The sequence below is a fragment of the Ceratotherium simum genome, chromosome 12, assembly GCF_057802395.1.
Source record: "Ceratotherium simum simum isolate JZ-2026a chromosome 12, ASM5780239v1, whole genome shotgun sequence".
Lineage (NCBI taxonomy): Eukaryota > Metazoa > Chordata > Mammalia > Perissodactyla > Rhinocerotidae > Ceratotherium > Ceratotherium simum.
Window position 1 is genome coordinate 700,851 of NC_141911.1, and position 71,812 is coordinate 772,662.

The 71,812-nt window shown below is 42.0% G+C and overlaps 2 protein-coding genes across 2 annotated transcripts; one reads left to right on the forward strand and one right to left on the reverse strand.

Moving 5' to 3' along the window:
• Nucleotides 1-13,205: 13,205 nt before the first annotated feature.
• SLC18A1 (solute carrier family 18 member A1) lies at nucleotides 13,206-41,401 on the reverse strand. The gene is made up of 17 exons (XM_004442326.3): nucleotides 41,199-41,401; nucleotides 37,315-37,522; nucleotides 34,737-34,961; nucleotides 33,026-33,380; nucleotides 32,330-32,388; nucleotides 29,544-29,627; nucleotides 28,269-28,361; nucleotides 26,612-26,701; nucleotides 26,011-26,054; nucleotides 23,835-23,895; nucleotides 23,657-23,752; nucleotides 17,782-17,860; nucleotides 16,771-16,822; nucleotides 15,186-15,249; nucleotides 14,788-14,907; nucleotides 14,437-14,570; nucleotides 13,206-13,606 (listed from the first exon to the last, which is right to left on the reverse strand). Exons 3-17 carry the CDS (start codon nucleotides 34,858-34,860, stop codon nucleotides 13,493-13,495), a joined length of 1,569 nt encoding a protein of 522 aa, XP_004442383.1. The 5' UTR covers nucleotides 34,861-34,961; nucleotides 37,315-37,522; nucleotides 41,199-41,401; the 3' UTR covers nucleotides 13,206-13,492.
• Nucleotides 41,402-49,022: 7,621 nt separating this feature from the next.
• On the forward strand, nucleotides 49,023-71,647 carry ATP6V1B2 (ATPase H+ transporting V1 subunit B2). The gene is made up of 14 exons (XM_004442325.2): nucleotides 49,023-49,190; nucleotides 55,307-55,362; nucleotides 59,919-60,017; nucleotides 60,879-60,972; nucleotides 61,101-61,178; nucleotides 61,652-61,791; nucleotides 62,129-62,230; nucleotides 62,791-62,888; nucleotides 63,519-63,642; nucleotides 65,204-65,354; nucleotides 66,833-66,915; nucleotides 68,159-68,263; nucleotides 69,342-69,471; nucleotides 71,372-71,647. Exons 1-14 carry the CDS (start codon nucleotides 49,055-49,057, stop codon nucleotides 71,509-71,511), a joined length of 1,536 nt encoding a protein of 511 aa, XP_004442382.1. The 5' UTR covers nucleotides 49,023-49,054; the 3' UTR covers nucleotides 71,512-71,647.
• Nucleotides 71,648-71,812: the final 165 nt, after the last annotated feature.

Here is a 71,812-nt window from a genome sequence, read left to right on the forward strand (position 1 = left end):
CTCCCTGCTGTCCTCCACAGGCAAGAGCTGATGGAGGAAGGGAAGGAGAGAGGGAGGGAGGGAGAGAAAGAGAAAGAAATGTATGTCTATCTTTATCTCTATCTGTATGTAGGTGGGTCGCAGCAACAAGTATTGCTGAGTCACACTATGTGCTGAGTCTACAACAGATACTAAGAATGGAGAGATGGACATAAGACCCAACAATCAGCCTGGAGGAGCCTGGAGTCTAGTGAGCAGACAGTCTGTAAAAACACAGCAGCTGCCTTGTGTTCTCCTACAGCGACAGAGGCCAGCGCTCACTGCTCCGGTAGTGCAGAGAGCAGCGACTCAGCCTGGGAAGATGGGCGACTGGGAAGATGGGCAAAGACTTCTCTGAGGAGGTCCTGGCGCAAGAGAACAAGCTTTCCATCTGGCGTCAAGGCAGCCAGCTGCCTGAAGGAACAGTGTGGGCTGGGCATGACAGAAGAAGGATGAGTGGGCCGGCCCAGGCCGTCACAGAGCGAGGGAGAGAGCAGATGCTGCCTCGCTGGCTCCTCCTCTTGGCGTGAGCCGGCAGCAAGGAGAGGGATGCCAGCTCCGGGCAGCCCGCTCCCGCACCAGCGCCAGCGTTCCGTGACCTCTCTGCTTGTTGGGGCTTCTTCCCAAGATAGGAAATAACTTGCTAACTGTCAGAGCTGTCCCACCTCAGAACAGACTGCAGCAGCGGTCGTGAGCCCCTGTAAGAGGAGGCATGTGAGAAAAGTGCCAGGGCCCTTTGTCTGGGTCGTGGAGAAGGAGAGTCTGGCCCAGCAGACCCCTCAGTCTCTGTCCGAGCTAAGAGTATGATTCCTTGTGGAAAGTGGAAGTTCCTGCTCTGCCATGGGGAATGGAAAAACAGGTCCAGAGAGGTTATGTGATTTGTCCCAAGTCACACAAAAGGTTATCTGATTATTCGCCAAACATTTCATTTGCTGAGGTCTTATCTCCACGGATTTTAAGATGTCTGAGGACAGAGGCTGGCTCTTATCTCTGCATCCTCTTTGCCAACTTCGGTAAAGACAACAGCACTGGACGCCCGCTGGATGATAACATGCGTGAGGCTCATGTACTCTGCTTCAGTCCTGCCAGGCAGGGCCCTGCGCAAACGCGAGCACACGGTGTTTGTGTGGACGCTGAGCACGGCACCGTGAGCTGAGTCCTGACTCGGTGACTGCAGACAGGAGATCACCAAAGCCCTGGATGTAGTTCACTTATTTATGTTCCTCTTGGTCCTCGCTTTGTACCAACACATGCTCATCACAAGCTGAGCGGGTTTCCCCTCTGCCGGGCAGGACTTGTTGTGACTGGTTGAGGGGTTTATAGAGATTAGTTCAGCCTTTGAACATAGTTTTCCTACTTCCCGGTCCTTGCATCCTAAAGCAGGATGTGGATCTTCAGATCTCTGCCCTTTGTTAACCAGGCTGATGCTGAGAAGCCGATGTGTTCTGTACTGGGGGCTTCTGCTCCTCCTTCCGACCATTCATCCCTCCTCTGGGTTAAAGTCCAGCCTCCAGAAGACCCAGCTAAACTCGCAGAGATGTGCTAGGAGGGAAGGAAATCTTTCCCAAGTTCTTGGGGCCTGAGACACGTCTGTCAACAGACTCCTCACTGTCCGCACAGCGCTTGAGAGCGCTCAAGCGCCTTCACATGCCTGTCCCCATTGGCCCCAGGGCTCTGGCGCAGGTGTGGTCACCCCTCCAGCCTGTAGACAGAAAACAGGGTGATGCCCTCTGGAGGACCCAGAGCAAATGACTGGTACAGCAAGAATGTGCAGCTGGGTTTTCAGACCTGAAGCCTGGAGACTTTTCCACATGCACCAGATGGCCTGTTGAGCAAGGCTTGGCTGTCCCAAGGGGAAAGGGATGAATAGGGCACTGAGGGGCTGGGATCCAGAGACACCAGTTGTGGGATGAGGAAACTCCAGGGTATACAGGCGTGGCTAGAATACACTAGGCACGTGATAGCAGATCATAGGGACCAAAACCAAACTTTATAGCTCACTTTGGCCACACTTGGGTGCTGGACCTGAGATGGTGGCTTGTCAAAGCTGTGAGTGTTGGAGAACACAGTTCAATCCAAGCTGTGTTCTATCTGCATGGGGCAACCAGTCTCTGATGGGCCTGCTCTGCTCCTTGGCCTGTTGCCACCCTTGGCAAGGCTGTCAGGGACACAGAAAAGCCACAGGGCTGCTCTGGGGGCCATGAGCAGCCTCCTGGTGAGGGGCACAAGGAGACATGGATCAAGGAAATGGAGTGGAGCTTATAAAAACCACCCAGATAGAAAGCACCTCACACTGGACTGAAAATATATGGTCAAATGCTCTGCAAGGGCAAAGGAATGTGCCTGGACTGTGGCTGGAGTCTGACCAGATCTCCCGCCTCTCTGCCTGCCTTTTCATCCCGTGTGACACAGCCAGGCCAATCTTTCCAACCTTCTCTTATCTTGCTTTTCTTTCTTGGATTTCTGGTGCCTACAGGAGACAGTTCACAGAGCCTGGCCCAATGGCCACTACTCCTATAACCTGACCCATGCCCCCTGTCCAGTCCCATTGCCTCTCCTCCCTGCACCGTCCTCTCCACTCTGGCCTGCTCACTCACTGTCCCCCAGGCCAGCCCAACATATGCACCTTCTCACCTCTGCTCACGACAGCCTCTCTCTCGGAATAGCTGCACTCCTCCTCTGGCCATGATTCTCTCTCATCCTTGAGGACTCACTTTTGAGCACAGATGCCTGTGAAGACTTCCCCGACCTCTGTACCCCGAGCGCTTGCCGGACCCCTCCTCACACTGTGCTCCTCCCACGCTGCCCATGTAGGTCCTGGCAGCCTCACCCCAAACACTCCGAGGACCGGCTGGGTCACGTTTGCTAGCCTCCCAACTCAGCCTGCCTGAGCAGCTTTTCAGTAAATGTTAATCAGTTTGATTGACTGATGCAAGTTACAACTGTAATACCCCTTGAGGAGAAGGAAGCACTGCAAGGAATGAGTGAGACCCAGAGCAGACACTGATGCTCCCGTTCTCCAGTCTGTGGGCTCCATCTGTATCCTGGTCTTTGGATAAGCAGACAGTCACCAGCACGACGGTTGCTTTGCCTCTCACCCCAGAGGTGCGGTGAACTGAAGAAGAACACTAGTGACTGACATATTGTATAGTTCTTGCAGTTACAAGCACAGAGCTTGCTTCCTCTGATCTCGTGGCAGCTCTGGAGCAGGGGTAGGCTTGTGACCAAGTCTTACCCTCAGGGAATAGGATGCAGTGAGGGAGACACTCCTCTCACGGGGGAGCCAGCCCAGGCCTTGTTTCCACTCTATGACAGTTATCTTAGGAAATTTAATGCCGGAACTAAGCATTTTTGAGGTCTTTAATACCCACAAAGTGTGCCCAGGGCTTTAACAAGTAATATCTGACCCTCACATCTTTTAATGATCTTTTATGGCCGTAGCATTGCACACCATTTCCAGTCTGACCAACAACGAACAATTAAATTTTGTAATGGACCAAAAATGATGTGGAGCAATGTAATCAAGTGTAAGATCCATATTAGATTCACAGGACATAATTGTGTCTCATAAACAAAGCTACTCAATGAGGTACTTATTTGAACGCAGATTTTTCTTCAAATCAGTCTTACACCAAGGAAAGCCCTGCTGGTGACTGGTTCTCATGGCCTCTGGGGAGCCATCATCTCCATTTCTCTGCAGCCTCTTAGTGACGCTATCTGAAACACTTCTGTTGTCTCTGAAGAGGGAGGCTGAGGCCAGAGCCTGGTGCTGTAGTGAACTCAAAGCGTTCATTCCACATGGTGAAACCTCCTAGGGATTTCTCCGACCAAACCTCCATGTCCCCTTTTGACTGCTGAGAACTGATCTGATATTGACATGAAAAATGTCAATATTCAAAAGTAAAAAACAGGACTAAACAGTTTTTCCAGTCACAGGTCAGTAAAATATTCTACAGGCCGACCCAAGTAACTGGCTGGTATCAGTCACTCAGCATTTCTCTACACAGACCTTAAAAAATATGAAGCAGGACACACAGACTTCTAGGATGTTAAGATTAGTAAGGACCAGCCTCCATACTTCATAGATGAGGACACGGAGACCCAGACTGGGGAAGTGCCAGCTAGTGAGTGCTAGCAATGTGACTCCCACACCAGCTCCAGTCCATAGAGACTTTCCAAGCTCGTGGACGTGAAAAGTTACAGAAGAACCCCGGAGGAACTCACACACCAGCTTGGGGAGATGCTGTTCATACACTCGGAAGAGTAAAGATGAACACAAGGTAGTGTAGAAGACCATCCAGGTAAGTGACAGCTGTGAAGGCCGCAAGACCACAGGTAGAGGAGGGTCAGTCACCCTCCCAGAGGTCTGAGCAGGGCAGGGAAAGGCTTTAGCCGCTGAGCCCAGATGAATGGCAAGTTCGACACCCACGTAAGTTCCTCAGTTTTGGAGATCACCCCGCCGGCGGTCATGCTGCCCCTCCCCGCAGTCTCTGTGCCGGGAGTTTGGAGCTCACCTGCACAAGCCAGGCTGCGCACGGGCCACCACTGCCTCCGCAGGCTCCCGCGTCTGCAAAGTGCCTGCACAACCAATGTGTCAGTTGTTTTCTTTGTAGTTTTTAAATTTTGTTTTACAAAGTTCTCTTACAGAGTTGCTCAGTGCTAACCAGGTGTTAAGCGACGCTTATCGCAGTGCAGTCAGCCATCAGCAGGCACTTTGAGGGAAGTCATTAACACGCACCAGTAAACAACTTTTAGGGTTGCCCTTGGAAGAAAACAGATCCTCAGCCCACTCACTTCAGAGCTGGAGAAGGTCAGAAGCCAGGTGTAGTGAGAGGCCGCCGGCCTTGGCTCAGGCAGGTTGAAGTTATGAAGACAAGGGTGTACGCAAGTGCGAGAGGGAGAAGGGAGAACAGAATGCAGAAAACAAACTTTACTTAAAATGTGTACGTGTGTGTAAGGCCCACAGTAATTCGTAAATAGTAACTGCTCACTGCATCACTGCATAGGGTCTCTGGAGCTTGGTGCAGGCAGATTGCTTCAGGTTACGAATTCAGAGCCTAACCAAGTTAGTGTGGACTCTACTGCCCTCTGCTGGAAAGAATGGGAAATTGACTCGTACTTTTGGTGGTGCACATAGGTCATAAACACTAGAAATCTGAGGCTTTCTCTGCGGAAGTTGAGACGGAATTTGGTAGGTGTTTCAGGAGGAAGGAGAAGCAAGGTGGGAGCACATGAAGGTAATGTAGCATATTTCTTAAAATATGCAGAAAAGTTTCTACAGCCCATTCAAACTTTAGTGACAATTCACTGTTGCAGAAAAGAGCCTTGCCTGCAGTTCTGTTCGTGAGCAGAAGACGTGTGTTGAGATACTAGTTTATAGAGGAAAGAGCTCAGACTTTGGAGGCAGACCAACCCGAGTTTAAATCTGGGCTCTGCTGCTCCTTATGTGAGCTCACACTGATGATTTACTCTCTCTGCCTCAGTTTCCTCATCTGTAAAGTGGGGACAGTAATGCTTAACCCAGGAGGATGAAGTGAGATGACATATTCAAGAGATCAATATGCCGTAGATTTCCCTTTAACAAATTTAGTTGAAGAAAATTATAAAATCATGACAACAAAAGAGAAACTTGAATAAATGGAGAAATGTATATGAAGTTCAAAAACAGGCAAAAACAACTGATGTGGATAAAAGTCAAAATAGTGGTCACCTTAGGGTGAGGGGTGGGTATTGATGGAGGAGGGACAGCCTTCTGGGTGATAGAGTGTCCTCTATTCTTGTCTGAGTGGTACTTACACACATACATAAATTTATCCAGCATACACTTAGAATTCGTGCACTTTGCTAGTATGACACACACAGTTTCTATAAAGGAAGGGGGGGAAGCAGAAGCTGAAGAGGAGGAGAAGAAGGAGAAGAAAAAAAGAATGGAAAGGAAAAAATTATTAAGAAAACTGCGGTGGGGGTGGGGGAAATCCTAGAACTTGAGTCAAGATAGTGATCCAAGCATTTTTAACTCTGCCCCCCACCCCCAAGTGCTCATTAAATGACCCACAGCAGTCGTGGAAACTGTGGGACAAGACATCCACATGCAGACTACGAAGAATTTCTGCTGGTGCTGATGTGACCAGATAGAGGAAAAATAGACTAACCTGAGATTCAACCAGGTGAAAGGAGTGAGAGGAAGTGATTGGCTGAGTGATAGGGCTGGAGGCCATGGGGGACCAAGGGGCAGCCAGAGAGGAGTTGGGTGTGTAAAATTTGCTGCTACCACAATTTCTGGAAAGTGCTCTGGATGCAGGGTCAGCACAGAGCTGTGATCCCCCCATGTCATTCAGCCGCAGCCTTGCATGCCAAGCATACTGTGCACGCCAGAAGCAAGTTCAGCCATGGCTTTGCCCCAGCTAATTGCTAACAAGAATAGTCATGCCAATTAGAGAATATGAACTGTGAAAAACACACGTAGGCACACAGACCAAACTCTTTTCCATACTTATCTCAACTCTGGCTCTTTTCAGTGTCTTTATAAGCAAATTCAAACTATGAGTGATTTTTTTTCCCATCTTTCCTTAAATGAGCTGGAAAGATTTGAATAAAGACTCATATAAGCTCTGATAGCTGCCACATGAAAGAAAAGATCTGAGGAAAGTGCATAATAGCACATGAGAGAGAGCAACAATGTTTTGGAAATTGTTGGGATGAAAATGTTGGATAAAAATTGATGAGGAAATTAGCAAAAATGGGATATCTGAATAGCAAATTCAGGAAAAGGAGACGCCAATAAAAATAAAGTCAACTTATGTCACAGAACTCCAGAAATAATTAGGAATTAAAGGTAGTGCAAGATAAGGGGCTGAAAAAAGGCAGATTGATGGGAGAAAAAGTCTATATAAGGATCCCTAGGTTGCATCCACTATACCCTGAAACCAGCCAAATAGCTTACCTGCCATCCCGGGAGAAGACTTTATTCTGTGGAAAAATTGAACCCAAGAGGCAAAAAAACTGAGGACATTCCTCACAATGGAAGGCAGAGGAGAGGTGCCATGCTTAAAACAGCAAGGGTGACTGAGTTGAGTTCCACTCCCCCCACCCTGAGCCCCCTGAGGCCACTTTGCTCCAAGAATATTAACTTCACCCATCCCCGGCTGCCAGGAGGAAGAGTTTTCACTGGAGAAATTTAGAGACAAGACCAACACACATCGATATCAGGGAGTTGTCCAATAAAAGAGCCAACTGCCATCCAGTCACCCCAGGAGTTTACAAGCCCCAGTCATCCAGGAGCTCTTCACCACATAACAAGACATTTGAGGAAAGTCAAATGTCCACAGTGAGAGACAACTCAAAACAAGCAAACCATACAAGCAAGGAAACCTACAAATACAAGGAGCAAAAAATAGCTTGACCCACACTCAGAGAGATAAAAATTATTGCAACCATGAAATGGAATTAGGAGGCTATAAAAAAAATCAGAAAGCTCTTATAAATTAGATTAGGATAGATAAAATGAAAAGAAATGTATACTACAAAGAGCAGCTGAATGTAGAATTGAGGAAATCTCTCAGAGAGTAGAACAAAAAAAGTGTAAAAGATTGAATAAGAGGAAAAAAAGAAAATCAATCAATCTAGGAAGCTCACAGATGACTAACAGGATTTCCAGAAAGAAAGCAAAAGGGAGACATAGAAGAAATTGTCAAAGAGATAGCACAATAAAATTCCAAAAAGAACAAAGAACATGATTTTCTGGATTGAAAGAGTCCATTGGGTGTGAGCACAATGAATTTAAAAAGACCTCCACAAAGACTCGCTCCTGTGAAATTTCAGAAGACCTGGTATAGGAGTCTAAAACCCAAAAGCAACAGCAGATCCCATTCAAAGGATCAAGAATCATATGGCACTGGAATTCTCAACAGCAATGCTGAAAACAGAAGACAAAGGAACATGTATTCAAAATGTGCAGAAAAATTATATTCTGCCCTGAATTCTGCATCTAGACAACTATCAATCAAGTATGACATTTTTAGACATCCAATGTGTCAAATTATTTACCTCCCTTGCTCCTATTTGAGGAAGTTATTGGAATTATCCCGCCAAAAAATGGGAATACACCAAGAAAGAGGAAAGAACTGAGGATCCAATTCAAGAAAGCAACACAGGGAAGCCTGGAACAGTGGTCACGCAGATGGCTTAGAGAGCAAGTCCAGTGACTCAAGGCTGGAGGGATGCCTCCAGGAAACAAAACAAGCTGAAAGATCACCTGCTGTACTCATAAATTAGTAGTTGAGAGGCTTTATAAATCTGTCGGAAGACTTGAGAAGAATGAATGAGAGCAACCTGGAAAACCAAGCAAAGAATGCAGGCATTACCACCTCCAGGAAAAACAAAATGTTGTAGAAAAATGGAATGAAATCAGAACACCATCCTTGGTTCAGCAGTGAGCAATGCTAATTTGGTCATAATAATGCAAATCATTATTAATTTAGTAAATTGTGAAGTTAGCGGGCAGGGAAGGGGGCAGTAAAAATATCAAATCTCCATCTACCATTAAAGGAAGACAGTAGATTATGTCAAAAGATATTAAATCAAGAAAGAGCTGAATAAGTAGTCTTCTTAGATGTAAAAAAATAAAATAAAACAGCTAAAAATTTGAAAGTGGAGGATAAGATTGAGGGATGAGGAAGAATGAAACAAAAGACTGCTGCGCTTTTCTCACTCACTTGAGGAATTGTTTTTTTTTTTAAACCATCTGATTTCATAACTTACTACATAGTTACATTAATCAAGACAATGAGACACTAGCATAAGGATTGACAGATTAATGGAACAGAATTGAGAGCTCAGAAGTAAGTCCTCACATTTACAGTCAATCAACTTTCAAAAAGGATACAAGAAAATTCAATGGGGAAAGAATAGTCTTTTCAACAAATGGTGCTGGGACAACTGAATATGCACATGTAAAAGAATAAAGTAGGACCCCTACCTCACACCATATACAAAAATTAACTTCAAATGGATCAAAGATCTAAACGTAAGAGCTAAATCTAAAAACTATTAGAAGGAAACATAGGTATAAATCTTCATGACCATGGAGTAGGCAATGGTTTCTTTGCTATGACACCAAAGCACAAGCAACAAAGAAAAAATAGATGCATGGACTTCATCAAAATTACCACCATTTGTGCTCCAAAGGACACCATCAAGAAAATGAAAAGACAACCCACAGAATGGGAGAAAATATTTGCAAATCATATAGCTGGTAAGGGATTTGTATGTAGAACACGCCCCATTCTAGTTGTGTGATCTTAGGCAGCTTACTTTCCCTTGCTGGACCTCAGTTTCCTATTCTGTGAGATAAGAGAGTTGGACTAACTGATAATAGAAACTAGTGCTTAAATAGACTTTATAGTTTATAAAGCGTGTTCTTATTTCATTCATTATTATCACATTTAATCTTTATTACAATTCTGTTACTAAGATATTACTGTTATTCCCACTTCACAAATAAGGAAGTTTTCGTTGTCACATTGCTTCTAGGTAGTGGAGTTCTGCCATCTGCTTTGCTCTGTAAGACTGCTGCCCTCTCCCCAGATCCGGACATGCCATGATTCCATGGTAGATCTAGTTTGAGCATCAGGCCACCTGCACATTGTCACACTAACATATTGCACTACACCTGTACACAGAGAGCTTCTTGCTTTTCTGTGAAGATTTGCTCAGCAACCTGATGTGACCTCTACCCTGCCTGGCTGTCCTTCAACACACCCAGGACCTTGCAATTCTCCCTTTAAGAATAGTTGTCAGTCACTGACCTGGGCCAAGAGTCTGAGTAATCAAAACAAGCAAGATTTGACCCAACAATCTCTCTCTTCTCCATTGTGACTTCAAGGGACTATATGATGATTCAAGTTGAAGGATAAATGCAAACAGACCTTGACCACGGCTCTTGCCTCTGCTAACACTGTACTCTTCACTCTCCAGAAGAAGAACAAAGAGGAAAAGGGGGAGGAGGAGGAAAGAGAGGAGAAGGAGGAGGAGGAAGAGGACGAGGAAGGAGCACACTTTATTTCCAATAATTTCCTGAAAAGAGGAAATTAAACCTCAAGTCACATTTGTATTTCGGAGGTGATGCTGGAGCACTGGACTGACTCCTCAACTGTGACTCAGGTTCCTCACACAGGCCCTGCCCCTAGCATTTACTGAAAGTTGCCCCAAAAATGAGCCAGTGGCAGGATGCAGCCACAGAAAGCCAGATCTACAGATGGTGATGCTAAAGCTCAGAGATGTGCAATCACCTCTCCCAGGCCACCCAGCTGGTCAGGGGCAGAGCTGGACTAAAACTTGAGGACTGGATCTGTTTACTCTTGATTCAGTCCTCCTTCTATCACCTATGACCTGTCACTTATGACCTACAGCCATCCTCTCTTAAGGCCCTCACAGCAAGAGTGGACAGTGCTGTGTGCCAAAACCACCTTGTTCCAGGGAAGGCTTTTCTCCCAGAGACAAGATATAGGCGTGAACTCAGCAGGACCGAGTCGTGTACCACAGTGACCCTGGTACACGGCCCATGAAGCGCGGCCTGAGGGTGGAGGGTAGCAGATATTACAGACAACAGACACTCCGCCTCAGCCCAGCCAGGGACACCCAGGGACACTGTGGGATGCCCTTTCTTCACGTCCACCTCAGAGGACAGATTTACACAAGCGTTACAGAGCTGCCTGCAGGAATAGAGTCAAATTTTCTCAGAAATTTATTTTTTTTCAGTTTGGCCTATATCTTGGAATAATGAATTCCATGAGTAAGACAGCGCAGTGGGAGATAATATTCCCTAGTATTAGTTCTCTCCCTAGCTCTGGGTAGCTTCTGGAGCCCTTTGTGGAAGTGTCTTGAGACTCCATGGCCACCAAGACTGGGCCTTTCTTGAAGGTTTTAGCTACTTTAGTCACATCCCCTTGGATTTGGGTCCCTCCCTATAAGAATTTTCCTGTGTCTCTCCACATCATTCTCCCTGCCACCTATTCATCATCTCGTATGCCCCCTCTGCATTTTCTCTGATTCCATGGTTACTACCTTAATTTGTGGTGCTGTGGCTTCCACTCCAGGTTTTGTACTTTGGAAATAAAATGTCTTCTGGTTTGTTTCCAACATTCTGTCTGAGAATGCCCAATATTTTTCTGGCCTATTGAGCACAACAGCTCATTAGTTCCAGTGTCTTCTTTGCTGCATCTAATTGGTAGTTCAGGGCCTATCATCCTATAAATATCTTTATAGTCTCTGCACCTCATCCCTTTCATGAGGGGAAAATGCATCTTCAGCCATTCCATAGTGGAGGCCATCCGACATTTTATGCTACTTTTATAAGAAAAACTTCTTGTGACTCATTCTTGCTGGGTTGGTATTTTCATTTTTAAAAGAACTTAGTGTCACCTGTGAATGTGGGAAGTTTAACACGCATTCTTTTCTTCATATCGTTTGTAAAGCCACTAATAAAGACAAATTCCATTTTCTACTTTTATGGGATTCTTTTTTTATACACTCCTCTATTCATAGGCTATGTTTATGACCTATTTCTGATCTATAATAAAAAATGTGTCCTGACTTACTTTGTAGTGTTTGGTGTTAACTCTTATCAACAGTGTTTTGAAAGTCTGAATGAATTATATCCATTGGTTTCTCCCTAAGTATATGTTTTACATTGCTCTAACAATGTTAACTGGCAAGTCAGGGATGAGTTCCCCTTTTAAAGATTCTTCCTATTTTAAATGTGTAAACAATTTCTGTAACAAGCCCATCCTTTATCATCAATTGTCCTCCCTTTTTGGTGGGTGTGAGAATCAGTAGTGCACTCCTATCAGTGCCCCTGACACCTCCACACCCATCCCACCCCACCCCCACCTCTGTACAGGAGGCCCAGTGCCCATTCACTCAAACTGCACTCGTAGTTACAGCTTACATATTTTAACAAATGATTTTCTAATTTTGTCTTTGAGCTCCTTCAACATTGGAGATGAATATCATCCTGACTGAATGACAATACAAGTGCACCAGGTTTTGCAAATCAGGTAATGCCAGCTCCCTAAAAACATATCCATAAATCAGGTATCCATTGTCCAAGTGAAAAGGAGTCATTGAGGTTCAGGCTGAATGTGTTCTGATGATTTGGGGCTTATACTGAACCCACCAAACTCCTGCAGAGAAGTGCAGTAATCAGAGCCAGGTACTCCAGAGTCAAGTCCAACACCCCTGTCTGATATCCAGGCACCCAGCAGCCCGTGCCTGTGGGCCTCTCCATTCCTGCCTCTGCCTCCATCTCTGCTGTTATTCCCTACCCAGACCAGGAGCATCCCTGCCTCTTTGTACTTAAGCACAGAGTGTATACTAACCTGCAGAATTGATCATTTTTATACGTGTATGTCTTGTTGCCCAAATAGATGGGAAGCTACTTAAGGGTGGGTGCCATGTCTCTTCTCTCTTTGAAACCCTATCACTCAACAACTGTTTCAAAAAGGTAGCAAAATGTCAAAATATTTATAGTACCTAGTGTATTTGCCCACACTCTCTCTTTTGCTGTAAAAGAGCATCTAGTTGACCACATCTGAATTAGGTCATAACTTATTCATTGGCTAGTATGAACAATGCCTCATTATAATCCTCATATCAGGAAATCCACTGTTGGAAGGGATTCAGGGGCAGTTGCTTTTCACTTCTTCCCATGAAGTCTTGGAGTTAATGGATTGTTTTTTCTGTCTTACTTTTATCTCTGAGTCTGAGAGATTTAGGGAAGGCAGAAACCCACAGCGGAAGTAGTGAGAGTGTCGGTAACTCAGCATAAGAGGGACAGGCTCCTTCTCTCCATCCAGCCACGAGGAAACGGGGGCATCCAGTCATTGGGGGCAACTCACCACAGCGACTATAGGTTGAGCCCTAGAAAACCACTCAGCTTATAAAAACCAGGCAAAAAAGTTCCCAAATTGTCAATTTGGCAGCAACACTGAGGAGGCTTTGTCAACTCAGCTGGGAAAATTCCAGGAGGGCCATGTTGAGGAACAGAGGACAAAACCCTGACAGTCTGTTGGGACTGTGCCAAAAACAATCAGAGAACAGGAAGTGAGGTTTGTCATCACCCCACTGGTTTCAGGAGCACACTGTGCTCACCATCACCTCCACGAAATGAGTCACCTCTTGCAGAACCTGTCAGGGCTCAAGTTTAATCAGCCTCACAGAAGCCTAGGAGGGAGCATTGCTCTGTCCTCCCACAAAAGATGGGCCACTTGAGGCATCAAAACATAGAGAGAGAGCTATGGGTTACACAGGTGAGGAGAAAACTGGGGAATGGCACCCAGGCAAGGCGAGGGAAGGGGATCCCAGGGGAGAGGGAAGTGAAGCCTAGTGAGCAGCCCATGGTGACCTGGTTCCGGGGGAGAGAGGTGATCACCAAAGCCTGGGCCTCCTGGATCCACATGTGACAAGGCTTCTGCTCCTACTCCTCACTGCCAGACTCCTCATCGCTGTCCTCCCCCAGAGGAAATTCTCTTGTGGGCTTCTGGGTGGCATACATCCGGGTCTCCATGGGGCAGTTCTGGCTCAGAATTGCCTGCAGTGGGAAAGGAAGAGAAATACTGCACGTCTTTTACCAGTCTCCCCATTCCCTTCCCCAACTAGCTCATCCAAGTCAGTGTTGCTCAGGAAAGACTCAAGAAACAAGAATAGGCCCCTCCTTCTGCTCCATGTATGTGCACAGGCCTCCCAGGCACCTAGGTGTAGTAACCCTGGTCAAGAAAAACATCTGACACGCTTTTAATTGACTCCTATTCGCAGTAGTGCAGGCTACAGCCGAAGTTGTCACCATACTCTGTCAGAGCTGTCTGTCTTCTTTCGTTCCTTTGAACAGCTTCCCCATCCATCTGCAACCCACCCAGACCCTCGGGGTGCTCATGCTGCAGGAAGAGGAAAGCATCCTGTTAACTACAATCATGTGTTGTGGCTCTCTCCCCTGGGGTTTCGTACTTTAAGAGATGACCTGGTGAGGACGCGAAGACGCAAATGAGTGAATGAATGAATAAACGTGCCCCGTGGAGTTGGGCCCATTTGGGGAGATAATGTGGTAATTCACGCATTGTTAGGAACTACAGCAACTACAGGATGCCTTTGACAGTCCCTGTCCCCAACTCTCTACAAACTTCCCATTTTCCTTCTTTACTTAGGACCCTTCCTAACTTCCCTAAGAAGGAGAGTGGTTACATAGAGAAGGGAAATTAAGAAAGGGCGCGAGGGAAAGATAAAGATGAAAAGGGGATCAGGAAACATGGCAAAGCAGAGAGACGGTTAAAGAGAAAGGAAATAAGAGCACAGTATGAAAAGGAATGAGAGAGACAAGGAAAGAAACAGAAGATTATTTTTTTATCGGTAGTCAGAGCCCCTTACAAGCTTCTCGTCCTTGGCTGGGGGGCTCCTTAGGTAGTAGCAGAGAGGAGCATAGATGATGTTGACGACCCCAATGATGACCATGAGCCAGGGGAAGCCGATGGCATGCACAATGGCACCCCCGGTAGATGGCCCTGTGAGGAATAAATCAAATTCACAAGTGTTTATTAAGCCTGATCACATGGAAGATGCTGTGCAAGGGGCAGCAGGTGACCCAGAGGATGTGCCGGGATCAAATATCTCCAGAACACTAGGGTCAGCCTCCTGGTTCCACTTCCAGCTGGAAAGCAGTAGATAAGGGAGAGGGAGACACCAGGTCCTGCGTGCTCCCCTCTCCCTCCACCAACATACCTATAGCAAAGCCCATGCAAAAAGCCACGTCGGCGATGGCATAGACACTCCCATACACAGAGGTGTGGCGCAGGTCCACCAGGTGTCCCATGATGGGCATCATAGAGGAATCCACCATGCCTATGGCCAGAGCAAACAGGACACTATCTGTCAGCAATACCCACAGTCCCCTCCCTGTCTGTGGAATCTTCCCTCCCCCTCCTCCCCTTAGACTACTCATTTTGCCTGCTATCCTTCCACTCAGCACCAACACTCATTCCAGGTGGGAATTGTGAGCCCATCTCTCCAAACCCCTACCAGCCACCCTCCTGCTGCTTCTGCCTTTCCATATACCTCCTTTGATCTGACCCAAAGCAAATGTTCAGGGGCTTCTTGTTTCCTTTAAGGGCACTACTTACCTATGGCAAAGCCAAGCCCTGCATTGGGGCCAATGAGGCCAAAAATGTCATGAGCCAGAGGAACCTGCAGGGGGAGGAGGAAGAGCTCATCAGGAATCCAGCAGAGTCATGTGGGGGCCACACAAAAACAAAGGGTTTTCACATGAAATGCATTTCTTAACCATGAGCTATGTGCCACATATATTATCTATCTGGATTCTCACACCTCCTTACCTCTATTTTAAAGAAATGAAAACTAGGTTGGTGCCATTTGGTTAAATGCCCTGTCCAAAGTCACAGAGCTAATAAGTGGAAGATCAAGTCTGAACCTCAGATTTGACTCCATTAGACCATAACGATGATCCTTTTCTGTTACACGGACTCTCCTTCCCCTTCCCCTATCCCCTCCACCCAGACACACAGTCTTCATTCTTCACTGAACAGGGTTTCCTCTCTTTTCCATTAGCAACATCATCCAAGGTTTTAGTTAAACCCTAACTCGGTAGCCACTGGAGCTAGAAGACAGACAGAAAACACCAATAACCTATTACCCACAAGCTAGAGGGGTGGCTGACATGATCGGGCGCCTCATCAGCAAGCTTGCAGAATCATTCTCTTGCCCTCCCAACCCCCCACTGAAAGCCTTCTGTTCCTCTTTTACTGGTTCCTTACCTCCCTCCCTGGGCATGTGCCACCCAAAGCTGCTACCTCAGCACATGCACTCCTCAGAGGTTTAACAAACCACTTAGATGTTAGTGGCTGATAACAATTTTAGGGATGATTCCTCAAGGGGCATTCACATTTTATCAGTAGTATTGGTTAAGTTTCACTGTGAGCTCACTGTGTGCCAGACACTGCTGTGGTTTATGTGGATTATCTTGACAACCCTGTGAGATGCTATCCGAATCCTGTCTACACAGATGAGATTCTGAGCATAGAGAGATGAGGAACAAAAGTAGCTCAAAGTCACATAAGCAGCAAGTGGCAAAGCTAGGACTGTACCCAGAGCTTGTGCCCCTGGTCAGGACCTCCAGCTGCGCCTGAGCACCTACTCTGGAGCACTTTCCTCAGTGCTTTACAGCCTTGTTCTCATCTCCCTCAAGCCTCGGAAGCAAGTATGCTTATGATCTGCATTGTGGAGAGGAGAAAATGAAGGCTTAGAGAGCTTGAAGGGGGTTCTTGAATGTGGAAAAGCCCTTCTTTCTTTCTTCTTCTACCAAACATTCTGGTGCTGGAGACTGAGGCACAGATGATGGTTCCCCTGATGGCCAGTGGGGTCCTGTCAGGGTGGTATGAGTAACTGAAGGCATAAAATGCATCATTTTGCTGACTCCAGAAATAGATATATTAATATGTATTGTTTCATGTCCCCATACACAGAGACTCAGACCTCTGGCTGCAGCTGCCCCATTGTCCTCTCCCTCTCCTTCCCCACCTCCTTTCAATTGGATGCCTGGTCGCATCTCTCCCCATTCTAAATTTCTACCTACACAGAAACAGTCTTTCTGACAGCCCTTGCCAAGTCCACCCTCTGCTCATTTTAAAGGAAAGTGGTCTTTAAATGTCTGGATCTTTCTCTCTCTCAACTGGACCTCATTATACTTACACAAAGCAAGCTGGTACCTACTACTACCATGCCAATCAGGGAGCAGAGCCACCTGGAAGAAAATAGCCATCATCAAACAGTGCTAAGGGGAGAGATTCCTTCTGCCTGCCACCCCATCACCATCACAATGGCCAGTCCTACCGCCCCTAATTCCAGGAACCCCTTAGGACGTGAGAAGATGAAAGCATCTCTACCTGACCAGTTTGTACCCAGGTGAGGCCTTTCCCTGTCCTGTCCTTGCCTCTCATCTCTTCCCTGGCTCCATATCTCTTCCCATAGTAGAAGCAGAGGAGGTGCAATGGGACCTATTCTTTGTTCCCTTAGAAGGGGAATCAGCTGCCTCGGATGGCACTCGCTCCTCAAGAGTAACCCTCAAACTTAATTCATGCTGTTTCCCAATTCAGACTACCTCTCACCTATTCATATTTTATTTGGTCTTCAAGGTCCATCTCAGAAACCACCAAAAATACCAAACCTCTTTCTTTCTCTGGTTTTCTATAGTGGTGGTTTTAAAACTTATTTTAAAAATCTTTATGCTGAACTCCAAAGATAAAATTAAAGCTGTTCTCACTGTAGTGGAAGAACAGAATTCAGACTCGTACCTCTTAGCTCCCAACCATTTCCACTTGGCAGCCTCTGAAGTACCTCTGTAGAACTCTCTAGGGCTCCATGGAACACAGTTTGACAACCACTGCCCCAAAGCACTATTTTTTTATACCTCTTCTCTGTGGGGTTATTTTTTTCTTTAACTGGACAATAAACATCAGGAAAGTAAAGGTTGTCCCTCATTCACTGTCTCGTCTATAGCAACCAGCTCAGGACCATCCTGTCTCCATACTGCCCTCACACCTACCCATCCCAATCCTCCCAGTGGGCATGTTTTACCCATGTGTATTTATCCTAAACTGTTGATCTCAGAGAAGCTGTTCATCATCCCAGGTGCAGGGACAGTCTCAAAAGGCTCCCCATCTTATATTCCTATTGCTCTTCCCAGATTCCCAGGCTACATACCGACCCATCTTGTTGGCCAACACACCAAAGAGGTTGGTGCCAATGAGGTAGGACACACTGGCAGGCAAGAAGGCCAGACCTGTAGAAAGAAACAGGTCTTCACCTTAGGACATGCCCAGTTTACTCTAAAACACCTTGTTTCCTGTAAGATGGTGAAGACCCCTGTTAACCTTCAAGGATTGCAAACCACTTTGTTTTATGGGTTGGAGATCCTTGTATGAACCCAGAGCAGATGACATCAGGCCCACAGCTCTGCTTTCCTTAGGAGCAGGGCTTCATTTAGCTTCAACACATTCAATGTGCTTCCAGCTCCCCAGTAAGACTTCCTGATGGATGGCCTAATGAGCCATTCTCATGTGTAAAATACCCTTGATCATCAGCATAAGAACACAAGCTTTAGAGAAAGACATACATACTTCCTGGGAAGTAAAATTCCTGCCTTGCTATTTACCTGCCCTTCTATTGCTCTGGTAGTGACCTTGGATAAGTTACCAAACCTTTCTGAGCTTTGGTCTCCACATCTGGGAAGAACAAAGCTATGATTATATCATAACACCTTACACTCCGGAGCAAATTAGATAACATATGTAAAAGTACTTTGTAAACTGAAGCCCTGGTCACATTGCTTTCTGTGGCAGCAGAGGCAAGTGCTCTGGAGCATGGGCTGTCGAGCCACATAGTCTGAATTCAAACCAAGGCTTGAGCACTTGTTAGCTCTGTGGCCACGGGCAACTTATTTACCCTCTCTGAGTCTCATTCCTCCATTCATTAATTCAGTACTTTTAATGAGCTTTTTACTATGTGCCAGGTATTCTAGGGGTTAGGAACGGGGGGGTGAATAAGACAGACAAAAATCCTAGCTCTCAGGAAGCTTACATTCCAGAGCAGGGAGACAGACAATAAATAGTAAACAAATAAATGAAAAAGATAATTTTGAAAAGTCATAACTTCTATGAAGAAAATTTAATGTCATGATATGGCAGAATGACCAGGAATGAAGGCTAACTTATATGTGGGGGTCAGGGAAGTCTTCTTTGAGGAGGTGACATTTAAGCTAAGACCTGAATAACCAAAAGAGAACCTTCCAACAGAGAAAAAAAAACCACCCAATGCAAATACAAAGACCTTAAAGAAGAAACCACTTGGTCTGTTCTAGGAATAGAAGAGAAAGGAGGTCTGTGTGTCTGAAGCACAATGAGCAAAGTGGAGAGTGACAGAAATGTATAATTGGAAGTTGGAATTTGGAATTTATTCCAAATATAATCAAAAGCTTTGGAGGGGAATGACATATTCTAATTTATATTTTTTAAAGTCCCCTGGGTGTGGTTAGAAGAGCGGATTCACAGGCAAGAGTGGAAGCCAGAAGATTATTTGCAGAACCCAGGAGAAAAGTGATAGTGCCTCAGCTTAAAAGTCACTATGGAGAGAAGTGAATAACATAGGAGATATTTTGCAGGTAGAGTCAGTGGAGTTTTCTGTTGGATTGGGTGTGGGTATAATAAGAGTGAGGGAAAGAGAGAAATCAAGGATCACTCCCAGGTTTTTGTCTTAATCAACTGGGTGGCTGGAGATGAAGGAAGAGCTTGGGGGGATCAAGAAAGATTTGAAATGGCTATTAGATCCCCAACTGGAAATGTCAGGTAGTTGAGCCCTCAAGTCTGCGTTCTGAGGAAAGATCCTAAACGCAGATATTAATGCTCGACTCATTGGTTCATCCATGGTTCTTAAAGCCATGGGAACAGCTGGAATTACTTACGAAAGATCAGGAAGACAAGAATAGAAATCCAAGGTCTGAACCTTCAAGGACTCCTACCTCTAAAAGTTATCGAAGAAAGAAGAGATAGCAAAGGTGAAAAGGAGTAGCCAATGAAGTAGGTGAGAGGGGACAGAATCAAGAAGGCAAAATAAAAAAGGAGTTTGGCCTTTGATGGGAGCTGGACCACCTCTCCCATAAAAAGAAGGCAGTGAATGTGGGTACAGGTGCAGGGAAGTAAGTATATTTAGTGATGGAAACATGCGAGCTCCCTTCTCATTGCTTCTATTTTCTTAATGACTAGGAGGTGAGAATGATGAAGCTGAAGAGATGAGGGTGTAGGTGGTTTGAATGGAGAAGTGTAAAACGGTTATTTTGGAAAGTGAGAGGGAGAACATAATAGGGACTTATATAAGGATTGTTGGACAGTGTGAAAACATACTTTAGGTTTGTGGCCATAAATATAAGGTGAGACCAACAGCCTGGTTGTGTGTTTTTCTACAATCCCATTCCACTGCTCAGATGCAGGCAAGGAGCTGGGAACCAGATGGGCCTAACCAGACTTAAGGCTTTGCCAGGTGACAACCCCAGAGGGAGAGTGGGCAAAGGAGTTACCAATGCTTCCAAAGGAGTGACATTAATGACGGACTTGGATCCATCATAGTGGAATCTAAGCCGAGTAAAGAAAGAAGTGAGGACATGAGTCATGACGGAAATAGGACAAGAACTGAGGCCAATGGGTTGGTGATCTTATCGTGGCCAAAATTCGTTAAGTGGGGCTATTAGAAAACCTGAGCAGGGAATATGTAAGGTGATAAGTGGACTGCTTGGAATTGAGATTTCAGAGGTGATAAAATTAATGGTGGCGTCAAGGTCAAGATTATGTGAAGGTTTGATTGGTTAACATGGAGAGGAGAAAACATCATTGCAGGAGAGTAGATTAAGGAATAGGCCAAGACGTTGGTAGGGTTATCCACCTGGATATTGAAGTAATGGTGACAGGAGTAGACATGAGAAGAATATGAGCCAGGAGTTGACAGCTTTAATGAATGAGGATGGGTAACTAAGGGGTCGGTAGATAATTGCAATGAAGAGAGATGGAGTGCTATAATCTAATGACCTGGTCTTAAAAAGATTTGCGGTCTTTGAAGGAGAATGAAGAGGAAATGATTCAAAAGCAGCAAAGTCTGGAGGGACATGGGCTTCCATCAAGACGGCTGCAGGAAAACAGTGTTCTAGGAAACATTCAGGTCTCGGGGCGAGAAGATGAAGGAAGTGTTCAGAGAAGAGGCTGAGGGCATAGGGACACTTGCCGATGACAGGGAATCCCACAAGGCCCAGGATTTGGGAGGGCAATGGGAAATTGGATCAGATTAAGAAATCTCTGAAATATGGGGATAATAATTCCTACCAGATAGGCTGGTTGTTAGGCTTAAATGAGAAAATGCATATCAAGCATTTTGCACAGCGGCTGGCACAGAATAAGTGCCCTCTGAGCATCAGCCGTAAGTATTAACATCATAACCAGTGAGTGACAGGGCCAGGACTTGAACCCAGGCCTTCTCCCTCCAACTCCAGGGGTTTCCACTACCCACACCACCGGTGTGGCAGCACAGATGCCTCTGGCACAGAGGACTGCATGGAATCAGCAGTGTGAGTTTCTTTGGGTCTCACCATCCTATGCCTTTCAGTAACTAGAGGAAACAGTACTGCCTAATAGACACTGTCATAATGATTACAATTAAATTCAAGGTCAACAATGCACCAGTTACTGGCTGACAGCTTGTTTGCTTTTAATATTCTCTTCTGTGGGCTGGAAGTGAAGCATACCTTACTGTATTTGTCTAGTCTATCTGTACAGGGTGGCAATCTGTTTCAAACTGAATGAATACTCATTCATTTATGTTTAATTGCTTTAAAAAAATTTAGAAGTATAGCTACTCAATGATTTACTTGAGCAATGGAAATGGGCACCCCTAGGAAGCCCACTAGCCACCTAATACATCTCCTTGACATCTTTTTAAATGATGTGGAATTTCCTGAATGAGATTTTCCTCAGTCAATGCGGCTTGTTCTTTAGAACCTGAGTATAGCTTGCATTTCAGTGGCATTTTGTGCAAAACAGGTGTTTCAGATTATATGTCTACAGACATATATTTTTCATATATCTTCAAGGGTGGGGGATTACACATAGCTGTGACTGTCAAAATGATTTCAACAAAAACAATTAGGAAAATAGTAATAATTTTTATTTACTGAGTATATCCTGTATTCCACACACTGTGCTAATCCCTTTAGAATACATAGATCTACTGAATCCTGAAAATGACCCTGAATAGCAACTCCATTTTCACAAATGAAAAAAGTGGAGTTTGAAGGAATAAATAATTTCTCTAAGGTCACAGCCAGCAAGTGGCCAGGTCAGGATGCAAACCCAGGTGGGCCTGTTTCCATAGCCTGAGCTCTTTCCTCCAACCAGGGAGAGCAGCGGGTCCCCACTGGGCCACTGAGCGAGTGCTCAGTCACAGACTACAAGTCAGTCTCAGAGCATTGTCTCCTTGCCTCCTCCCAACGACCTTGAGAGGTGTTCTGCACTTAGAGCAATGTTTTTCAAAGTGTGGTCACTGACACCATAGCTGTATCACTGAAACTTACTAGGAATGCAAACTTGTTTCTACTAAATTGTTGGGTGGGGCCCAGCAGCCTGAGTTTTAGCAAGCTCTCCAGGTGCTTTGAGAACTCTTGAATTTAAGACGTTAGAGATGCAGATAGCACTGAGAAGAGGTGTAGAGGACAGTGGGAGACAAGGCCCTCTCAGGGCTCTGACTCACTCTTCTGAGGGATTTCCACTGCGGCCTCCCCTGCAGGAGCAACTCCGTGGCATCAGCCCAGCAAGTTTCCTTGGGTCTCACCATCCTAGGCCTCTAGGTAACTAGAGGAGACAGTGCTGCCTAACAGACACTGTCCTGATAATTACAATGAAACCCCAAGTCAACAATGCACCAATTATTGGCTGACGGCTGGTTTGCTTTTAATCTTCTCTTCTGTAGGAAAAGAATGGCCCTAAGGAGGGCCCTTCTGAGCTGTGGTAGTGGACCCGCACTGGAGACTGAGTAGCCGGAGCCCTGGGGCAGAGGATGCTTATCTGCACCAACCGAACCTACTCACTGGATTAATTGTCATGGTCAGAGGCAGGGGCAGCCCAGAAAAATTCAATTTGGGTCTAGGAGTGCAGCTGGAGCCTTGCTTAGAATTGTCCCTTATAAAATTAAATTTAGAGCTTTTCATTGTATGCTGAGCTATATCAGGTCCTTATCAGCTTCCCCTCTGGCCCCATAAGCCCTGCCCTCCCTGCAGTGACTGAGAGATTCGCACGTAGCCTTCTCTGTCCCCTTCCCTCAGGCTTCCTGGAAAAGGCCCAGGCCTCTTCTCTGAGCTCAAATGAGACACCAGGACATGGAGCCGAGGAGGCTGGAGGCCTCTCTCCTGGGCCTGGAGGCTTCCATGGGTACAGAGCCCAGCACCTTCCCTCGGTGAGGGCTACCGAACATACTCCATAAGCTCCTTTTTAGAGGTGAAATGGTATCAAAAGAGGAATCTGTGGGTAGGGGAGCTGAAGAGAAAAAAGTGTGGATGGTAATGGTGGTGAATGTTAATATTCTACAGATGCAAAGCATTTCCACATAGCATGTCATTTATTCCTCACATTCCACAATACCCTTTCAACTAGATATTATTCTGATGCCAATTTTAGGGATGAGAAAAGTGATGCTCAGAAAGCTCACATGATTTGCACAAGTATGCATAGCCATTCAACGGAGCTGAAATGAAAACCTAAGTCCTTTGACTAGAAATCATTAATCATTCTATCACACAGGTAGGTATGTTGTCATTCCATAGACCCTGTCAACCCCTCCCACCCTGCCCTGCTTCTTGGAGGGACTACCCATCCAATCAGGCTTGATTCACAGGTGTCAACAAGGCAGATAATTCTACGAAGGAAGCACAATGTCCCTCTGTGACCCTGAAGACCTGGACCTGACGATGCTTCTCGATTACCTGAGCAAGGGCCCACGGCACACACCTCTGCTCAACCCTGAATTGGAGACCCAGGTCACTTACCTAGCTGCCACTCAGGGGAGCACATGGTCTGCATCATCCAGATGGGCAGTGTGGGCTCCAGCATGGCCACTCCCATATTGGCAAAGCAGAGGGATCCTGTGGAGACAGTTCTGTGAGCCACTGTGGCTGCCCTGAAGCCCAGACTCTCCCAACCCAAAGGGAGGCATTGCCAGCTTACCTGCAGCCACAAGGATATAATGGTCTTTGAGAAGCGTAAGGAGCGGAGTCCCCCTGGCACTCTGAGAACATGGACAATAAAAACCTTGCATTCATACTGTGGATACATCTGTCTTACTTTCACAGAATCTGAGAATGTGCAGACAGGACCCTAGAGACCATCTACGTCAGCTCCTTTACTATAGAGACCAGATACCCAAGTTGAAAGAGAGAAAATGACTTGCTCAATGTCACAGAGTGAGCTGGTTGCATCGTACCTCCTGTGTGCAAGGCAAGAACTGTGGTAGTCACAAAGAGTGGGACAACATATTCCAGACGTGATTCCTGCTTTTAAATGACCATCAACCAGATCTGAGTGGACTGTGAGAAAGGCCAGCATTGGACAACAGGTGTCTGGACTCCTGGTCTTGGGCCTCTCCACTAGATCTCACTGGTACTAATGCTCGTCCTGGGAGAACCCCAGGCAGAGTGCAGAATCCCCAAGGTGAGCATAGGAGTGATAACTCAGAAAGCTCCTCAAGCTTTCTGAATTCTTCATTTTGATCATTTTGAGCCATATTGGGCTGCTGTAGCAGAAGGAGCTTGAACATCTTGATTAAAAGATCAGCCTAAATGTCCAATTCTAATTTTCCCCTCTCTTCAGAAAATCTTCATTCCAGTCAAAGTCAGTCCCTTCCACCTTCCTTCCATGCAGCCCAGCAGTCCCACAGCCATCATTGTTACCTTTGCCTAAACTCTCTTCCTTTTCCTCTTCACAGCTCCAAACCCTACCCATTCCTACCCAAAGTCAGAGCTTGAATGGCTCTTTCTTTTCTACAGTCCTCCCTGACTCAGTAGCTGGAACTTCTCCTTCTTTCAAACTTCCTGAGCACTGTGTCCTAACTTATGGTGCTTATGGTGCTTACTACCTTCTATTTTGTAATACATTTAATGGTTTCGATATGATAACCCTCTCTGCCTACACACAGGGGTGGATTAAAATATTCAGAGATACTAAAACTAGAAAGATCATGCTCTGCCCCCCTACATAATTCAAAGTAAAGAGACAGATCTAATCATAAAATATGTATAAAGAAGTCCAGTAAACCCTTTGACCCAACAATTCCACTTCTAGGAATTTAGAAATTGCTTCTAGGAATCTAGAAATTACTCTGAAGATTACCTCCAACATTACGAAAATGCGTATACACAGGTTATTAATTGCAGCACTATTTGTAACTGCAAAATACTGGAAACTACCTAAATGCCCCAACATTGGAGACTGAGTAAAATATACAGACACAATGGTGTAGCATACATCCAGAAAAACAATAATTTAATTTTTTTAATATATAGAACATTACCATTAAAAGTCTAAATTATTCAAAAAGGTATTAAAGGAAAATCGTTTCTCTACTCACAACACTTCTGATACCAAATGTGTGGGCTTTTCACACAAAGCAATTCTCCAATTCTCTGTGGACATCAACTGGGTGTCCCTATAATTTAATTCAATTCTGCCACTACCTAGACTTAGTGCAGATCCCAGACCCCACAGGTGTAGGCTCAGTCTCACAAGACTGCCCCCCACTTCAGATGCCAATCTCAAGTAGTGAGTTCCCAAGTTATCCACACTTCTGTCTGACTTGGCTACAAAATCAAGGTCTTTAGATCAAACTTTTCCAGGCTTTCTGCACTTTCTTATCTTTCTTTCTTCATGGCTTGATAGGGATTTTCCAGAGCCACCTTTGGCTTAGAGTCAGACAAATACCAACTGTGATATTTAACTTTGACAAAATGACAGTCTGTAAAGATGCTCTTGGAGGAGAGGTTGTCTGGACAGCTTCTAAGATCTTCTCTAGCTCTGAGATGTCATAACTATGAATCCTCAGGTCCCACTGTCATTATCTCCTGGTTCTGAGTTATTATATGTATATATATATTCCATAAGGTTTCTTTAATTTTTTGTAAGGCCCTTCCTCCAACTTTGTCCAACAGGAAGCCGGACTCCCTCACCATCACCCACACTACCCTAAATGTGACCCTATCTGGGAATCCAAGTACAGCTTTCACTTTCCCTGACTCCATCCCCTTCACCTTTCTTCTTATGGTTTGACAGGGATGATGTAGGGACACCTGGGTCACTGCCCTTTGCCATTCTATATACCTCTTGGCAATGGAGCTTGGTGTCTACTTACCTCGGGAGAGACCTGGGAAGGCCGCAGGATACAAAGCTGGAGTGCTAAGAAAGAAAGAGAGAGACTGTTCAGTTTGTCCACTGATTAGCTGGAGGCCCCAATAGGAGCCACATTGCTATCATCCTCTCATGTGCAGATCTAACTCCTGAAGCTTCTTCCTTCTTTCCTAAGATGGAGCAGTCCTTGATCTATCCATACAAGTCAAGACCGACACCACAGCATAATGCATTCCCAACCTGACCTGGGCCATCACCTGCCTGGTGATCTTCTTTTTTTTTAAATTTTTTTTATTGTGGTAACATTGGTTTATAACATTGTATAAATTTCAGGTGTACATCATTATACTTCTATTTCTGCATAGATTACATCATGTTCTCATGTTCACCACCCAAATGCTAATTACAGTCCATCACCACACACATGTGCCTAATCATCCCTTTTGCCCCCCCTCTGGTAACCACCAATCCAATCTCTGTCTCTGTGTGATTGTTGGTTCTTGTTTTTATCTACTACTTATGAATGAGATCATACGGTATTTGACCTTCTCCCTCTGACTTATTTCACTTAGCGTAATACCTGGTGACCTTCTATGGCAACTTACCTCCATCCAGCAGTGCCAGAAAGGCCAAGATGAGGAAGGGTACAGACTTCCCAACAAACACATACATCACACTTCCGAAAGGAGCTCCCACTGGAAAGGCAAAGCCAGCACAGATTCCAGAGGTGAGGGCCAATTCTCAGCCAGCGTGACAGGTCCACATTTACCCAATGAGTATTTACTGAAGGCCTACTAGGGGCTGAGCTCCACGATCTGGGTTCTGGGGATTCAGAGATAAAGAAGACCTGGTTCCAAGGCGCTCACTTTCTAGGAGAAGAAATGTGTGGTGGAGGGGAGGAGGGGTACCCAAATAATTGGAACATGGTGAAAAGTAAAATTAAACAGTAAAGGTTCCATCTACAAAGTGCTATGTAAGCACGATAAAGTGAGTTCAGCTGGCAACAAGGGCTTTGTCAAGTGGGTAAAACCGATGCGGAAGAAGCGTGTGTGAAGAACACAGACGTATCAAAAAGAGTGTGGTTGGAGAAGAAAGAGAAAGTCAGTGTCACTAGAATATGAATAGTTGGGTGAGGGAGAGTAGAGGTAGGGAAGGTTGAGGCCAAATAGACAAGGGCCTCATGTATTTAGATAAAGAATCCACCTGGCCTTGTGGGCTACAGAGAAACATCAGTGCTTTTTAGCAGGGGAGAAATACCACCAGCTCTGGGCATAGGAAGCTGCTTCGGGCAGCACCTTGGAGGAAAGAGGGAATGCACAAGAGATCAGGCAGGAGGCTGGTTCTGTATTCCAACTGAGACACGATGAGGGATTGACTGGAAGAAGTGGCTGTAGAGAACATAAGGGGCTTATTCCTGTGAGAGTGAGAGGTAATAAAGGAGACCAGGATGCACCACAGTTTAGCTTGGGTGTCTGGGTAGTTGAATACTAACAAAGAGCAGGAGTTTTGTCCCCCTTCCTCCCCATGGTGGTAGAGGGTGGGGTGTGGGCCAGGGAAGAGACTTTTGGTGTTTTTCCCCAGTTAGCTTGTAAGCTCCTAGAGGGCAGGAACCATGTCTGAGGCTTCTTACCTATACCCTCTCTGTGCAGCACTGTGCTGGGCCTATAATAAGTGCACAGTAAAAGTCTGTGGCTGTTGGACTAGCCAATCAAACCCTATGAGGGACGAACCTCAAAGAAAGTATAACTTTATGTTTTGGAGCTTGGGATTCAAGCCAGAAACTCTGAATCTGTGTCCTGGCTCTGGCATTTCCTGACTGTGTGACCTTGGATGGCTATTCAATCTTTCTTATCCTCATCTCTGTAATGGGGGCAATCATTCCTCCTTCAGAGTGTAGTGGTGAGGATTAAAGGAGATTATATCTATAACACATTTAGTATGAAATCTGACAAAGAGCACGCTCTCATGTTGAAAGCACTGTCCATGTGTGGAAGCAGACGTGAGGCAGTGGCTGCTAACAGGGGGAGATTTACTCCCTTGAATAGACTAGGTTTCTAGACCATGCCCAAGCCATTATGGGCTATTCAGCTTCTCAAGGGGAGATTTCACCTTTCTTGGGCAAGATTTCAGGACTCAAACATAATTGGACAGAGAAGGAAGACAAACACTGTCTTCCATGACACACCTGCCTCCCAGAGCTTCTTTGGAGAATCTGCAATACCCTATCCCTGGAACCCAGATCTGGGGCCAGATGCCACTCACCCAGCACTCCCAAAGCCAGGCCCCCCAGTGCAATTCCCATGGCACGTCCTCTCTCATAGTCATCAGTGTAGACACTTGCCAGCATCCCAAGACCTAAAAAGAGAGTGACAGATGGAGCTGGCATATGGAGCTCTCTGTTTGCCCCTCTCACAGAGTCCTTGGTCTCTGCACTATTATATCTTCAGGGACCATTTCAGCTAGAGTTTCAGTTTGAGGGGTTTTATAAAACTTAACCCATAGTATTTTACAAACACTGCCCCACTGATCCCCCAAACTGCCACATTGCTCACTCCTTCTACTCAGAATGTTATCGGAAGTCCAAAAGTTCAGGGAAGGGTGACACAGAATGCCACCGTCCAATGATACCACATTCCATATCATTTTACCATTTCCTAGCACATTTTCCTGAATGAATGGATATGGAGTAGGCAAGGAAAGGAAAACCTATGAACACAGAGCACTGTTCTATTCAAAGGGAGTTCCCAAGGGGGAGTATGAAAGCACTGGGTACCTGGAAGAGAACGAGGGCTGGACTCTTGTGTCCGTTCACTCATGTGTAAAATATCTACTTCATAGGGTTACGTTCAATATTGTATTCGATAAAACTTTGCAAACTGTGATGGTGTTGCTGACAGTATTAACATTACTGTTCCTATAAAATGTTAAGAAGGGGACAGAGAGAAGACCATAGAGGGGCATTAAATAAAAGCCCGGCCTACTTCATGGTTTTACCTCAGGCTTGCTCTGGCCTGAGCTAGCTGCATCCAGATGTTGTCAGAGGAAGTTATGTCAGGCTTAAGGAGTGAGAGGCACTGCCAGCAACTCTACACTTATCTTGTTTTTGAATCACAATTTCTGCCTACTGGGATATTTTCCTTAGTTTCTTCACATAAATCTTTCTTTTTTTTTGTGAGAAAGATCAGCCCTGAGCTAACATCCGTGCCAATCCTCCTCTTTTTGCTGAGGAAGACTGGCCCTGAGCTAACATCTATTGCCAATCCTCCTCCTTTTTTTCCCTTTTTCTCCCCAAAGCCCCAGTAGATAGTTGTATGTCATAGTTGTACATCCTTCTAGTTGCTGTACGTGGGACGCTGCCTCAGCATGGCCAGAGAAGCCATGCGTCGGGGCGCACCCGGGATCCAAACCCTGGCCGCCAGTAGCAGAGTGTGTGCACCCAACTGCTAAGCCACAGGGCCGGCCCCCCTCTTCACATAAATCTTACAGGGTCTGCGGGGACTAAGTGATGTGCATGTGTGAGTGAGATGTCAGCGTTACCTGCCACAGATGAAAATGAAGATCCAATGCCTTGAAGGGTTCGGGCCACAAAGAGCAGGGTATAGGTACCAGAAAAGGCAAACACTGGGCAAAGAGCAGAGCGAGAATGCTCCAGTTAGCAAATCACCTTTGTTCCCTGGCACCAGAAAACGTGCCCACGGTGTTACAGACAAGAGCAATAAAGCATGATCACTGCTCCCTGTTTTTGGAGTTGTCTTTCTAGTCTCCCACCCCTTAATCAGGATTGCATTTTAATTGGCATGAAGACTGAAAAACCAGAGAGGCAAAAACCGATTCACCACTCAGTGGATGGAAGCCTGATTTCCAATTTCCTGCCCCAAAGCCCAACAGCCTCTCCACTGGAATCGGGGTTGTCCAGCAAGTCGAATGCACTGGGCTGGAAACTGGTCCTTAGACTCTACTTCCAGATCTTCCATATGTAACACTCAGATTTGACCTTTACCATTGTTGGGCCCCACGGGGTTATCCAAAGTGTGGAGACAAAAGAAGTTATATGTACTTGAAGGATCACAGGCATTAGGCAGAAAACAATATCTTGTGATCCAATTGGATCTTTCCCCTTACCCTATATTGGAATAGCTTTTAGCCAAATCAAATCAGTAAGTATTCAGAAATACTGAACACGCAGCTGTGCTAGACTCTGCAGCAGACGTGAAACAAAGAGCACACAGTTCCTGCCCGTGAAGAGGTTCAGTCTACTGGAGACTACAGACACAAAACTGAGAACCAAACAGGCACATGTCAGCAAAAAACTAAATGACAGGGTGTCAGTGGTAAGGCGGTAAGTCCAGACACGCCTCAGCTCCAATTCCAGGACAACGCCCCCGAAAGAGAGAAGATTCACTTCCAAAGTATTTGAATCAGCAGAGTTTGAACCCCTCTGCCCATTCATTACAGATATCTTTGGTTGTCTGATGTCTCACGATCCTCTCCCATAACCTCCCGACATGATCACACTGTCTCCCAAACATGCACATGCTGGGTCTCTCCTTGCCGGGCCTCCAATGCCCTCTCCCAGGCTTTCTGATTTCCAGTCTGTTCAAGGTCGGCTAGTCTTATGTCCTTTGAGAAAAGAGTGACCAACTCATCCCAGTTTGCCCAGGGCTTTCATAGTTTTAAAACCAAAAGTTTGGGAGGCCTCTCAATCGCAGGCAAAGTAGGACAGTTGGTCACCCTATTTAGGAAGACTAAAGCAATTTCGTTTTCACTTTGTGCACCCCTACCACAGGCCACTATTTAGCTCCTAAGTACATTAAGCATGGTTCCCAGCTTGGAGCCCTTAGGGTAGTAATGGGCATCAGCAACCTCTTTTTTAGTATTTAAAAAACCCTAAACGAATGCTACATAGCAAACCAAACGTTTGCTAGAATTTAAGCCACCTCAGTATAGCAACCTGGTTATGGCACGGAAACAATAATTATTATTTAATACATACAGTTTGGTCAATAAGAAAAGCTTTCAAACATGAGTTCTTGGCAAACAATCTGGCAGGGACCTTATGCCAAAGAGCCTGGGAGCCTCTGGCATCACCCTACCTTGCAGGGTGTTTGCGTGTCTCCCTAGGCAAACTCACAAACTCCTGGGCAGCTGGACCCACATCTTTTCATCCTTTACATGCCCTCAGTGACTTCCGCCATCGAGGCATGATATATGTGCTTCATAAAGTGTTGTGGAATGAACTATAAGTCTCATTTGATGAAATAGAGCATCTTATCAGTTTTTAATTTACTGTTTAGCATAGGCTGAGCTTCTAGAAGCTAATAAACATTTCTAACTTGAATTTCCTCATTTTCTTTGATTCAGTTAGAATTTCAAAAGTAAGCTGCAGCTCTCAGACAGAAGTTCACACATCAAGCTCTCGCACTTTGCAGCTTTCCAGCCCCGAATGCAACAAATTCCTGTTAAGCATGGATTGACAGGAGTCAAAGGGAAGGGAAAGGGAAGGGAAGAAAACTTGAGGAGAAGCAATAGAAAAAGCAGAAAAGTAACAGAAAGGTGATAAGAAAAACAGGAGAGGAAGGAGGTCAGCTGTTTGGAAGAGAGAGTCAGCAGAGTCAGCAGAGGCACCAGGAGCCCCGGGAGGGTCCACAGGCTGCCTTCCCTGGATTAACCTCCCCCTGCCCCACATTCAGTTCTTTTTATTTTAATTCTCAGGGTAGATTTCCAGACATATTTTTTTCATTTACTGTTCTTATTCCATCTCCATTTTATTAGGAACATTTATCTGATACTGGATAGAGTATTTGTCTTTCTCTTTCTTGTTTCTTTAGCAGATTTACTTTCCTAAGCTATAACCTTTAATATCCTGACTTGAGGCACTATATCTTTTGGAATTTTCCAGCTGCTATTGTCCAATTCAGATTCTTTGTTAGTTGCCCTTTACCTTTGCATATCAAAATAATATGACCTCTTCCAAAGATGGGAGGTTTATACTAAACTCACTCAAAGATTACTGATAGATACACACACACACACACACACACACACACACACACACATTAAGACAGCCTTCACAATTTTCCCCAGCTGAAGGAAGTGAAGGATCTGTTCTTCCAGAGCAGAATATACAAATCCCAACTAGACTGAGCTGCCTCTACTGCTCTGGTCCCCATGCCAAAAACTGCAAAGCATTTCAATCAGTGTCATAGGCCACTTAGTGAGATGCCTAATTAGCTAACTTGGGCCTGCTCTCTTCTTTGCAATATATGTGATAAAATCAAAGCCAATCAGTGGAAAGGGAATAAAAAAGGAAGCAAATTACTTACTAACTGTGGAGAGAAACATGATGACAAAGCCAGCAAACATGGGAACGTGATATCCAATCCTAAAAGGGAATTTACAAAAAGATACAGTTCCAATAGGCACCCATACACTTGGACTGTATATTTTTATGCAATTGGGAACACAAAAGCAGTTATTTGAGTACATGGTAAAACATGTCTCTGACTGCAGGTATAGAGATGGAATATGACATGTGGATGCGTATAAGCAAATAAACAAACAGGCAAATCTACCCATAGACCAGGGCCAAAATCCTCTTTTCCAGAAAGGATAGCCTAGTGAGAGTGTATATTCCTTTGAAACATCAGGATAATCCCAAACCAACTGCTAAGAAGCCAGCGCTGTAGATTACAATAGGCCTGCCCCATTCCCACCCTCATCCTATTGGAGCCTCGTTCCAGGGCACTGAAATAACATCAACAGTACACTTCTGTTCACTGGTTCTCTTCTTGGTACTCAGTAGTCGTTATACCACTAAGAAAATTGGAAGACCATGGCATTTCATCAATATCATGTTCTCCTTTGGGATAACCAGCTTTCCAAGCAGCTGACTGTCCTGGGGCACAGACAAGTGAGTTTCCCTTCCTTTTTCCTTCTAACCAGTCTTTATGACACCTCAGCCCATCCTTTTATTCCTGAGCCACTGAGCACTGTGTGGAGCACTGCACCCACTGAGATACCTGTTGGTGAGAGGCCCCACGAATGGATTGACCAGAAGTTGCATCAGAGCCTTTGAAGCAAACAGAACCCCGACCCATATGTTCTCTTCCTCCAAGAACTCTGTGCCTTGCAGGCAGTTGTTTTTATGTTCTGGAATGGCTCCAGCGACTGGAGGAAGGATGGTGCCATTTGTCCACGCTGTGCCACTGGGTGCACTTTCTTCAACAGCCATGGTGTTGTTTTCAAAGAAGGAGAAGATGGTGGAGAAGGCAGAAGAAGTGAGGGCATGTGAGGAAGTCGTGGCGGAGCGTGGGTGCAGAGAAGTGTTGACTTCTTTGAACTCGGTGGCATATAGGAAGGTGGGCACAATGGGCACTGAAAGTCAAGAAGGACAAATGATGAGGGCTAATGAATGTCTTTTTACCACTAGTCAGTTCAGGGGCATCACTGTGAGGTTCAGACTCATGCTCGAGGGAGGTGTCTATGTGCCATTATTTGAAGCTTACCCTAAGACTATGAAGACTGTGCCTGCCCAAATTATCCTATTAGCTCAAGTACCTAAATTCCAACTGTCATACAGTTGGTCCTCATTATTCGTGGATTCCATATTGGCTAATTCACCTACTGGCTAAAATTTATTTGTAATCACAAAAGCAATTCTCGCAGAGCTCTCACAATTTTTCCCAGACACATGTGCAGAGAGTGGGGAATATTTTGAGTCGCCAGATGCTCACTTTCCCAGCCGAGTTTGAACAACATTCCGCCTTCTTGTTTCAGCTCTTACACAGAGATGGCAGAGAATGGAGATGGTGGAAGAACGGCAGTGCGGTGCAAGAACTCCAGCTCTGGGGCCGGTTGACAGAGCTTGAAACCCAGCTCCGGCACCTGTTTTTGAGGCGGCCTCAGGCAAGTCACTTAACACTGAATCTCATTTTCTCTTTTGTAAAGAAAATAGAAACTACTAGGATGCATTGTTTTTAGGATTTAAGACTATAATCTGTATGGGATGTGTGTGTGTGTGTGTGTGTGTGTGTGTGTGTATGTGTGTATTTCCCTTAGGAGCGATGATTCAGTACTGGCTAAACTCAGTGTTTGCAGTGACTTTATAGAGCATAACTACCACGAATAACGAGAATTGACTGTATTGGATTAACAATTTGTCTCAGCAAGATTCTTGTTTAAAAGCAAATATTTTACCCAGGAGGGGCAATATGTTAGCACCCATTTATATACTGACATAACTGAATGTAACGATTCATAGACTACCAACCAAAAAAGGCGGGACTCTGAGGTAATGAACCACAAGAAAGGGAAGCTTTGATAAGGAGTTGGGTATCCATATAAACTATGTTATTTTGGTGGTGCAGAAGCTGGAAAAGCAACAGTGAGAACATGCTCACTATCCCAGAGGCCACCTGGGGTCATAAGCACCTTGGGAAGATAGTGTGGGGAGGAAGAAAAGTAATGCCAGCTCTGGCTCCAGGTCAGCCTCCTTTTTGGTCAGATGTTCTCTGAACCTCCTTTTTGACCCTCTGGGGTCTTTCAGCAATGGTTGGCAAACTGCAGACTCCATTTCTTGCTCTTCCCTCCAATCCCCAGCAACCTCTGTGTGTTTTCAAGCATAAAAAGAAAAATTCTCTAGTCCATTCACTGCTGAAATCTAGCAGGGTGGGTGCTGCCCACTGGGGCCCAGAGCAAATTAGCCCCCAGCAGAAAGACCCCCAAACATACCCACCACAGTAAGCAGCATGTTGTCCAGGAACAGAGCAACAAACACCACAACCAGTACCAGCTTCTGGGACTCTCTCCCCTCCTTCAGCAACCGCTGAGGAGCATCCACAACCGCCCTGAGCATGGTGAGGGCTGGGCTGGGGGCGTCTTCTCCTCCAGGTTCTTAGGGAAGGTCCTGCTACAGCGACAGGTCTTCGGCAGCCTTTACAGAAGAGGGGAGACAGTCTGCCCAGACAAGTGAAACTCATTATTGAAATGAAAAGTGCAAAGAGTTGCAAGTAGGAGGATGGTATTTGAACCTTTTCCATGCTTGTGTCTCTGTTCACTTCTTATACATATCAATAACTCTCCCTGGTTCCCAGAATGCCTTTCCAGAAAGCATTGCTTACCAACTTCTTATATCTGGAATTCTACCTGGCAGAAGGGCTCGAGATCACCGAGCTCTATGTTTCTCAAACATCAGACATTTGCCTATCACCTTGATGGTTTATCTTATATCTGAGGACTACTTGTACTATTATTTACTTAATCTTTTCCTCTAAATCCACTCTTTTTAAAAACTGAAAGACTACTGTTTTAAAAAATAACTTTATGTGCCATGGCAAAAAAAAAATTTGTACCACCCAAAAATATCTCAAGTGCCACAAGTGTTGCTGTGCTGCCCATTGAGAAGCACTGAAGCAAACCAGCCCCCTCATCTCACAGATGAGAGGCGGAGCCTCAGGAGGTTAGCACCTCGATCTAGGCTCGCACAATTCATGTCAAACGAGAATGAAATCCCAAGCTTTTTAACGTGCAGGCTTGTACTCCACCATCTTCCCTTGCTCTGTGGTACTAGAAACACTCCTATTCTTTTATTTATGCTGTAAACCCATGCTCAGAAAGGTGTGTTACTCTGTATAAATAAAATACTAACTTTCATGATTAGTTTTCTACTTAGGATTTCATGTCATTAGTCAGCATTAAGTCACAGTATTTTGTTAAACTCTAGGTAATAATAGTTTCTGGGAAGAATTTCATTTTCTTTTATGTTGCTTCTGTTGTGATATCAACCATTCCAATCATATAAATTTTAAAATAGATTACCGTTATTTCAAAGAGACTTATGCACCCCTATGTTCACCGCAGCATTATTCACAACAGCCAACACTTGGAAGCAAAACAAGTGCCCAACAATGGATGATTGGATAAAGAAGATGTGGTATATATATACAATGGAATACTACTCAGCCATAAAAAAAGACAAAATCATCCCATTTGCAACAACATGAACGGACCTTGAGAGTATTATGTTAAGGGAAATAAGCCAGACAGAGAAAGACAAACACCACATGATTTCACTCGTATGTGGAAGATAAACATATGGACAAAGAGAACAGATTGGTGGTTGCCAGAGGGAAAGGGGGTTGAGGGAAAGGCAAAAGGGGTAAAGGGGCACATGCGTATGGTGACGGATAAAAATTAGACTATTGGTGGTGAGCACGATGCAGTCTATACAGAAACTGATAAATAATAATGTACATCTGAAATTTCACAATGTTATAAACCATTATGACCTCAATAAAATAAAAAATAAATTAAATAAAATAAATTGCAATTGGATTTAGAAGAAATAAACAGAAAAAAATAGATTACTGTCATGAAACACCTCAGGCTCTAAAAATTGTATACCCTTTGATTTGGAAACTATCCTAAGAAAGTGTTCAGAAGTGCAGCCAAAGATTTATGTTCAAAATTATTAATTGCTGAATTATTTATATTAGTGAAAAAAGTGAAACATTTTAATGGTGGAATATAAGTAGGTCTTAAAAATAGTGTTTTCAAATAATTTCAGTGACTTAGAAAATACTCTAAATATGTTAAGTAAAAAAAGGATATTAAACTGTATTTACAGCTTGACCTCAATTGTATAAAAAATAAATATACATGCAAATAAAAAACATAAATACATTTTTAAAAGACTAGAAAGATACACACCCAAATGCCAGCTATTATAATCAATGACTTAAATTATTTTCTTTTTTCTTTTCTGTAATTTCTAAATTTTCTATAATTAACTATTTTCATAATACAAGAAGTAAATAATTTTAAACGATTATCATTAGGGGTCAATAATCAACCTCAAATGTTGGAAGTGTCCCAAGCACTGAGCCACTCTGTTCTACAGCCGGGCCTGGAAGAAGAACATCGTCCATACTACAGTTCCAAGTGACCAGTGGGCCCCCACTGAACCAAATTCCCAGATAATTTTAACCAGAAAATGCACGCAATCATTTAAGACTCATCATTTCTCTGCAAAAATAAGGTATTTCTAAAAACAAATTCACTTAGGATACATAAGAAATTTATACATAAGAAAATAAGAAGGGACTAAAAGAAAATCAATGAAAAACTAAAAGATGTAAAATGGAATGAAATAAGTACTATAAGGACAGACCAAAAATATACAAACAAACAAAAGTCAAACCAGGAATTTGCCAACAAATCGGTAGGATACTTTACTTTAAAGTCAAAATTCTCTGTAGAGAAACACAAATTACAAGGAAGGATTAAATGGGCAGAGAGAGAAACATCTTACCTTCAAGTCCGTCCTGTGTGAGGTACTCAGTGAGTGGCTCGCAGCTCAGCAGGGACTCTGTTCTCTGCAAGTGGATGTGCTGATGGATTTATTGCCGCCTGTTAACTGAGGATGCCATGTGTGCCCTTTGTCCACAAAGATATAATTGGAACCTCTAACAGGTTTCATTCAGGCCCTTAGCTCCCTGCGTCAGAGGCAGGAAAGCAGACTGGAGAGGATAAAGAGAGGGGAGAAATTATCTAAACAAAGATGCACTGGGCCGCACTGTTTTTCATTTGTGCTTATCTATCCTTAAACTCTTCAACTCTTGCCAGGTCTGAACACAAATTGGAAGACAAAATGGAACCAGACTGCAGTTCCTGTCCCTTGCTACTTAGTCAAAGAGGCTCCACGTACGCTAATCGCTTTCTGGAAAGAAACAAATCTTAGAACACTCACAAGAACAACAACAACAAAAAATCTATGCATGTTATTCTTAAAAATCTAACATCTATGGCCCCAGTAAAGGCATAGATTGCGGGCTGCCACCTATGCCATCAATGATAGCTCAATGCCTGGCACACAGTAGCCTCCAGTAAATATTTCTTGTTTGGATGACTGGATGGAAGGCTACATGAGAGAGTATGGCTTACTGTGAGATCTTTGAGTAGCACTTTAGATCTATATTTTTCTGACATTAAGAATCATCAGTGAGGGCCGGCCCCGTGGCTTAGCGGTTAAGTGCTCGCGCTCCGCTGCTGAAGGCCCGGGTTCGGATCCCGGGCGTGCACCGACGCACCGCTTTTCTGGCCATGCTGAGGCCGTGTCCCACATACAGCAACTAGAAGGATGTGCAACCATGACATACAACTATCTACTGGGGCTTTGGGGGGGGGTGAAGAATCATCAGTGGGGCAAAGAACAGAAACAATTTACAAAAGAGCAAATATAACTCATGAGCAAGAGTGGCCACAGAGGTTTCATAAATGTGGAACTGGTGGGCCCTCCTAATTGTCTTCATTAACTTGGGGACTTTCAATTTAGGAAAGAAACTTGAAGGAAACCTGTAAAAAGAAATACAGGGAGGCAGGATGTTAGGAGGGTGTATTACTTTCCTATGCTGCTATAACAAATAACCACAAACTTAATGGTGTAAAACACACAATGGCTTAAAACAACACCACATTTCTTCTAGAGCTATTATCTTAGAGTTCTGGAGATCAGAAGTCCAAAATAGTTCTGATTGGGCTAAAAATCAAGGTGTTTGGCAGAGCTGCAATCCTTCCGGAGACTCTAGGCGAGAATCCGTTTCCTTGCCTGTTCCAGCTTCTAGAGGCTGCCTGCATTTCTTAGATGGCTCCCTTCCACCTTCAAAGTCAGCAGCATAGCATTAACTCTCTCTCATTTAACTCTCTCTCTCTCCCTCTCTCCTTCTCTCTGACTCTTAGCCTCCTGTCTCCCTCCTTCACTTATAAGAACTCATATAATTACATTGAGCCCATCGAGGTAATCCAAGGTATCTCCCCATCTCAAGATCCTGAACTTAATCACATCTGCAAAGACCCTTTACCATATAAAGTAACATATTCACAGGTTCCAGGATTAGGATGTGGACACCTCTGGTGGGGGTAGGAGGGGCACTGTTCTGCCTACCACAGGAAACATGGCATACTGGCTCCTTTACACATTCTGTGGCCTGAGCTTCTATGGGGAGAGGGAGTTAGGGCCAAAAGATGGAGGAGCTGTATTAATAAACATATTTACAAGACTCCAGGCATAAGGCAGTGTCCTGTTTGGAGCCCAGATGACCCTTCTGCCACCATGCTCTCCACCCTACGTGCAGTTTTGTTGCTCTGAGGTCTTAGGGAAGCCACCAGCAAAGCAAAGCTGTGTCTAGTAGAGAGCACCAGCAGCAGAGAGCTTGGGTAGAGCACCTCCACAGGGAAGATAAAGCTGTTCTGAGACACGACCAAACTGGGGACACTCCAAATAACTGGAAAACCATGGTCTGGGGGAGCTGAGGGCCTGGGAGAGCAGGTACAGGCTAAGAATCATCATACTTTGGGCATTAATAGAAATAACAGAAACAATAATAATAGCTATCATTTATTGAGCAACTACTACCTCAGGCATATTTCTAATGTATACTTATATATTTTATATACATATAACATGTATTACACATTACATATATGTTTCAGCCAACTGTAACCACGCTAGTATTCACAGGCTAGCCAAGCCTGGAGGTTCTCGCAATGCCCATCACTGTTAATAATCAGAGTGTTGTCTGTTAAACAGGAATGAGTTCTTACCTTCCTCCTGTTTTATTTATTTATTTTCTTTTGTGAGGAAGATTGGCCCTGAGCCAACATCTGCCAATCCTCCTCTTTTTGCTGAGGAAGACTGGCCCTGGGCTAACATCCATGCCCATCTTCCTCCACTTTATATGGAACGCCTTCACAGCACGGCTTGCCAAGCAGTGCGTCGGTGCGCGCCCGAGATCCGAACTGGCAAACCCCGGGCCGCCTAAGCGAAGCGCGCACTTAACCACTTGTGCCACCAGGCCAGCCCCCTCCTGTATTATTTTTTAATGTAAAAAAACATGAAGCTGGTGTGAGTATGGTGAAATGGACTTTCATATACACTATTAGTAGCTATGCAAATAGATACAATTCTTCTAGAAAGCAATTTGGCTTTCTGTCTTTTGTCCTTTAAGTCATAAAATGTTTATACCTTTTTGACCCAGTAATTTTACTTCTTAGGAATCTATTCTAAAAAAACAAGCCAAAATATGGGCGGAATATCATAGGTACAACATTTTTATCATAGCAGTTAGGGGAAAATTGGAAACATCTCATATGTAGAATTGTAGAAAAATATTTAAGCACTTGGGCTTGAAGGACTGTTATATTACTGTTAAAACAGAGAAAAAAAGATTATTATAAAGACTATATATTCAATCTGAGAAAACATTTGTATATGTATATACAAAGATACTATAATGGGAAGTGAAAAGGCAAGATATAACACTATATGTACGTTCGTAGCAGCATTATGCACAATTGCCAAAAGATGGGAGCAACCCAAATGTTCATCGATGGATGACTGGATAAACCAAATACGGTATAGGCAAACAGTGGAATATAATCCAGCCTTAAAAAGGAAGAAAATTCTGACACATGCTACAACATGGGCGAATCCTGAAGACATTATGGTAAGTGAAATAAGCCAGACACCAAAGACAAATATTGTATGATTTCACTTATATGAGGTATCTAGAGTAATCAAATTCACAGAAACAGAAAGTAAAATGGTGGTTTCCAGGGTCTGGAGGGAGGAGGAAATGAGAAATTGTTTAATGGGTATAATGTTTCAGTTTAACAAGCTGAAACTTCTGGAGATTGACTGGTTGCACAACAAAGTGAATATACTTAACATTACTGAACTGTACACTTAAAAATGGTTAAGATAACAAAATTTATGTTATGTACATTTTACCACAAAAAAACAAATGTACATTGTAATTATATACCTATATAAACTCCATATACATTGGACAAATACACCTAGATTATATTAGTGGTTATATTAAATGGCAAAATTATGAGAGTTTTTTTCTTATTATCTAAATTATAGTGGAAAAAAATTAAAAATAAAAAGTCATCAGTAAAAAGTAACAGCTTAGTCCATATGTATATAGACTAGCGGACTCTGAGCCCTTGATAAAGACTAATGATTTCTAGCCAGAGCAGGCTATTGAGAGCAATCCGGGACTGAAATGGAACTCTGAGAGTCTTTGACAGTGGTTCTGTTATCACTCCAGTTAAAGTGGCTGACACACAACATCATCAGACAGACAGCTTTTTCTTCAGACCAAACAACATGTACAACCTTATTGCACTTACTTTTGGTTGTGGCAGATATGGCCCACCAGAGCTGATGCTCCTGTCACTCAGACCTGGAGGGTGCTTTTGTTTCTCATTGCTTCCTGTTTCTCTTACTGTTCAAATACTTTAACAATTAGTTCAGACTTCCTGTCACAGGCTCTAGAAAGAAGTCCAGGAAGGTGTTACTTTATGGCAATGATCTACATGGCATTATGGACCCTGTAGGGGTGGATCTGTGTCCGAAAAGGTAGAGAATTGTTGTGCCTGGTTAAATGAGGGCAGAGCTTGCTTCACATCAAAGGAAATGAGGTGCTTTAAAAACCAAACTCAAACTGGAACCTCATTGAATGATTGTATTGTAGGGACATTGCTGCCAAACACAGCAATAAATAAGCAGACCAGGGATTAGGGAAATTCACCCCCCCCCCATCAACCAGCATCCTTTCACCCCCAAAGCTCTTGAATAGATAGCTCTGCCTATGGAGATAGCAGACTCAGAAACGCTTAAAGCCAAAGAAGATATAGAATCTGCCCCTGTAAAACCAGCTTCCTCATCCCTACAGCCAGAACCCTTCAAACTCAGTCTGGATTTCCTCTGGCCAGGGCTACCCGGGGAAGCCTCCAGCTGTCCAATTACAACATAGAACTTGGCAGTGGGTTGCCCTGCTAGGACTTGCCCCTTGGGGGCTCTTAGGCTGTTGCTTCTCACCTGCTGTCTCAGTCATTTCCTTTGGTTCTTCAGTACAGACCTAAGCCTTACGGCCACACTCCTGCCTATCTTGTACTTTCTGTCTGCTTTCAACCTCCCTTCCTCTTTTCTGTCCTGGTGAAGTCCCTCCCTTATTTCTAATTCTTTACTGCCACTCAGTATGTCATTTCAAAAATCCTCACTTGCATCAAGTTTCAGCTTGGCCATCTTCCCCTGACTATCAGGGTGTACCTTCTCTGCCTAGTCTGACTCAAGCTTGCTCTGCCCACCTTGGAGCTATGCAGGAGTTAGTTAAGAAGACGACGGGTCAAAAGCCAGAGGCAGAGATATAATATTTTACGACACTTGTGACCTAGTTCCTTGAATTACAGTTATCTGCTTCTAGACTGTAAACTACTTAAGGGCAGGGTTTTATCTTACTCTTCTTTGTATGCCACTCAGCACTTGGCATCTTGCCCAGTAGAGATGCTCAATAACTATTTGTTGTTGATGATAGTGATGATCATTCTCGCCTCTCTGAGCATCACAAAAGACTGGCTGAGGTATTAGAAGCCCTGAAGGAGACTTGCACTTTCCCAGAGCCTAATGGCTTAGGAATGGGAATAAGGAAATTCCACCTTGCACTTGGAATTCAGTTCCCAAACTCACTCATCCTTGACTGTGCAAGCAGAATTGCACAAGGAGAGCTGAGGGTTTTGATATCCACCACTCACCCTTGGGATTTTAGTATCAGTAATGGTTCCTAATGAACTTTAATTCACGGACCAGAGATGGAGAATCTACCATCCCACAGACCATTGTGCTAGATCAGAGAGCTTGTGGAAACATCCATGACTTCAGTAGTGTAGGACAGGCCAGTGGTAATGTCTCTTAGGAACAAAGGCCATGTTTCCTATAACTACCTTTCTATAAACATCAGGAAACAGAAAAGACGCACCTGAATTAGCAGGGTTTGGGTCCTGGGTTTGCCATTCACTAGCTGTGAGACACAGATTCAGATGTGCCTCAATTTGCTAACCTAGAGAGTTCTTCTGAAGATTCAATGAGTAAATTAATGATAAGCACTTGTAAGAGTGCCTGGCAGATAGCAGGCACATAATACTGAATTCTATTCACTTATTTATCAGAAAAACAGTAAAATATTGACTCTGCTTTATTTGTTGGAGGAATTTCCAAACACTAAGTTCCCTAAAATAAATTCCTCTTCTAAATGCAACATCCACCACGCACTACTTCAGAGCTATTACTTCTTGCTAACCATGAGAATTTACATGCCTTGCTGAAGACTCACATGGGACACCTGATACTGTTCCTCTAAGCCAAATCCTCTCCAAATTCTAACTGAAAAGATCTACCTTTCTGTGGAGGCCACCGTAACCTAGGCGAATCCTAGCTGACCTTTCTCTTATCAGTTAGATAATTCAGCATGTCACTCCAAGCTATTTTTGCATGTCTCTCTGTCAAATCACATGCGTTAATCTTGTCTTCGCAATTTAGCCTTTGCCTCCTTAGACATAACATATTTTTCAGTAATGTCACCTTTGTTTTAAAGAGGTGACACAGGCCCAGAGAAACTGTCTGCCTGAGACAGAGCTCAGTCCAACGTACTTACCACTTGAGAGCAGGAACATGTCCTCTAGCTCTTCCAAGGTTTTCCAGTGCCCATGAACTCACCATGCTGAGTTCATTATCAGTGCTCACTCAACATGTGCTTGCGATAGAAAATATCATTCAAGCTTTCACTGAGCTTCTCTAACGAGTACATCATAAGTAAGCCAAGAAATAAGGCCTTTTCTGGTGATGGTCAGATTCAGACATTGAGACAGTGAAGGCATGTTGCCATGACAACTAGTGGCAAAGTGGAGATGATCCAAATTAGAATAGATCTCTAGAATTTTGCCTGAGAATCCCAGATGTTCTGAGTCTAGCTTGTCCCCAGGTCATCTTAGCAAACAGAGAAGGGGCCTCAGGCAGATACCAGGTCAGAGTCTGGGCCTCAGATTCCCATCTCAGAGAATCAGAAGCCCCCACCTGTCTTAGAATTAATTTGGTCTTCCAAAGTTCCCCTAGGTGGAGATAGAACAGACCATCTATAATTACCCTGCTTCAGAGAAAATCTCCTAGACTCATCCAAATGTGTACACAGGTGACAGAACCAGAGCTGGGTGGGTATGGAGCAAAAATAGCATGGTCTGAGGTCTAAGAAGGTTAGATCGTCTTCCTAGCCCTGCTACTATCTTGCTTCCGGGACTTGGGGAATCACTTTACTTCCCTGAGCCTCAGTTTCCTCATCTGTAACTTGGAGAGTTAAGTCTAGTTGATTCCTAAGGTCTACTGCAGGTCCAACAATCATAAACAAGTCTCAGAGGTGAAACAGTGAGTCCCCATTGAATGTCTCTGTGTCATCTGTCACTACTTTCTGCTGCCTGTTAAAATAAAAACTGAGCCAATTTAAACAGAAACAGCTTAATATTCCTAATTGCATTTCTCATTAAAAAAATGTGAAGGCTCATGCAAAAAAAAATTGACAAATACAAAGAATAAAAAACACCACATAACTCAGGTATAGTCACTGTTAACATCTGTATATATTTCTTTCCAATATTTTCTCTGATGGTATGTGTATACATATAGATGATAGAGATTATACTGTGTATGTCATTTCATATAGAATTTTTACCCTATACTGTACTGTGAAAATTTTCCCACGCTTAAAATACTGTTCTGTCTGTCTAGTGTCTGAACAATATCCCATCAAATAGATGCATCAGCATTTGTCCAACTGATTCCCTTTTGTTTGGAACATTTGGAATGAGAAAGGGCTGTCCTGATCTGGCAACAAAAGAAAGTCTTAGACAAAGGGCACCTGGAGTTGGAAGGACACTTTTTCCCCCTTCACACTGCCAGGCAATGACACAGCCAGCACCTGCCAAGGGGACTTCCTGCCACTGGCCTCTTGTTGGGTTTATATGTTTAAACATTTGCACCTCTCACTCTTAAGTAGCCATTGTTCTGATCGGAGGGGGCCCTCTGCTGTTCCCTCTCTTTCCGCAACACATCAGTGAGTCTAGTGACAATGAAAGTAATATGGAACAGAACCAGAGATTTCAGTTTTCAGGAGGTCAAAGTACAGTTTCCAGCCTATAAAGTTCACTTTGCATCTGATGGCCAGAATTAGAAAATAGACAACACAACAACAAAAGGAGGAAAAAATATATATATATACATATGCATGAAGTAATTAGCTTTCTCTCCCATCTCATGCTGAAAACTTTATATTGATAACCTCACACTGATTTATGCCTTGTTACATGGAAATATACAGGCTTATTTATTTAATCTGCTGTGGTTTGTCTTCATAATCTTTTCCTTGATCAGGCTTTTCCAGCAAATGAAGAGAGACACACATATGGGAAAATTAGGTCACTGGCATGAGCTTCTCTTCTCCTTCCCTTCTCTAATTTTCTTCCCCAATAAACATTTGTAAAACAGAATAAACGTTTGCATTTCTGTCTGAGATGTTGATTTCTGGAATCCTTCTTTTAAATCCTTGAGAACTATGACATGAAATCTTCCCATCTGACAAATGAAGACTCAGAGACCAAAGGAACTGCGGATTAGCCCAAGGTCACACCCTATGTAAGGAGACAGTGAACACTGAGACCAGGGCTGCTGACTCTGAGTCTCAGGTCCTGACCACGGTCCCTGCAGCTGGGGCCAGCTGGTCTTGCATTCTTTGGGGGTAAAGTGAGAATAGGATTTCAACAAATATTAGGATGACAATAACCAGCATACAATCTGAGTAGGGTGAGTGTTCTTTAGGAAAACACCCTGCATATGGAAGTATAAGATTGGTGGAGAACCATTTATCCTTAGGAAGAGAGCAACATATTTGCATTCATCTAATAGGTATTTATTAAGTATTATGTGCAAGCTACCTTGCTAGCTACTATAGATAGAAAATACAAGAAAATCATAAGGTATACTTCCTGCTTAATACAAACTAGTCAGAGAGATATGTCATTTATAAAAGCTCTTAGAAAAGAGCCTGACACATAGAAATTAATATGTAAATGTTTGATCAATCAAAGTATATAACATGCTAGTGAAAACATATTTAGCCCTTGCTATTTGCCAAATGCTTTGTATTAATCTCTTTTAATGTTTACAACAAGTTTGTGAGGAAAGTAACATTATGATCCTCAGTTTGCAAATGAGACCTACAGAGAATAAATAAACAAATAAATTTTTGTTCAAGATCATAGAACTAATAAAATCAAGACTTCAACTAAATCTGTCTGGTCCCAGAGCCTCCTAAGCATAATACTGTATCCACCCCTCCCCCAGGGGATGCTCTCTGTGTGAGTGTATGTGGTTTTGGATATTTAATGTCCATTTTAGAAGAAAAAAAAGTCAACCCCCAAAAACTGCAATATATATATACATACTTAAAATGTATACAAATTAATCTATTCTACATAGTATTTTGCAATTGCTTTTTACAAAAAGTTGATTTATCTTGGAGGATTTTTTTATCTCAACACTTAAGGCTGTACTGAATTCTTCAAAGGCTGAGGAACACCTTTGACTGGATAGGCCATGACTTATGAATGGGCATTTAGATTATTTCTAGATTTTTGCTGTTTCATTTTTTTTTTTTTTGTGAGGAAGATCAGCCCTGAGCTAACAACCATGCCAATCCTTCTCTCTTTTTGCTGAGGAAGACTGGCCCTGAGCTAACATCTGTGCCCCTCTTCCTCTACTTTATGTGGGATGCCGCCACTGCATGGCCTGACAAGTGGTGCATCAGTGCCCGCTCGGGATCCGAACCCGGGCCGCCAGCAGCAGAGCACGCACATTTAACTGCTACACCAAGGGGCCAGCCCCAGATTTTTGCTATTTCAAAAATGTTTCAATGGGGGCCAGCCCAGAGGCGCAAGCGGTTAAGTGCACGCGTTCTCCTTCGGTGGCCTGTGGTTCAAGGGTTCGGATCCCGGGCGTGCACCTCCGCACTGCTTGTCACACCATGCTGTGGCGGCACCCCATGTAAAGTGGAGGAAGATGGGCACAGATGTTAGCTGAGGGCCAATCTTCCTCTGCAAAAAAAAAGGAGGATCAGCATACGATGTTAGCTCAGGGCTGATCTTCCTCACAAAAAAGAAAAAGTTTCAATGAATATTTCAGTCTACATATATACATCTACATGTATATACAGTCATGCATTGCTTAACCACCAGGGTACGTTCTGAGAAATGTGTCATCAGGCGATTGTGTCATTGTGCAAACATCATAGAGTGTACTTACACAAACCTAGATGGTATAGTCTACTACACGCCCAGCCTACATGATACTAATCTTATGGCACCGTTGTCCTATATGCAGTCTGTCATTGCCTGAAATGTTGCTATGTAGCACATGACCGTAGATCAATACAGATCATATATCATATAATAATATATAATATGTGATGTATGATGTATGATATATAATTGAAAATATTTGTCATATATACTGATATACATATTTAATTATATGTAATTTTCCTAAGGATAAGGTAAGTTCCTAGCAATGAAATATTTGAGTCAGATACCACCAAATTGCTCTTCTAAATATTATACCAATTATACTTTTACCAATAAAATATGAAAATTCGTGTTTCCTTATACTCTTGCCCACTTTAGATATTAGTTAAAAATTGTATTCAGTCTCATGAATGTCTTATATTGTTTTGCCTTTCTTTTCTTTAGTTATAAAATATACTAAATGGTGCTCAATCTCACTCAAAATTATAGAATTTTGGTTCAGTGGTGTGGTTCAAAAGGGCATGGAAATGAGATGCACCTAAAATGGACTTTAAATAACTGAGTAACGTTCACTTCTTTTGTAATATACCACCACTGTATACAGTTCAAACCCTAAAATTTCCACCTCTGTGAAAAAAGCATACTGTTCTCTATTGAGCATCTATGTTCCCATCATATCACAACGGTCTTCTAATGGCCAGACACAACGGGTACCTGCAGCAGCACACCTACCACTTGCCTTCTCTTCTCTTTTTGGCATTATGCAATAAGCCCTTTTTAAGATTTTCTCTTCCTTTGGCTCCTAGGACATGCACTCTGGGTTCTCTCCAACCCTAGCATCATTCCAAGTTTGATCACAGGATACTCTTCTTTCGTCCATTGCCTAATCTTAGTGGCCCCTTAAAAGTTGGTCTTTAGCATCTTCCCACAATGCACACACTCTCTGGTTTGTCTCCTTTATTTCCATATTACCAACATGGTGATAAGTCACAAATTCTGATCCCAGTTCAGTCCAGACGTCTTCTGGAGTATTTACCTACATACTCCAATAGAAATCTCATTCTGAATATTCCACAGGAAACTTTACTCAACGTATCCTCCAAACAATTAGCTTTTCTTTTTTCTTCCCCACCACCAGCAAAGCTCCTAGGACACTTCTTCTCCATTCCGTACCCTGTAAGCAGCATCACAATCAATTCAGTTGCTTAGGCCCTGAGCCTGGGCTGTCTGTCGTCTTCCGCAGCCAGCTAGTCATTCTCGTAATAGTTCCATCTCTTTAATAGTTTCTAAGCATGTTCCACTGTCTATCACACTGCTACCACCACCCTAAATAGTCCAATATGTTTTTTGAATGGATACGCGAGTGAATGAGTTGGACAGACAGTAAAGGGAAAGAAATGATGGCACATAGTGCCCTATGTTAATAATCACTGGAGTAGGTTTTATATTTCTTCTGTTTTTCAAGTGTTTTTTTCAGAATCTGAGTTCTCTCCGTTCAATGTCATGAAATGTCATCATAAAATGGGCATGAATTGACCTTTTCTTGTACGTGTTAGCCTTTCCGCCCCCGCCCTCCCTGCATTTGCAGCCCTTTGTCCTCGCTTCTGCCTCTTTCCCTCTCGGCCCTCGCACGCCTCGCCTTCCGCCCGCGCGCACCCAGCACGCTGGTCAGCTCCCCGCGCCTAGCGGGCTCAGCCCCGCCCACGCCGAACCGAGTCACGCGGCTGTGGGCGGTGAGCCGCGAAGGGGCGGGGCGAGCCCGGGCTGCGCAGCGCGCAAGGGCAGAGCCGGGGGCGCGGCCACCCCCGCTATATCTGCGCCTGCGCGGCGCCGCTGCAGGGCCGTCGGACGGAGGAGACAAGATGGCGCTGCGGGCGATGCGGGGAATCGTCAACGGGGCCGCGCCCGAGCTGCCGGTGCCCCCCGGCGGGCCCGCGGTGGGGTCTCGGGAGCAGGCGCTGGCCGTCAGCCGGAACTACCTCTCCCAGCCTCGCCTCAGTGAGTATCGGAGAGCAGGACGGGGGCTGCCTTGCCGCGGTAGCCCGGCCCCGTATCCCACTCACCTGCTTAGCCGACGGGGGCGGTTGAGGGGGAGAGTTATCTTTCCTCTCGTGTCCCCTGCCCTGACCGGTGCTCTGCCTCTCCATGGAGACTACACGTTTCCGTGACACGGGTCCGAGGGCGGGAGACCAGCGGGAAGGTGTCCTGGGCGGGGGGCTTCTGGCTGCCGCCCTCCGCCCCCTTCCCCGGACCGGGCGCTCCGGCGCTGCTTCCCGCGTCCGAGGGGCAGCGCCCGTCGTTGCGGTCTCGGCGTTCCCCGCGCCGCGTTTGGAGATCCGGGGGTCGGGGAAACGCCCCCCCCCCCATGTGGACCTCGGGCCATGTCTGGAGCTCCTCGGGAGGGAGCGGTGTGGGGCCCTTGCCGACGTGGTCAGGCCCGCAGTCAGAGGCAGATAGTCCCTGCAGGGCCTGCTCCGCACGAGGACACCTAGATGTCAGAGAACGCTAGAGCTGAAAAGTAGCCTGCGGGTCGTCTTGTCCAGCCTTCTCCTTTTACAGTGAGAAGCCTAAGGTTCTGGAACAGACAGGGCCTGCCAGGCTGTAGACACCTGATGATTGGCGGAGCAGGAACTAGAATTCCAGGTTTCTTAATTCTCGCTGCGCCTTTGTCTGCCATTGCCTGCTCATTTACTGACCAGTTAACGCAACTTGGTCGAGTGCAAAGCTGTCTTGGGGAAGCCAAACAGCTTTGCCCATATTATATAGCATATATGCAAAGCTTATGCATGGGCCGGTTTAAGTGTTGTGATTATAAAAAGGCCTTAATAAACCGGGTTTAAGTGAACTGCTCAGCAGTTCCGAAAGAAATGGTTTTTGATTACTAAACAATACAGCTGTGTAATCAGACCTCTTCACAACTTCCTTGGGAACAGTGGATGAGCCATGGAAATAGACTTTCTTTAAAACTTACGAAAGCTCCTGATGATTCCCCAAGTGCTAAGACTGTATTTGCACTGGTTAGTTGCCAGAGTACCTGTTTGTGGGTGGCTAATTGGTTAAAAAGAATTTCAGATGAAGGGTTTCAGTCTGGGCGCTCTCCAGCCTGACTAATTCCTTCATGATCTGCCGCTGGGTCATGTGACAGCACTGCAGTGTGAGGAAGAAGGAAAACACTGGATTCTATGGTTTGCTGAGATGTGCTTTTTACACTGGGAATTATCCGAATTAGAGAATGCCTGTTGGGGTTTTATATGAACTGAAGTAAATGTTTCAGGAAATTGACAGATATTCCCTTCTTATATAGGCTTTGACAATAAATTTATACCTAACAATTACAGATTCTTTTTTATGAATTGTATACGTATGCTTTGCTTTTCTTTGGGTAGAACAGATAGACGTTAGTGGAGCTTCTAGAAAAAGATTATAATGGTATAATAGTCCATTTTCATACAGTATTTCATTCAACGTCAATTCAGAGAGTATCAACTGAAATAATAATATTGTTTAAAGAGTACTCCATGATTAAGGTTGTAAGCCCTTAAGAGAGATGAGTTTGATTTCTTAACGTTTTGTGTGTGCTTACCCAGTGAGGGAGGAACTTCTCCAGATGAAATTCCTCCTAACAAAATTGTTGCAATGTAAGGCTTAAAACTGAGACTTTACAGGTCAGGAATCCTTTTTGTCTCCTCAGTGCCTAGCACAGTGCTTGACACATAGAAGTTGTCTTCTAATTGTTGTGTAACTTGCATTTAAAGCGCTTGTTCTGATGATTTGGTGGATAGATTCTTAATGTGGATAGAATCAGACTAGGGAGTTGGAATTCTTGGTTGAGTTCCGCTTCTCTGTCTGGGTTATTCTAAGAAGCTTAAGTGATACACTTAGGCTAACAGCTAACTGCATTTGAATATCATCTTTTTTCTATATTGCCACATTCTTGATTCTAGTCAACAGTTTTAATTACTTTTGAATAAATAGTGATTAACCTCTTAATTTTTCTAATTAAAGATTGGTGATTCCATCTTAGGTGATATGTTATAGTTATTTAATGTGTAGTTTTTGAATGAAGGACTGGAGTAATATTGGCAATTCCACTATACAAGTTGGATCCTGTTTTAAAACAACGTCAGTATTGTCGGGCTGTTAACAAGAAATGGAAAACGAGATATGCAGGCTTGAAATAATCTTGAGCGCTTTAGTTGAATTTCTAAAGTCAGGGGAAAAAAGCTTGATTTTCTTTTAAACTTTGAGAGCAAAGTTCAATAATATACATAGAGCTTTTAGACGCTAAACATTTTGAATTAGATGATCTCCATTGTTCTTGAGACCCTAATCAACTAACGTTAACGTTTCTTACATCATAGTGCAGAGCAATCATTGACCTGCCTTTTTCTAGAACTTCTACCTTAGCGCCCACTGCTCAGGGTGTGGGTTTCTACTATTCTTGCACAATGGAAGATGATTGCCCTGGGTTTTTGTTTTGCTAATAACGCGGAAGTTAAAGGACTAGATCTCTTATTGTGTAATGGCTGTCCCGAATTTTCTCTTTGACAAATTTCACAATCATTAAGTGGCGTTAGTGCTGTTGAACAATCTCACATCCTGCAGGAGGAAGAGGATGTCATCTGACAAAAAGTTCTCCTTAAAACCTTTGTAGAGCTTGGTTTTTAAATGTTACTCGGTAAATATTTATTGCCTGCTTGATAGTTCAGAATCAAAGTTGTGACTTTTTCGTTGTAAACTGTGTTCAGCATGTAATCTGAACATGTATCTGTTGTGTTGTCGAAAGTTCCGATCACACCCTGTAGACCCAAGTTCTTGTTCATTTGGAAATTTCCAAGAGACAGTGGTCATTATTTTGGTAAATAGAAATGTTTATGTTGTTTGTGAATGGGTTTCGACTTTTTAGAACAAAGCTTGATATCTTTGGCCGCCTTGTTCTAAACTTTTATCTCTGCTTTGGGCTGTTAATGGTAATGGTGAAGAAGGCTGGATAAATATTGTTGAGATAAAAGGTGGTGTTTGATATCATTTTCTCTACTTGTTTTTGTTTTTGGGTTTTTTTTTTTTGCAAATAGTTTTATTATCATGGAAAAGAGCTACAGTTTGTGTATAAACTGTTTTCTAGTACCTATTTGTAGTCCAAGTGCTAGAAACTATGTCATCTCCATATTTTATAATTATACTGGAGACTAAATTAAGAAATATTATAGGGTCATAGAGTACCAGCTTTAGAATTAGTAAAAAAACAAACAGGGAAAACCCCAGTTCTAATCCCAGCTCATCCATTTAGCAATAAATTTCTCAGAGCTTTAGTTTAAGTGTAGCGTGGGTGAATCAGCCTTGCCTGCCTTCCAGCATTTTGTGAAGCTGAATCGAGGTAACCTATCTGAAGATGCTCTGTGAAAGTGTGAAGCACTCTCCAAATATAAAGTTTGGTAAAATTTTTTATTTAGTTTGGATTGTAACATTTATTAGTTTAGTTTATATATGTCGGTTTAATTTAGACCCAAGCATGTTGCTTAACCTGATTTGTATCTGAAGGGGTATCCTGCATTACGTGCTTTCCAGGGAGGGAAAACTGCTGGAGAATCTCCATTAGACTCGCCTTTCCCTGCTTCAACTCTTCCAGTGGCTACACTCCATTGGAGAAAGATTGTTTTGCAGTAATAACAAAATGTGGACCCAAGGGAAATATTGTCCAGTGCAGTGAATAGTAAAAATAACTTATTTTTTTGTAGCTAAAGTTACAGACTCTGAAATTATTTTGAGTGGTATAGCTACATAAGTCTTGCAGATAATTACAAGAGTGTACCAGACCATAAAAAACGAGCAGTTCAGTTTTATAATTTGACCTGCAGCACAGAGTTAGAACAAGTGACTTTGGAGCTAGACTATCTAAGTTCAGGTGCTTGGGCAAGTTACTTAATTTCTGAGAATCATTTTTCTCTAATCATTTTTCTCTTCTAAAACTTGGAATAATATTAGTTAACTCATAGACCTGTTACAGAGATTAAATTAGAATTCCTGACAAGTATTTATTCAATGTGTATTGGTGGTGTTGGTGTTCGCCAGTTAATTCGCATGGTTACTTACTAGCTTTTTAAAAGGATGTGTACATTGTTGCAAATTTAGAGACTGTTTTTGATGAAGTAGAATCTTGTCTTTTGTAGTAGAAGTGAACTTGATTCACTAGTTCCACAAAAAGCAATGACTAGTGTTTCTTTTCCGTGGTCATGCTTTTGCTCATGACTGGCAAAACTTAATAATTTTGAATGAGCTTGAATTTAAACATGAGATTCTGAAGGATCATTGTTGTAGAGATTAGAAGTTCAAAGGAGATGGCAATCTTGTAGAAAAAGTAAAGAGAATTTCAGAACCTGAGGATTTTATTGATGTTCCATTTTATTCAAAACAGAGTTGCCAGTAAATCTCAAAACTAGACCCTCTCCCCCTGCCCCACCCTACTCCCTCCTCCCATCCCCAACTGTTTAGGTAAAGATTTTGAAAAGGTCTGTGTTTCTGTATTTTTAAAAACTGGGTTCTAAGAAAACATGTTTCTAATGTAGCTCACTTGGCATTTTCACTTAGCAATTTTAGAAAGTCATTTAAAAACATTGTTTGGGCTCTTAAAATGAGAAGAATGAAGTTTTATAAGGGTAGGAATTATTTTTAAGAGTATTAGGTTATTTTAAAAGAATGGGGAGGATTTTCATAAAAGTAGAAAATATGACAACTGGGATCTTTCTAATAATCTTAGGCGAATGATTAATTCTTTTATGTTACCATTCAAGTAACTTCTTAAATTTATGACTTGCCTTTTGTCTAAGGTAAAAAAAAAAAAAAAAAAAAAAGTCATTTTGGGGCCTCTGTTGAGATAATTACAATCACAGATGTTTTCAAACCAATATTTGGTGTCAGGATTTAAATGTCCTTTGAGTATGAGAGAGGAAGGCTCCTGAGAGTGCTTGCTTGCCCTGTCTGAGTGTTTCCACTAGGGCACTTGCTCTCTGGCTAAGAAACTGGGTTTTTGGCTTCTGAAGCCCCTCGAGTGGACAGACTGGTTGTTAAGTGGTTTCCTCCTTCTTGGGAGTCTACATTGGTGCCAGAAAGCTCTGTTAAGACCTCATGAGAAATCAAGCAAGGGAAAAGTTCCCGATTGGATGACAGCTTCTTATAAATCATTTTAGGCCTTGTAGTAAGTTTTCTTCCAACATTTATTTCATTTGTTTTTTCAGCTGTTCTGATTATGAAATTTGGTTAATTCTGACATTGTTAGAATTACTCTCCCAAGTGTTCTGTTTTATACCTAATTACCGTTCTACTTGACATGTATGTAGGTGTGATATAGTTGAAGGATAGCTACCTCCTTTTCTAAAATGAGGGATTTGGGCAGTACCTTACAGACTGGCAGTTTATTCCGAGAGCATAATTTGCAGCGGAAAATATAAAAGCCTCTAAACTGATGAAAACATTTGACTTTTTTTTAAAGGATACTTATCTTATTTGAGCTCAGGCCTTTCATTGCATTGCCCACCCCTCTCCTTCAATAAAGCTCTTGTCCTATAGTTTTTTATTACGCCATTTAATCTTGGCTTTTTAACAGACTACATTTTTTCGTATTTCCTTTGTGAATTTTGTTGTTCTGCTTAAAGTTGAGAATTCCCTTCCGCTTCCTCCTCTACTTTGCCAAGTGCCCCCCCCCCCTTCTGTAAAGCTGTCCTCCGAGGTAAGAACTACTGCTCGGTTTGTCCTGTGCTCCCACAAACCCTCCGCACACCTCTGTTAGTGCCCTCACCTCCCCCTTCTCCACACACGATGGGAACTCGTGATGGGACTCTGTCCTTCTGTGCCTTCTTTGTTTTTGTATTCTGAGTCCTTAAAACAATGTGACTGACTCAGTAAGGATTCAGAGTGGTTTTGGTTGGATGAGGGTGGGTTATGAAAAGTTGTACAGGCACAGGTATTTTTATGAATTCATTGAAAAATTTTGTAACTGTTGGAGTGCTCCATATTATAATAAGTCTGATCAAGTAGAGAGAGGTTGTTTGGTAATACCAGAGAGATCAATTAGGCTGTTGTCCCATTTGACTAAAGCTGCTTCTGTTTCTTTCCAGCGTACAAGACAGTATCAGGAGTCAATGGTCCACTAGTGATCTTAGATCATGTTAAGGTAATACCACTATCATCATTGTTTAACCATTTATGAAGTTAAAAACATGGCTTTAAGTCCTGTTTAGTGCACTGTAAATTTTATGTTATGATTTTTAAGCCGTTCGTTGGTCTGAATGTCAGTGCTATATAGGAGACAAGACTTTTAGATCAAAAGTCAGAAGACCTTATTCCAGTTGTGAATTCTGTTTGTGGCCTAGAGTCCCTCATCTGCAAAAATTAAAAAAAAAAAAAAGGTTGTCAATCCTACCTCACAGGTTTATTAGGGAAAAAAACCAATAATATTTATGAGTGTGTTTTATAACCTGTAGATATTATATAGGTATTTGTTATCTTATGGCTCTTGTCATAGACTGCCATGTGTTGCAATTGCTGCAGTTTTTTTCTTCTCTACTAAATTTTAAGGTCTTTGAGTGAATAAATATGTTACTTTTATCTTTGAGGGCCTGACACTGGTATTCAAGTAATGAATAAACAAGAACAGATTATCTTAACAGTGACTAAAACCCTAAAGCAAAGAATGGTTTTTTTTTATTCAGTTTGTTGTAAGGATCTTTAGTTACGTGTTGTTTTTTTAACCACACCTATACCTAAGAATTATAAACACTATTGTGTTATCTTAGAGGCGTAGAATATAATATTATCTATAATTGAATACCCTGGGCAAAGCTTCCTGCCTGAGCTCTATGATCAAAATGTCTTCAGAGAAAATAATTCATATAATATGCTCTCTAGAATAGTAATTCTACACTGGTTGTTGTTGAGGTGGATCAGGGGGGAAAGGTACACAATAGTACTGGCTCTTGAGAGAAGCGGTGATGGAAGGATGTTCAAAATGTGACCTCTCTGTAAGCAGAAAATAAATTGAAAAACATTTCTTAAAAGAAAGGACAAAGTACATCATCTCTTCAGCTTTATCACTGAGATAGTATTTTTGTATATGACAAGGAACCTGTACAAATTAATCTCAACATTAAGCATAGCAAGCTTACCTCCTAGCCATAGTTTCATACTAGTCTGCGGTTTGACTTAAAGCCTCAGTATATCGCACTCAAATCGTACAAGGTTTAGGTAGGTGCCAGTTAATGTTTTGTGAAAGAATGGAGCCTGCACTTTTATTTTTTGAGGAAAATGTAGGAAGCTTTATTTGTTTCTTTATTCTTTATTTCTTCTTTTTTTCTATATCCTCTATTAGATTAAATTTTGGCTTATATTTTTAAAATATGAAACTTTTATATTAGTAAATATATAATTGAAAACAGTTTAAAAAGGATTCCTATTTCAACTATGTTAAGCACTGAGCTCAGCACAGAATGTACAATAGTGAGCAATGGGCACGGCCCCTCCCCTAGTGGAACATAGTGCGGTGGAGCAGCAGATGTAACACACGTGCGTAAATGTCTAACTGTAAGTGCCCTGACGGGCAGGTGCATGCTGAGAGTCAATAATGGGAAGGGCTTAGAAAACATCTTTGAGAAAGTAATTGTAAGAGAGCTAAAAGAGTTTCATTGAATGTTTGTTTGGAGTATAGTTCCAGTTGAGGAAACACTGGTAAATAAATTTTATGTAGTTGTAAGAATGGCTTTATACCACCAGATTTAGAGTGATTTTTTGTTTTTAGGTTTTGGCTTTTGTTTTTAAGTGAAAGCATAGGATGAAGGGACAGGTAATCGTATACAAATTATATCAGAATAGAAGGTGATGGCAACTGCTACCCAGCTCATTTTATGAGGTCAGTACATCTTTGACCCAAACTAGACAAAGGGTAGTACTAGAAAAGAAAAATATAGCTATTCTCACTTATAAGCACAGATTCCAAAATTCTTAATAAAGTACATTCATGTATTGGATATTAGCAAAAATAACTACATAAGAAATCAACAGAATTATGACAAAGTATTATTTATCCCAGTAATACAAAGATGATTTGATACTAGAAGATATATCAGTATAGTTCAGCTCGTTCATGGATTGAACTAGAAGGAGCTTATGCTCTTCTCAATAAATACAGAAAAAGTATCTGATAAAATTAGTCATTTCTTAAAAAAAACAAAAGCCTCTTGGAAATCAGGACTGGAACAAACTTTTTTTTTTTGTTTTGTGAGGAAGATCAGCCCTGTGCTAACATCTGTCAATCCTCCTCTCTTTTTGCTGAGGAAGACTGGCCCTGGGCTAACATCTGTGCCCATCTTCCTCCACTTTATATGGGACGCCGCCACAGCATGGCTTGCCAAGCGGGGCGTTGGTGCGCGCCCAGGATCCGAACCAGCGAACCCCGGGCCGCCGCAGCGGAGCGCGCACACTTAACCACTTGCGCCATCGGGCCGGCCCCTGGAACAAACTTTTAACCTCTTAAAGGATATCCACCATACCCTACAGCAGACAACATACTTAAGGAGAGACTCTAGAAACATTTTCATTTAATCCGGAACAAGTTGAGGATCCCCGTTATCACCAACGCTGTCCATCTTTGTGCTTGGAACCTAACCAATGCTGTGGGAATAAAGGGATCGGACAAGAAAAGGCTCAGCTGTCATCATTTCTTGGTGATATGTTTAACTAAACAGAAAACCCAAGTCATTCAGCAGACTAACTATTAGACACAATGGTGTAGAAACAGAGTTGCTGGATACAAGGATCAGTCTACAGAAATCAGTAGTGTTCTATATGCTAGAAGTAACTAATTAGAATAATTGTAACTGTTTATAGAAAACTATAACAGGTTGTTGAAAGACATAAAAGAAGACTTAAGTGCAGATTCCATGCTCATGAAGGAAAAGACTCAGAATACTAAAGATGTTGAATCTCTTCAGGTAACAAAGTCAATTAGAGATAGAGTAATTAAGAATAAAGATTTGGTACAGGAATATGCAGATATATTGGGAGCAGAATTAAGAGCCCTGAGACCAGCTCTCCTCACTCATTAGAATTTGACTTGGTAAGTGATAAAGGCTACATTACAAGTCAGTGGGGGACATTTTGTGCTACTCAGTAAATATTATTGGGGCATTTGGCTTCCTATATGAAAAAGAATAAAAATGAGAAAAATAAAATTGCATACCAAAAATGAATCCAGTTGGATTAAAGACCTAAACATGAAAAACCTATTGGAAGACAATATAGAAGACCATTTTTATGACCTCAAATTGGAAGATTTTCCTTAACAAGATGTAAAAGGCACAAATCATAAAGGAAAACAAGTCGTTTTATTACATAAAGTTTTAAAACTTCTGTACGATAAGATAGCATAAAATTCAAAGGCTGGGTGCAGATATTTGCAAGAGGATTAGTATCCAGAATCGGTGCAACTTCCGAAGAAAAAGATCAGTTGAAAAGTGAGGAAAAAATATTAAGAAGCCAGTCATAGGAAATGAAGTCTGAATTGTTAGTAAACATGAAAGATGCTTAATATTTGTAGAATCAGGAAAATGCAAATTGAAAAGATGCTATTATTCTACTTTATCAAATGGCAAAAATTAAAATTTAGTAATACAAGATTGGCAAAGATGTAGGGAAAAGATACTCTTGTATACTGCTAGGGAGATTGCAAATTAATACAGTTCCTTTTCAGAGTAATTTGGCAGAAAATGCGCACAGCCTGTAGCCCACAGTTAGGTAACCAAATACCTTAGGGAAATCGGACATACTTCTGTCAGGAACCACATGTGAGAAAATTCATTGCAGGTGTTTGTAATTCTGTAAATTTGAAGCAACCTTGAACTCCATTGGTAGAAGAACAGCTGGATAAAATGTGGTGTCATTTGATTTTATTTTAACATCTGTTTTAACATTAATTCTAAGATGCTCATTTATTCACATCTTAGCATCTCCAAAATCAAGTGATTTATAATCCATGGTGCATCAAGTTTAACTGGCAGATGTTTTCCTTTACACAAAGTAATGATGCATCTTTCAATAGATTACGATGATAAAATAAGGTAAATGTTGTCATGACAGGTCCAAAACAGGTGAAGTAAAAAAAAAAGTTGCAGGATGATATATTTAGTATGTTGCCATTTATGTAAATAAAACACTATAGTATATTTTTGGAAACATGCATTTTAAAATATTAAAAGTGGATTAGAGGAATACATATCTGGGAGAATTAGATTAAAGAGGGAACATTAGCATTATTTTATTATTTAGTTGTATTTTATGCTCCTTCCCCTAAAGCACACAGGTGATTAAATACACAGCCCAGAACCAAATATCAGTTCTAAGTAGCAGGAACATGGTTATTTATAAGTTTTGTACCTTTCTATAGCCTCAAAACTTTAAACCATATGCACAGAGGGAAGAAATTTAATTGCTGTATGTTCATGGATTTAAGACCCTTTTCTCTGTCAGTTATGCTGTGTTTGCCAGTACATGTGCCAGTGCTAAGTGTTTTAAGGACTTAAAATGACCTGGGGATGTTATAAACTCTTGGTATATGCCTGTGTGTGTTGGGAACGTTGGGAGATTGCACGTGGCATACATGCTATGGTGGAGAGCAGAGAATATTTTGGAAGAGCTTTTAAAACGTTGTTTATTGATCTTTTATTCCCTCCAATTTAGTTTCCGAGATATGCTGAGATTGTCCACTTGACATTACCTGATGGCACAAAGAGAAGTGGACAAGTTCTAGAAGTTAGTGGTTCCAAAGCAGTGGTTCAGGTAAGTATCACTTTCAAAACTTGGCCAGTTGAACTTTTTCGTAATCACAAAAACATAAGGAACACGTTTTTTCTAGTGATCATTGAATAAGTACATCTTTAGAGATTGGTTACTGGCAGGGGGTGGGGAGGGGCAGTTATTTTTGCGTATTTTCTTGCCAAATATCAGCCACCTATATCCATTCTAGCCCAATAGACTGGTAAAGTGACTTTTTTTTTAAATGGATAAAATGAAGCAGATAATCAAACAGGAGAGTGATGAAAAGCAGAATTCACAGTTTATGGGATAGAACCAAAACAAGATCTGAGTCTATTTCTTTAAATTGTCTTCTCTGATTCCTGGTTTTTAATGTTACTGCTTATGAGAAATGCCAGGTTCCTCAAGTAATATGTTCCTCTAAAAAGTAATCTAGAGCAGAAGTCAGCAAAATTTCTATAAAGGGCCAGATAGTGAATTTTTAGGCTTTGTGGGGCCATCTAAGGTCTCCGATGCATATTCTTATTCTTCCTTTCTTTTCCTTTTCTTTTTTTTTTTTTTTAAACAACCCTTTAAAAATGTAAAAAATATTCTTCTTTTTTGGTTTATAGCATTGTATAAATTTCAGGTGTACATCATTATACTTCTATTTCTGCATAGAAAACATTCTTAGCTTGCTTGATGGATTTGGCTTGCAGGCATGACCCTTAGTCAAGAGGTTTACAATTTGGCTCATCACCATGAAAACATCTTTGTTCGTGATATTAAAAATAGTATACATTTATGTATTTTACTTTACAAGGGCTGTTTAACAGACAAATAGAACTTAAGTGCTTCAGATCTAAATTTCTTTTATCCCTTCTGATTACTTCTCTTTCTTGATAGGTGTTTGAGGGGACTTCAGGTATAGATGCCAAGAAAACCTCCTGTGAGTTTACTGGGGATATTCTCCGAACGCCAGTGTCTGAGGATATGCTTGGTAATGGATGTTGTGATTCATTCTGAGCAGAGATCTCTTTCCTTTTCAACATATTTCTGTAAAATCTTTTTAAAAATTATGAATATATGAGTCGTTGTCCATCTCTACTGTCTTATTACTGTTTACAGGTCGAGTATTCAATGGATCAGGAAAACCCATTGACAGAGGTCCTGTGGTACTGGCTGAAGACTTCCTTGACATCATGGGTAGGGGCAGTAAATGGATTTCTCTGATTTAGGGAAAATAGCCTCTATCTGTCTGTCTTATACCTTTGCTAGATAGAGATTTTTGTGGTACTTTAAGTAGATAACCAACATGCTCCATATTGAGATATTTTATTTATCGTTTAATAAATTTATATTTCCTAGAGATCATCTTGAAATTTTAAATAAAATATCTTAAGATACTGTAAAATATCACTAGGGTTTATCTGAAATATAAATAGTGAAACCATGGCTTAGAACTTGAGATTCTCTCTTCTTTGCTTGTACCTTTATTTCACTTTAGGAACTTGAGTTCTGCTACCACGTTTTGTGTGTCTAGCAAAGACTAATGAAAAAAATATTTAAACAGTTTCAGATTTCAAAACCAATTTTTTAAGAGTAGAAAGAAATGTTTTAAATGGTTCTAGTCTTAATGTAGAGATATATTAATATTTTCCCTTTTGGAAATGCATTAGGCCAGCCAATCAATCCTCAGTGTCGGATCTACCCAGAGGAGATGATTCAGACCGGCATTTCGGCCATAGATGGCATGAACAGTATTGCTAGGGGGCAGAAAATTCCTATCTTCTCTGCTGCTGGCTTACCACACAATGAGGTGAGAACTGGAATCTTTTTGGTATGAAATTTAACAAGGAAGAATTTCTAAATGCTTCACTGTTAGAAACCAGATAAAGAGTTTTCAACACAAATAACCAATGTTATTTTTTATATAATCCAATTACATTGATTTTTTTATCCATGCACGATATCTGTCTTCTTGGTTACTCTTAGAAATCTTTGCAGAAAGTACAAAATAGTTTTGTTGGGTAAAGTCCTTTAAAACATCCCAGTTTCATTTATAATTACAATTCCAAAAAGTTTAGGATAAAAGATATTTTGTTATAAAAATGTTATTTTAGATTTCACCTCAATTCTTTTGTACTCCTCATCAGATTGCAGCTCAAATCTGTCGCCAGGCTGGTTTGGTAAAGAAATCCAAAGATGTAGTGGACTACAGTGAAGAAAATTTTGCAATTGTATTTGCCGCTATGGGTGTAAGTATAGTTTTTTTTTCTGTTTTAGTATGAAATATAAAATTAACTGCTTATGTTATTAGAACGGTGTAGAAAACTATACATATATCGTTAAATTTATCTCTAGGTAGAGAAGTTGCAACTTAGCATTTTGGGCAAACTAAGGATTAAAATTTAGCATTTGAGGGGCTGTCCCGGTGGCACAATGGTTAAGTTTGCGCACTCAGCTTCAGTGGCCTGGTGTTTGCAGGTTAGAATCCCAGGCATTTGAATCCCAGGTGCGGACTGACGCACTGCTCGTCAAGCCATGCTTTGGCAGCATCCCACATACAAAATAGAGGAAGATGGCATAGATGTTAGCTCAGAGCTAATCCTCCTCAGGAAAGAAAAAAGTATTTGATTGTGAAATGTAAGAATAATTCTCTGTGCCCAAAGCAAGCTGTTTACTCTGTTGGCTTTTGTGAAAGTTTTTTGGGTGCTTGAAAAAGAAGGAACCGTGCAGTTCTCTAGCTTGGCCTTCATCAGAAATAAATATTGAGAATTTTTATTCTCCCAGCACTGATAAAGTCATTGCTATTTAGGTAAACATGGAAACTGCCCGGTTCTTCAAATCTGACTTTGAAGAAAATGGCTCAATGGACAATGTTTGCCTCTTTTTGAACTTGGCTAATGACCCAACGTAAGTAAATAGAGCTCTTTCTTTCTGTTCACCCAGGCTTCCAGTCAAAAATATTACCTACAACTAGGGAGGTAAAATGTTATAATGAAAGCAACATGGGCCTAGAAGTGAGATAACTGTATTGAAATTCCAGCTCTGCTTCTTACTAGTTATTTGGCTTTGGACAGATCAGTTAAGCTCTGGAGCTCATTTTCCTCTTTCATAAAATGTGACAAATAATACTTGTCTTACGTGGTTCTTGTACAGTTTAAATGCGATAATACATATAAATACCTAGCACAGAGCCCATGCTCAATAAATGTTCTTTTCCTATTACTTGAGAAATCTGGCCTCTGAATCTTGCCTTCCTTCCCTTTCTGTCTCTCTCAGTTTTGAGAACTATATGGTTCTGAGAAATTATGGGGCATTTATAAAATAATCAATTTAAGTTTGTAGTACTAAGTAATTCTTATTATGTAAGTACATAAAATAACCCTGCCTTACTTAACAACGTTTAGGGTAATAATTGCTTTACCTTCCTCAATTAGTTTAAAACTTTAAAAGGGAGACTGTACTGTTATTTCCAGAATCATTTTGTTTTGTTTTTGGCCTTTTTGTTTGAGTGACATAGGACTTAATGTTCCATTTCAGTATTGAGCGAATTATCACTCCTCGCTTGGCTCTAACCACAGCCGAATTTCTGGCCTATCAATGTGAGAAACACGTGTTGGTTATCCTAACAGACATGAGTTCTTATGCTGAAGCACTTCGAGAGGTAACTTTTTTCTCAATTAAAATGGGTTAATTTTCAGAGCTATCTTGTCCCTTTGCAAGTTTTCATTTTTCTTTAATGTTTTTTTAAACTTCCTTGCTCATATATTAGTAGAATACCTTAATTAATCAGAAAGGAAAATACAGCTTCTCTTCTGTTTGTCAACATCGTTGAAATGATTAGAGGATGAGATTTAAATTATTAGCCTAGTTATCATAGTGTCACTGTCACTGTAGGTGACAGAACTTCCCAGGAAGTTCTGTCTCTGTCCAGACTGTCAATTTTTAACCCCTTTCAGAATTTCATTTTAATGATGTTAGTATTGAAATAAATAGACCATACTCTGGCAGCACCCTCTTCGGAACATTTTCCTTCAGAAAATTCTGTTTATTTAGGAAGAATGTTAAGATTCCAGCAGTTATCACACAGCAGAAGTTTGGGGTGTTGTTCTAATACAAGTTACTGAAATGTTGAGTGAGTTACTCTTATTTTAAGCATTTAAAAAAATGGAAAAAGACTTCTGAAGAAACATGCAGTATAAATATGTAGTTTCTTAAAATTCCCTAAGATCCGTCACCATATCTCTCTGCTACAGTGCTTTTTCAGTGAAGGACATCATCCCCCAGCCCCCACCCATCACAGACCAATACTTTTCTAAAATATAATAAAAATGAGTTAATAGAAAAGTGAAATTTTTAAAAAAGATAATTTACAAGCTCAGATTATTTTTATTATTAGATTCAGCATACATAAAATTCTGTCGAATTGCCATTAAAGTTTTCTAAATGCTTATCCTGCTTTCTATTATTATCTCTTTGCACATTGATAAAGCTGGTCTGTAGACTGCACTTTGAGTAGCACTGCTGTAGCATACTCTTGGAGGTACTAAAATAGCACTTGAAAGTAAGGGTCTTGGTAGTTATATATTAGTATGTACTCCTGTATTCTAGTGTACATGTGTCTAAGAGAAAGACCATTTATTGCTATTGTTATTTTTGCACAGTGAGTGGATTCCTCGCTCTGTGATCTTGGGAAATTATTTATCTGACTCTTGATTCCAGCCATAAATTTGGGTTAACCACATTACCTTTCTCATAGGGTTGTGATGATTGAATTAAATAATGTATGTAGAGTGCATCAAATGATTCCTGGTATATATTTCCTTCCGCTTTGACCTTCTTAGGATTAGCTTACATAAATATGACAAGATCCATAGCTTGAAATAAATCTTCTGAACTAGGAATGTTCTCTTAGTTTTAAAATTAACTTCCTTTGATTTATCAAATTGCAAGCAGATTTTCTTCTAGCAAGCTATTTGAAGATCTGTGTTACGGCAGTATGATTTTCGCAAAAAACTGCTGGTCCCCAGTTGTCGTTTTTGTTGCAGAATAGTTTGAACTTGTGTTGCTAGATTTTTCTAAATCGTCTCTTAGAGACAGTATTTAAAATGCACAAGATGATATTTCCAACTTTGTAATTTGGCATGTTCAAACAAACGTATTCTAACCAAGCTTTACTTTTCACATTCTGGTATGTGATAGTCTCCTCCTTGACTTACTGTCAGGTTTCAGCAGCCAGAGAAGAAGTTCCTGGTCGACGAGGTTTCCCAGGTTACATGTATACAGATTTAGCTACAATATATGAACGTGCTGGTCGAGTGGAAGGTAGAAACGGCTCTATTACTCAAATCCCTATTCTCACCATGCCTAACGATGGTAAGTCTTTGGTCTTTGGATCATAGCAGACCTAATCATTCTGAGAGAAGACCATCTACTTTTTTGAGTTGAAATTCTTTTGAGAGTTTATCCTCCAAGAGTTAACCTTAACTAGTTATTTGTTAATGAAAATAAAATTTTTCATTTGAAAACTACGCATAATTATCATTATCCTTTTGTGGAAGGAAAAAACAATTTTTGTAATTTGAATTTTTTAATTTTCATTTATTAGATACTATTAAGTGCCTGCTCTTTGCGGGACACTGATCTAGATATAAGGAATTTAGAAAAAAGATTTATTGGGTTACTCAGTCTAGTTGGATATTTTTTATGTATGTGCACGAATAATATTAAGGTAGCTTATGTGACAAATGAAGAGCACAAATAATAAATACCACAAGGCTTTAGAGTCAGAATGATCATTAAAGCCTGGTTAGAAATTACTTTCTTTTGCTGTGTATGTGAAAGCACTCAGTGCAGTGCCTGAGGTGTGCTGAGGGTTGCTGCTGTGGTGAGAGTTTCTGCATTCCTCTTACCGGACTGCCTTTTTGTCCTAGCTCAGTGTTCAAAAAGCACTTTGATGAGATATTTTCAGAAAGTCATAATTTACTGTAATTGAGCACTGTTCCAAGTGCTTTATAAATATCGCCTCATTTGGTCTTCATAGCAGCTTTGAGGGAGAGGCTGTAATCAGAGGCACAGGGAGGTCCAGTAATCTGTCAGGGTTAGGAAGTCATGGCTTTAGGACCCAGGCCGTCTGAATTTGTAATTCTCACTAACTGGTACACTGTACTGCCTCTGATGTGAAAATGATTTGTTCCAAGTAAGTAGCTGCAAAATTACTTTATGTAATTTAACCGACTTAAAAATATCTTGGTTTGTGTGACCTTTTTGGTGGTGCCTACATAGTGTCTTTCTACGTGTCTAGCATCTCTGTATTTTCCGTGTTGAAATGTTGCGTATCCACCTGAGATAGCTTATGAGCTAAGAATGTTCTCTCGGTATACATCAGATTAGCAAATCTCTGCAAGACAACTTTGTGTTTAAAATAGGGGTTTATTTATATTTTGGAGAGAGATCACATAACTAAGAGAAAGAGTACTTTTTATGAATGCAGCTAAATTTACGTCATGTGCCAACATGTCTCTAACTGTGCTGCAATCTAATAAGTTAAACTGTCTGATATAGTAACCTCTAGCCACATTTGGATGTTTTAATTCTGAAGTTAATTAAAATTAGATAAAATTTGAAATAAGGTTTTTCAGTTATGTTAGCCACACTTTACATGCTCAGTAGCTACATTTGGCTCATGGCTACCATATTGGATAGCACAGTTAACAGAACTTCTCCATCATCACAGAAAATTATTTTGTATAGCACTGTTTTAGGTAATGCTGTAGGGGATGCAGATTGACTTCCTGTGGGTTTGTTTATATGAAATGGACACTTGAACTAACGTCAGATGTCTTCTCTGGTAGATATCACTCACCCCATCCCTGACTTGACTGGATATATTACAGAGGGGCAGATCTATGTGGACAGACAGCTACACAACAGACAGGTATTTGACATTTGAGTGGTGCTGTAATGTAGCGGTTATAAATCTACTCTTCAGTTAGTGACTTTGACTTTGCTCTTAGGAATTATTTTGTTTAGAAAATATCAACTTGAATTGTTTTTAATATGGCTATAAAATTGTCATTTCTGTATACTAAAATCCTGGTGTGGATAGGAGTGCCAGAATTAATAATAAATTTCCACTTTATTGTGCCTTAAAATGGAGTCAGTTGTCTCAGAGAACTTTTTTGATATTTTATGCCATAATGGTATAACCTACCAGTCTTATTATTAGTGCAAAAACAGATGTTTTTTCTATTTTATTTTTTCATTGAGGCATAATGGACAACATTATATTAGTTTCAGGTGTACAGCGTAATGATTTGATATTTGTATATATTGTAAAATGATCACCACAGTAAGTCCAGTTAACATTCATTACTATACATAGTTAACAGACTTTTTTCTTGCAATGAGAACTGTCAAGATCCACTTTCCTAGCTACTTTCAAATATGCAATACAGTATGTATTGTTAACAGTAGTCACCATGCTGTGCCCTTCATCACTCTAGACTTATTCATCTTATAACCGGAAGTTTGTACCTTTTGTCCTCTTCACCCCTTGTGCCCACCTCTTACCCCCCGCCTCAGGCAGCCACCAATGTGTTCTCTATATCTTTGAGCTCAAGTTTTTTTTTTTTTTTTTTAGATTTCACATGTAAGTAAGATCATATGGTATTTATCTTTTTCTGTCTGACTTCCTTCACTTAGCATAATGCCCTCAAGGTCCATCCATGTTGTTACAAATGGCAAGATTTAATTCTTTTTTATGGCCGAATAATCAAAAACAGATTTTTGATGGTTCCGTAATAGATGCCAACTTCTAATGTTAGCTTTTACGTGGAATTATTATTAATCTTTTTATTTTGTATGTGATTTTATGAGTGAGAGTTCAGAAGACCGTTTAGATTTGATATTGTAGGCAGATGTCGAAAATTCAGTTTTTCAATATAATCTTGTACTGTTTTTGTAGATTTCACTTTCTGGATTTGATTCTCAAAAGAAATATGCCATCAAGTATTTCTTACTTCCTTTTCTTATCAGAAAAGATATTAGGATTCCTCTAGGAAACTGGTGCAGCAGTTTTATGTAATTTAAGGGATAATGAGTTTCAGAATGCTTCGTTACTACCAGGAAAGCTTGAATTTTGTACTTAAATATATTTTTTTCCTCCCACTCTATCCAAGATTTACCCACCTATTAATGTGCTACCCTCATTATCCCGGTTGATGAAGTCTGCTATTGGAGAAGGTATGACCAGGAAGGATCATGCTGACGTATCTAACCAGCTGGTATGTATAACCCTTAAGGGTGGTATGTAAAGAAGTGAATAACTTCCTTTTTTTTGGTGAGGAAGATTGTCCCTGAGTTAACATCTGTGCCAGTCTTCCTCTGTTTTGTATGTGGGAGGCTGCCACAGCATGGCTTGATGAGCAGTGTGTAGGTCCGCGCCCGGGATCTGAACCCATGAACTGTGCGCTGCCAAAGCGGAGTGCATGAACTTAACCATTACACTACTGGGCCGGCTCCTGAATACCTTTCTCAGCCTATTTTTTCTGCTGTCTGACACCTCTTTTGTCTCTCCCATATCACTTTCTTTCCCCCCATCCAAGTAGGATTTTAGTATAGGTTTCCATGTGGAATATATATAGTATCGTTAGAACCAAGCAGTCTTTTTTTGATAAGGGTAGGTGCCGATAACCAAGATTAAAAATCATATGCTTGAAACCCACGTCTAATGCTATATAAAGTAGTCTCTAAATAAAACACCAAGCTATAAGGCCGTTTTTAAGTTTTTATTAGTAACCTTAATAATAATTATATTCCTGAAAAGATACACTAAGTTATTTCTTGCTTAACATGTTAAGCAATACCAGAACACTATAAGGGAAACGGCTGTATGTGTTCTATGAAATGCTTGGTTTCTGTAGTCATATGAGGTTGTACACCAAGCACAAATAAAAGTACTTTTGGCCTTAAAGTAGAAATGGAAAATCTACTGATATCACAAATATTTTTCTTGAATAGAGACATTGAGTTGGATTTCTCCATGGCACGAGTTCTGATTTCAAATGCTCTTTAAAATGTGAGCTGACTGACATGTTGAGGAAGTGTATTTGTAGTAGAGTGTTAGTGATGTCTATGTAGTGCGTGCCTGAAGACTCCTTTCTGAGTGAGACTACTTTACAATACAGTCCTTCTGATACTGTCACATGAACTTGGTTTATGTGGATTGTGTTTGTCAATAATGTGGACCTCCTTCTGTGGTCTCTTATGAAGATAGCTACAGCAATACACTTATGTAGTCCAGATGACTGTTAACATGTATGAAATCTTATCCCTGTTCATATAAACCTTTTTTCTCTTTAGTATGCATGCTATGCTATTGGTAAGGATGTGCAAGCCATGAAAGCCGTAGTTGGAGAAGAAGCCCTTACCTCAGATGATCTTCTTTACTTGGAATTTCTGCAGAAATTTGAGAGGAACTTTATTGCTCAGGGTAAGATGACTGTTTTCTTAAAAACATAAACAGCCTCATGTGTAGTTTTGAAGACTTCTTTCCCAGTCTGAGAGAACTTAGGTTGGTTCTATATGATTTTCCTTCTGATTAGAGAAGAGGTTCTTCCAACTGCCTGATGTGTCTTTGTACTTAGCCCTCTGCTTCCTTCCCCTCTGCCTTCAACTCCACCATCCAGTTATTTAGTTCCTGTCTTATTTTTCTGTTCCTTACACCTGGCCTTCTGCTCTGCCACCTCCATTGCCGCTTTTCCTCCCTCCTCACCTCTCTCTAAGGGTCTCCTCGGGCCTTGGGGGTTTTGGACTTTTCTTATTCATCTGCTTTCATCTCCTTTTCTGGTTTCTTACCTTGCTGCTGCTTAATTGTTTATGTTCCCAAAGGCTTAGTTACCTGTTCTTTCTGTACTTTTTTTTCCTGGCTTTGCCTTTTCCCTATGCTGTTGACTAAATCCCTATGTATAATCCTTACTCTCTTTCAGAAGCTCTAATCCCACATCTCCAGCTGGGCACCTTTGTTTATGCCACCGTCCCCTCCGGCTCAGCATGGTCAGAACCGGAGTGTTTTCCCAACTGACCACCTGCCCAGCAATTCCCTTTTCAGCTTCTGTCTGCCTCTGGCATGACCGTGTCCTAGTTAGCCCAAGCTCAGCAATGGAGCCTAATTCTTAACCTTCCTCATTCATTCCCCAGTGATCAAATACTTGCTAATTTGTGTTGTTCTCCTTTAAAATATCTTATCCTATTCTGTTGTCATTCCCATTACAGTACCTTAGGCCAGCGTTTCTCAAATTTTAATATGCTTTTTAATCAACTGGGGCTCTCGTTAAAATGAGGATTCTGATTCAGTAGATCTGGGTGGGGCCAGAGATTCTGTATTTCAACAAGTTCCTGGGTGATGTTGAAGCTGCTGCTCTCTGACCACTCCTTAAGTCTTAAGACCTAGTTCAAAGCTTTCTCCCCTCAGCCCTGGCTGTTAGTGCCAGCTTCTTCACCAGTGTCCCTGACTCCCTTTATACCATTGCTAGAGTAAACTTAGAACTCCTTTTATTGATTGCCCCTCTGCTAAAAGTCTATAATGGTTTTCATCACATATCATATGTAGGGTTTTCAACCTGTTTTGCGTGGTCTCTGCCCTGCTAATGATGGTAATACTCTACTCTTGACCTCAGTGGCACTTACAACAGATATGTTTATTTTGGAATAATGCGTCAAGCTACACATGTACAATTTGTACACTTTTCTATTCATGTGATACATTTTTTTATTAACATTAAATCCCTAAAATATATATGATCGTTGGGTTTTTTTGTTTTTTTTTTTTTTAATGCAAAACCTTAATAGCTTAAAAAGATAAAAATGAAGTTCTGGTAGGGAAAAGAACCCAGAATTCCAGCCACGCTGATTCCTTAGTTAAGAAATGAGTTTTATTTGCAGGATAAGGGTGATTCTGCTATTAAAAAATAATAATAATGACGTTGAGAACCACTGACCTATTTAGGTGCTCAGTTGACATTTAAGGATTTCTACGTGTCTTTACCAGCCTCCCTCAAATTCAGCCTCTGTTCCTGGGAATCTGTTTTTCTCACTACTCTGGACAAAGCACTGGGTCTAGTTTCCACTGATCTCAAGGTATTTTGATCCTACCCAGTTGTCAAAAAAGCCACGCACCCCCCCGCCCCCCGCCGTCCGTAGCCTGCGGGCTTCTCTGACTCCTCATCTGTACCCTCCACATTCAGTTGCATCCAGTAGACCTAAATGCTTTGTCTCTCTCCTTTTTTACACTTCATGCTCACGGTGCTAGTCATGTACAGAATAAATCTTGAATAACACTGATAAGTTGAAAGTAGTTTGCCTTTATTCATTCAATCTCAATTTTTTGTAAGGTCCTTATGAAAACCGCACTGTCTATGAGACTTTGGACATTGGCTGGCAACTGCTCCGAATCTTTCCCAAAGAAATGCTGAAGAGAATCCCTCAGAGCACCCTGAGCGAATTTTACCCTCGAGACTCTGCAAAACATTAGCTGCTGCTTCATCGCTGACTTGATAATCTTGTGAAATACTGGTTCTGTTTTCTTTATTCCTTTTGCACTCCCCCATCCCCACTTTTGTGTTGGAGTTTGCCGTGTTACCCTGTAATTAAAAACAAATAACAGGTAACATATTGTGCCAGTGTTGCAATGTTTTAAACTGCTAACAGATTTTAAAATATCCCCTGTTCAGAAAACCTGTATCTTCAGTGCTTTGTTTAAAGTAGCTACAGGGATGGAGGTGAAGTCTTGCTGATATTGTATTTGTACACAGTGCTGTAGTCGGTTGTCTAAT

What these genes read in the sequence shown, in the direction of transcription:
- SLC18A1 (XM_004442326.3), bottom strand. Translation starts at nt 34,860, where the DNA reads ATGCTCAGGGCGGTTGTGGATGCTCCTCAGCGGTTGCTGAAGGAGGGG. An exon ending in CCTGGCTTTGGGAGTGCTGG is followed by an intron (nt 26,702 to 28,268) that starts GTGAGTGGCATC and finishes TTGCCTTTCCAG; the next exon opens with TGGGAGCTCCTTTCGGAAGT. An exon ending in CTCCCCTGAGTGGCAGCTAG is followed by an intron (nt 17,861 to 23,656) that starts GTAAGTGACCTG and finishes TTCTTTCTACAG; the next exon opens with GTCTGGCCTTCTTGCCTGCC.
- ATP6V1B2 (XM_004442325.2), top strand. Translation starts at nt 49,055, where the DNA reads ATGGCGCTGCGGGCGATGCGGGGAATCGTCAACGGGGCCGCGCCCGAG. An exon ending in ATGCTGAAGCACTTCGAGAG is followed by an intron (nt 63,643 to 65,203) that starts GTAACTTTTTTC and finishes ACTTACTGTCAG; the next exon opens with GTTTCAGCAGCCAGAGAAGA. An exon ending in GACAGCTACACAACAGACAG is followed by an intron (nt 66,916 to 68,158) that starts GTATTTGACATT and finishes ACTCTATCCAAG; the next exon opens with ATTTACCCACCTATTAATGT.